General features: G+C 35.4%; 1 protein-coding gene and 1 pseudogene across 1 annotated transcript; both read left to right on the top strand.

Annotated features, from left to right (window-relative positions):
- Positions 1-29,460: 29,460 nt before the first annotated feature.
- On the top strand, positions 29,461-33,308 carry LOC150037638 (uncharacterized; annotated as a pseudogene).
- Positions 33,309-37,797: 4,489 nt separating this feature from the next.
- Positions 37,798-63,038, top strand: LOC120070843 (homeobox protein knotted-1-like 6). Its single transcript, XM_039022729.2, has 5 exons — positions 37,798-38,383; positions 38,786-38,911; positions 40,137-40,272; positions 59,386-59,621; positions 62,757-63,038. Exons 1-5 carry the CDS (start codon positions 37,976-37,978, stop codon positions 62,883-62,885), a joined length of 1,035 nt encoding a protein of 344 aa, XP_038878657.1. The 5' UTR covers positions 37,798-37,975; the 3' UTR covers positions 62,886-63,038.
- Positions 63,039-72,089: the final 9,051 nt, after the last annotated feature.

Below are 72,089 nucleotides of genomic sequence, written 5' to 3'. Positions count from 1 at the left end.
AAGCGTGGCAAGCATATTAAGCGCAAATACCATCTGATCAGGGAGATTGTACATCGTGGAGACGTTGTAGTGACCCAGATATCATCTGAGCAAAACATTGCTGATCCTTTTACAAAGTCCCTCACGGCTAAAGTGTTTGAAGGTCACCTACAAAGTCTAGGTCTACGAAGTTTGTAAACTAGGACAAGTGGGAGAACATTTGGGTATATGCCCTAGTTTATTAGGTATATGCGCTCAATGGTGTTGGATTTTATGTCCTAAAACTCGTAGTTTGTAAATTAATAAACATATTCTGTTTTGTTTTTCGATAAAGTTGTTATTGAAATTGTAATCTTGAATCCAATAAACTAAGGTCCTGAGGCTATTTAATGTAGTTTGAACTTTATGTAGTGACATAAAGGTGGATCAAGTTCAAATATATAGCCAAAATGGTCTATAGTATATGAATAAGGTTGGGCACCTTGTTCTGAGGACACTATGGATGTGGCCTACTTTGTAGTTAGTACAAACGATGTGATCCTGAATCGTTCATATAGAGATATGTGAGTGGGGGCATCCTATACAATGAGTTTGCATAAGACTGAACCATGAAATAGTCACTTTTGACGTTCTAAATCCATGGATCATTTATATTATAAATATTATAATATAAAGTTAATTGTTTGTATGGATTGAATGCTATAGCTTAGTTCATTACTTAGTTATATAAAAGTTATATATTAGTAATGAATGAATATTGTATGAAGCATAACACTACCATAGGTTAATTTATAATTGTTATAAATAACTTATGTATGTCTAGATTGCAATGTTAGTTGGTTTTAATTGTTTCATTTCTTATAAGTGTTATAATAAATGAAATTAGAATTAAAATCAATAATAAAGAGTTTCATGCAAACCTTAGGCTTTAATCATTTTTAAAAGTGTTTTAAAATTTGATTGAGATAGACCTAAGATCACGTTTCTAATAAAATTAGAAATCTAAGTTTAATATTTTAAATTGGTTTAATAGGATTAAATTGATTCCTAATAAAAGATTAAATATGTAACAAATGTATCTATAAGGGACATTTTGTCTATGGCCAGTTCTGGCTAGGCTGGGGTACTTAAGTCGATGGAAACGTCGCACCTCTACTTGGGAATCTACCTGGAAAGGTGAATTAGATAGATTTTTTTAGATGCATGCAAATTTCATGAAAGTATGTTAAAGAGTTTAATAAGACTTGAATCAAAGTTGTTTAATCATCAAAAGCAAGTGTTTTTTTTTTTAGCAAATTAAACAAACACTTAGATAAAATAAGTAGTCAGATTTTCTAAGTAAATGAACCCTAGGTAGAACACATAGTGGGAGGAAAATGAGGTATATGATACTTCATTTTAACCTCTACACATTTCTCCCTAAAAGTTCACACTGTGAGATATACCTCGGCCTCAAAACGCCATGGGTGTGTTGGGATTGGTGTCCTAATTCTCCCAGAGTCTCGTTGTTTGTAATTATACACATTGTTTCATGAATAAAATAATTGTTATTTCATTCTGGCATTTACTTATATCCAATAATCAAAGCTTCATGGTTATCTTATGTAAACTTAAGCATGTATATGTGATATACAAGTTGATCATGCCTTAAGTGATAACCTAAATAGGTCTGTAGTATAAGGATTATGGTGAGATACCTGATCCTAGTGACATTACGGATACGACCCGCTTTGTAGAGGTTTTCAAGTGTTGTAAACTACTTCAGATGGTAGATCCTGATCATTCATGTGGAGACATGTGAACGGGGATGTCCTATACAAAGAGTTTGTATAAGATCGGACCACAAGATGACTAGACTTTGTATATAACGTCGTTGATACTGGAGACTTACATCTCACCTAAACGACCATAGGTGACACAACCTCAATCTTGAGTGTTTTTTAAACTCCTGCCTTTGAGAGCGGTCCTTTGATTAGTATGGGTGAGAGTGGCCAGATTACCAACTCAATATGCCTACCTTTTTGAGGACTTGTCTAATCTGGGAGCTAGGAACTCAATTACACTAGATGGAATTCGCTCCTTCCCCAAAGTAGGGATACGTAGATGGATTGCTCTCTTAAGGGTTGATTCTGAGGCTTGAACATAGTGGCCACAACTTTTCTTTGGAAGAGATAACTCAGTCATAGTAGGACTATGACTTATGTTCATTAGAGGATTTAGTGGTACTTAAGAAGTTAGATGTAACTACTGAAGGATCTCATATCTAAGAGTTCCATGAGCGTGCTCGGATTGCTCCAATCTCACAGCGACCGAAATACAATAATATACATTCAAAACATACAGTCATGTAAACAAATCTAATTATCGGCATGCTAAGTAAAGGAGATGTAACAAGGGACAGAGTTCCACACCAGTTGAAGAAAATCTTCAATCTTTGGAACTCCCACGCAGTGGAACCCTCTAAGTGATCTACCAACGCCCATGGAAACGTCGACTACAGCAGCACGAACAACGCAAACTCACGACCGCAGGAAGGACGACACCACCACTAATGAGCCCCGGGTATTCTCGGAGTGAAAACCCAAAGGGTGGGCTTTAGTGAATTTGGTAGAGGAAGAAGGAAACACAAATCGTGTAGGCGATAAGCAAATGGGAGGGAAAAAGCCGCTATCGCATAGTAGAAATGCTTATCGTTCAGGAGGAGCTACATGATCGTGTAGTATTTACTGAACGATCATTTAGGAAAAGGTATACGATCGTTTAGTAAAATCGACAAACTATACGATCGTTTAGAGAAGCTATGCGATCGTGTAGGAAACAGTGTGCGATCGTTTAGCATGAGATGGACGATCATTTAGGTGGAGAAGAGTTATCGTATAGTCTCTCGAGCGATCATTTACTTCCACCAACGCGCGCTTCCGAATTGACTTCGGATGATCTGACGACGGACGATCAAAATGAAAAACTTTTTCATTTTAATTCATCGGTTACATTAACCAACGCTCCCCATTAACGCACGCTCGAACGTGAAATTTGGATTAATTATCATATAATTAATCAATTAATTAATAAATAAATATAATCATATTATATTTTTATCCTATAGTTTGATATCACATATCTACTATAGTATTTTCTCCTCTACTTGATATAAATCATATTTATATCTAATTTCCTCCAAAATAATGTATCTCGTACATTTAGCCAATTATATCATATATAATTAACCAGTCCATTTATATCATATATAATCAAACTTCCTCTTGTCAATTTGAACATTTCAAATTAACCCAAATAATTGTTCTTGACTTTATCCAAGCTACCCAGGGGACTTAATGGACCTGTGGCTCAAAGCTCCAACGGTCTGTGAATAGCTGATTAAACTCTTTAGCCATGATATCCACCATCCGTTAACTGTCAGGCATTCCACTAAAGACCAACAGTTGAACTCTTCTCACCACAGATATATTTCTGTGCACTTCGGATATAACCAATCATGAGTACAATGACCCTTCACAGATGCTCGTAAGTACAGCTGGGTCAAATTACCGTTATGCGTCTGTAGTTACATCTCACTCCTTAAATACCATTGATTCCTCTAATGAACAATACAACATAGTCCAACTATGTGTGAACACCTCTCGAGCCAAGAGAAGATGTGTGGCGCCACATCGTTCAAGCCCGGAATCAGCCCTAAAGGGAGCTATCTATCTATTTACCCTGCCTCGGGAAAGGAATGAATTCCATCTTGTGTAGCTGAGTTCCCAGCTCCCAAATCAGACGAATCCCCAAAATGATAGGCTTGAATTTGCGACCTGGCCACTCGCAACATACAAATCAAAGGTCCGCCCTCAATGGCAGGAGTTCCCAACTCACTCAAGATTGAGGTCGTGTTACCTATGGTCATCCTATTGAACTGAAGTCTCTGTCGTGAACGTTATTATATAACGAGACGTTAACACTTCGTGGTAAGGTCTTATACAAACTTTTTATATAGGACGCCCCCGCTCGCATATCCCTAACACAAAAGATCAGGATCAGACCATCTGTGACAAGTCACAACATTGTCACCAGTCCACAAAGCGGGCTGCATCCGTAGTGTTACCAGGATAAGGTTTCCCTTCGATATCCATATACTACAGACCATTTTGGTTATCACTCAAGACATGATCCACTTGCATGTCACCACATACATGCTTGAGTCATATACAGATAACCAGAGATTTTATGTTTATTGGTTTGTGGTAAGAAAATAAAACAAGTAACTGAGCAAAAATACAAGATGTGAAGTAAATATCATATATTAACAACACAAGCGTTCGTACAAACTGTTTACAAACTATAAGACACGAGAGTTTAGGGCATTAACCCCAACAATCTCCCACTTATCCTAAAGTGAAGTGGGGTGTACAATCAACTAGTACAAAACAATAAACTAGGGCATAAAAGCCTAGTACAAGAAAATCTCCCACTTGCCCAAGTCCAACCGCGGGCTATCCTGTAGACCCATGCTCCATAGGTGATCCTCAAACACTGTAGCCATGAGAGCCTTTGTAAATGGGTCAGCAACATTACAATGGCCTAGGTTAGACTGATCAGTCTCATCTCCTCAACCTCTTGAGGTGTCTTAGGACACATTTCCTTAGACAAAGTGACTTCATGCCTGAACGGCAGTAGGCCCTTCCTGAAGTCCTGCATCGAGTACTGGAGCAAAATCTTTCCATTGTATGATGCCTAAGACAGTGCTAGCACTTTGTTCTTACGATCTCGAAAGATCTGTATACGTAGAACAAACTGAGCCTCTCTCAAATCTTGCATTTAGAATTAGGTCGCTAGCCAGTTCTTAACTGCAGTCAGTAACCTACATCATTCCCAATGAGTAGAATAACGTCTACGTACAACACTAAGAAGACTACTGAAGCGTTGATGATCTTCTTGTAAACACAAGGTTCATCAATGTCGCCATCCCAGTCAACATCCTCCATTGCCTTCTTATAAGACAACGGATTGTGAATGCTGCCATCTGCTACCAGCAAGGATTTTCTGAAACCCAGTTAGCGAATGGGTGGGTTCGCAACCCTCCCACTACGTCGAGGTTCCCTCAACTCTTGAGGTGGAACCGACCTACTGGATGATCTCCCATCAACAACTCTTGCTGATGTAGCAGGCTCTTCAACAACTCTTGTTGAAGGTTCAGTAGTTTCACTTGAAAGCTCACGCCACGACTTTGCTTCGTGGACTGTGCTCCCTTATATGATCCTTCTCAAGGAAAGTTGCGTTTGTTGAAACAAGCACCCTATTTTCCGTCAGATCATAAAAATAACCCTCTCATATATCTTTGGGGTAGCCTACAAAGAGGTATAACCTCGACCATGGTTTGAACTTCTTGAGATTAGCCTCAAGCACATGTGCAGGGTAATCCCAAATGCGGAAGTGACGTAAACTAGCTTTACGCCCGTTCCACAACTCCAGAGGTGTCTTGCAACACTCTTGAAGGGAACACAATTGAGTATATAAACTGCAGTCTCCACTACGAAACCTCAAAACGAGATTGGTAAGGAAGCATAACTCATATCGAGCAAACCTGTCTAACAAGGTCCTATTTCTCCTCTCCGCCACACCATTCTGCTGAGGTGTACCTGGTGCTGAGTGTTGGGAAATGATTTCATGTTCTATCAAATAGTCCTGGAATGCCGAGTCCAAAAACTCTCCACCTCGATCCGATCAAAGTGTTTTAATCCGTCTATCTAATGCGTTTTCAACTTCAGCCTTGAACTCTTTGAACTTTTCAAAGGATTCAGACTTCGTTGCTTAAGATAAACATACCCTTACCTGAAGTAATCATCAGTAAAACTGATAAAATATTCATAGCCACCTCGGGCTCGCACATTCATAGGACCACAAAGGTCAGAATGTACTAACTCAAAAGGCTCCTTGGCTCTATAACCTTTTCCAGTAAAAGGTTGTTTAGTCATCTTACCCTCAAGGCAAGATTCGCACACTGGTAAAGAATTTTCTTCTAACTCTCTTAGAAGTTCATTTTTCACCAATCTCTCAAGTCTATTGAGATCGATGTGTCCTAAACAAATATGCCAAAGTTGGACATTTTCTTTTGGAGAAAGTCGTAGATGTTTAGATTGAGTTATGACAGTTCTAAACATTTCAGTATTATGGAGGGAATTAATGGCTAACGACCTTAGCACATATAAATTCGATTCCATCTTTGCTGTGCAAATAAAAACACCATCTTTATGAATAAATGCTTTATTCACATTAAAAGAGATAGTATATATATATTGCAGAATTACAAAATAAGTCACGTCATCTCAGCTGTGGCAGTGGGAGGACTCCAGTTAGCTTTACAGAATAGGTTTCTTGTTTTACATAATGTATATATTGTTCTTGAACTAAAGAGGAACCTCATTTCTGTATATATAATAAACATGATTTTGATCATCGATGATCACCGTTTCGTCCTGGTGGAGTAGTGTCCTCCCATTCCAGCTCCTACTACTCCTCGAAATGTTTAAGAAGCGTATGAGCGATGGACAAGGGTGAATGAGAAGGTCCAAATGTATATCTTGGCTGCCTTAACGAAGTCTTGGCCAAGAAGCATAAGCCGATGGTCACTGCATGTGAGATCATGGAGTCCCTGCAGGGAATGTTCAAACAACCATTCGCACAGCTCAGGCACGACACTCTCAAGTACATCTTCAACTCGCATATGCAAAAGGGGTCAATTATTCGGGAACACGTTCTCAACATGATGATCCACTTCAACGTGGCTGAGATGAACGGATAAAGCATCATAAGGCCAACATGGTTAGCATAATTCTAGAATCTTTACGAGATAACTTCATTTTTGTAGTAATGTTGTTCTGAACATGACTGACTACAACCTTACTACTCTATTGAATGAGCTGCAGACTTTCAAATCTTTGTTGAAAAGTAAGGAAAAGAAGGGTGAAGCAAATGTTGCTTCATCATCTAAAAAGTTCCACAAAGGTTCGACCTTTGGAACTAAGTCTGCACCTTCTTCCTCTGGCACCAAAAAGTGGTAGAAGAAGAAGGGTGGTAAGGGAATGCTCCTATTAACCCACAAGCTGCTGCTCCAAGGGTACAACTAGTGAGGGTTGACAAGAAAAAATGTTTCCTTTGCAACTAGGACATGTATTGGAAGAGGAACTGCTCTAGATATTCGGCAGAGAAGAAAAAGGCCAAACAAGGTAAATGTGATTTGCTTGTCTTGGAAACTTGTTTAGTAGAGAATGATGATTATGCCTGGATTATTGACTCTGGGGCCACTAACCATGTTTGTTATTCATTTCAGGGAATTAGTTTTTGGTGGCAACTTAATGATGGTGAGATGATGATGCGGTTTGGAACTGGGCACGTCATCTTCACTGTGTAGTGAGAGGTCTCCGGTTAAATTTACAGAACAAAATTCTCATTTTGAATGATGTATTTGTTGTTTCTCACTTAAAAAGGAACTTAATGTCTGTAAAGTGTCGTTTGGAATGTTATTATCAATTGATTTTTTCTTATAATAAAGTGTTTATTACTAAGAACGAAGTTGATATATGTTCTGCACAACTAAAAAGTAATTTGTATGTGCTAAGGCTGTTAGCAATAAACGACTTAGAATTTCTCCTAAGGAAAATGCCCAACTTTGTCACCTAAGATTAGAACACATTAATCTCAATAGGATTGAGAGGTTGATGAAGAATGGACTTCTAAGTGAGTTAGAAGAAAATTCTTTATATGTGTATGAGACATGACTTGAAGGCAAAATGACTAAAAGACCTTTTAGTAGAAAAGGCCATAGGGCCAAAGAACCTCTAGAGCTAGTGCATTCGAATCTTTGTGGTCTGATGAATGTAAGAGCCAGAGGATATTATGGATATTTCATCATTTTTACTGATGATTATTCAAGGTATGGGTATGTTTATTTAATGCAACATAAGTTTGAGTCTTTTGAAAAATTCAAAGAATTCAAGGCTGAAGTTGAAAACGCATTAAATAGAACGATTAAAACATTTCGATCTGATCAAGGTGGAGAGTTTTTGGATCTGACTTTTCAGATCTATTTGATAGAATATGGAATAGTATCCCAACTCTCAGCACCTGGTACACCTCAGTAGAATGGTATATCAAATAGGAGAAATCGAACCCTGGTGGACATGGTTCGGTTTATGATGAGTTACGCTTCCTTACCTGACCCGTTTTGGGGTTATGTAGTGGAGACTCTGTTGGGATTGGTGTCCTAATTTGCCGAAAATATTGTAGTTTGTAAACTATACACATTGTCATGAATAAAATAAGAGTTACTTTATTTTGCATTTACTCATATCCAATAAACAAAGCTCCATGGTTACTGTATGAAAACTTAAACATGTATATGAGATATATAAGTGGATAATGCCTTAAGTGATAACCCAAAAACGTCTGTAGTATAAGGATTAAGGAGGGATACCTGATCCTGGTGACATTATGAATACGGCCCGCTTTGTAGAGGTTTGCAAGTGTTGTGAACTACTACAGATAGTAGATCCTGACCATTCATATGTAGACATGCGAGCGGAGGTGTCCTATCCAAAGAGTTTGTGTAAGACCATACGATGAGATGATTCAACTCTTTATATAATGTCGTTGATACTCGAGACTTACATCTCACCTAAACGACCATAAGTGACATGACCTTAATCCTAAGTGTTTTGGGTAATTTTGCCTTTGAGGGCAGTCCTTTGATTAATATGGGTGAGAGTAGCTAGATTGTCAACTCAACATGTCTACCTTTTTGGGGATTTGTCTGATTTGGGAGCTGAAACTCAGTTACACAACATGGAATTCACTCCTTCCCCGAAGTAAGGGTAAGTAGATAGATTGCTCACTTAAAGGCTGATTCTGGGTCTTGAACATAATAGCCACAACTTCTCTTTGGAAGAGAGGACTCAGTCATAGTAAGACTATGACTTATGTTCATTAGAGGGATCAGTGGTACTTAAGAAGTTAAATGTAACTACAGGGGCAAACGGTAAATTGGTCCAACTGTACTTACGAGCGATCTGTAAAGGGCTATCATATTGTTGATTGGTTGATATGGACACAAAATATATCTGTAGTGAGGAGAGTGCAACTGCCAGTCTTTAATAGAGTGCCTGACAGTTAATGGATGGTGGATCCCGTGAGTAAGGAGTTTAATCAGTTATTCACATACCGTTGGAGCTTCAAGCTACATGTCTGTAAGGTCCCCTTGGTAGCTCAATGGATTCAAGTTGAGAATTTTTTCTTGTGTTGATTTGGATTGTTCAAATTGACAAGAGGAAATTCAATTATATATGATATAATCGGTATGATGTATGAGATACATCGAGTGGAGGATTAATGTAAATATGATTTACATTAAGTACCATAAAATAGAAAGAGAATTATGGTTTGTATGTTTCATGAGATGAAATATTAAAACTGTAGGTTATAAATATAATATGGTAAGTTAATTATCATATTTATTTATAATAATATTAATTATTGAATATTTTTCTCTTTTTCTCTAATAACCAATTGAGTGGGAGGTTATTAGTGGTTTTATGGAAACCGTGAGATAAAACGAAAAATGTTTACTTAAATTTAGAAGAGTTGCAACTTTCGAAAAAACAAACTCATGGAAAGACTATCAAGTGATATTGTTTCACTAAACTATAGCTCATAGAGAAACTAAACGATCGTGAAGTGTCACTATACGATAGTTCACTCAGCTGGTCGTAGCTAAACGATTGCAGGGCATTATTTATACGATAGGTTACTTCTTCTACACGATGGAGCATTCGTCTATACGACAGACACTTCTCATCTCCCACTTGCTCAATCGTCTACACGATTATTTTTCCTCCAGTCTCTTCCTTTAACCAAGTCCATACAGAGCTCACACTTTAGGATTCTCACACCGAGAAGACCAAGGTAACCATTGTGGTGGTGTCTTCACTCAACTCAACTGAGTTCGAGGTTTTAGAGGCCGTTCGTTGTGTGTTCGCGTTGTTCATGTGGTGGTTGCTGTTGATCGTTCTATGTTGCGGTCGTTGTGTTCGAGCATTCGTGTATTGCTATCTTATAGACTGAACGAGTGTTCGTGATCAAGGGAGTTTGAAGAGTGAGTCTTCAAAGGTATGATACTCTATCCCTTGATTATTTGTAAGCATGCTATAATTTCTAGTTGTTGCATGACTAGTTAGTTTCCATTTGTGTACTGTAATTGTGTATGTTCAATTTCGAATGGAATTTGGAATGATCATTCCTCCTTCAAACTGTAGCTTATATCTTGAAATGTGTTCCCTCTAAGAGTGTTGCCAAAACACCTTTGGAGTTATGGAATGGTCGCAAAGCTAGTTTACGTCATTTTAGAATCTGGGGTTGCCCAATAGTTAGCCTCTCCCAAATATTTCATTTGGAATTTGGTCGCTAGCCAGTTCTTAACTGAAGTTAGTAAACCTACATCATTCCCAATAAGTAGGATATCGTCTACATACAACACTAGGAAAACTACTGAATTATTGATGATTTTCTTGTAGACACAAGGCTCATCAACGTTTTGGTCAAAGTTGTGAGATTTGATCGCAGTATTGAACCTTATGTTCCAAGATCGAGACGCCTATTTCAGCCCATAAATGGACCAATTCAGTTTCCAAACCTTTTGCTCTTGACCTTAGGATATGAATCCCTCGAGCTGCACCATATAGATGGTCTCCTCAAGATTACCATTTTGAAATGCAGTCTTGACATCCATTTTCCATATCTCATAATCATAATATGAGGCAATAGATAAGAGGATACGGATAGACATCAACACGACAACAGGCGATAAAGTCTCCTCATAGTCAACTCCATTCACCTCAGTATAACACTTTGCCACAAGTCTAGCATTGAAGGTTTGCACCTTCCTATCAGCACCCCGTTTTCTTTTGTAGATCCTTTACAACCTATTGGTTTTACCCCATCAGATTGATCTACAAGATCCCATACTGAGTTGAAGTAAATAGAATCTATCTAGAGATCCATGGTTTTGACCCATTCATCCCAGTCAAATCCTTCATTGCCTTCTTGTAAGATAACGGATCCTCAACCTCACCATTGGCTACCATATCCAGGATTTCAATGAAACTTATATAGTGAACAGATGGGTTCACAACCCTTCCACTACATCGAGGTTCCCTCAAGACTTGAGGTGGATTGGACCTACTAGATAAACTTCCACCAATAACTCTTGTTGATGAAATAGGCCTTTCAACAACTCTTGTTGAAGTTTCAGTAGTTTTGTTGGAAAGTTCACGCAACACCATTTTACTACGTAGAGTGTGCTCCCTCATATGATCCTCCTCAAGGAAGGTAGCATTTTTCGACACAAATACCTTGTTTTCCTTAGGATCATAAAAGTAACCCCCTCATGTACTTTTGGGGTAGCCTACAAATAGGCACAACCTCGAATGTGGTTCCAGTTTCTTAGAATTAGCCTCAAGCACATGTGCTGGGCAACCCAGATGCAGAAGTGGCGCAAAATAGCTTTATGCCCGTTCCACAATTCCAAAGGTGTTCTGGCAACACTCTTGGAAGGAACACAATTGAGAATATAAGCTACAGTCTCCACTGCTAAACCCCAAAATGAGTTTGGTAAGGAAGTATAACTCATCATCGATCGAACCATGTCCAATAGGATTTTGTTTCTCCTCTCCGATACACCATTCTGCTGAGGTGTACCAGACGCTGAAAGTTGGGAAATGATTCCATGTTCTATCATATAGTTTTGCAACTCATAATCCAAAAACTCTCCAGCCTGATCTAATTGAAGTGTTTTAATTTGTTTATCTAATGCGTTTTCAACTTCAGCCTTGAACTCTTTGAACTTTTCAAAGGATTCTGACTTTTGTTGCATCAAATAAACATACCTATACCGTGAGTAATCATCAATAAAAGTGATGAAATACTCGTAGTCTCCCCTGGCACACATATTCATCGGACCACAAAGGTCTGAATGCACTAACTCTAGAGGTTCTTTGGCTCGACTTTTCCAGTAAAAGGTCTTTTAGTCATCTTGCCTTCAAGGCATGACTCACACACAGGCAAAGAATTTTCCTCTAACTCGCCTAGAAGTTCATTATTCACCAACCTCTTAATCATATTGAGATTGATGGGCCCTAATCCAAGGTACCAAAGTTGGACATTTTCCTTAGAAGTAACCTTAAGTTGTTTATTTTGATTTACAAAGGTTTTAAACATCTCTATGTTATGGAGGGAATTTTTTGCTAACGGTCTTAGAACATACAAATTATTTTCCAGTTTTAGTGAACAAATCTCAACACCATCTTTCAGAATAAACACTTTATTCACCAAAAAGTTGAAAGTATATTTACATTCAATCAAACACTTTACAGAAATTAAGTTCCTCTTTAACTTCGAAACTACATAGACATCATTCAAAATGATAAATTTATTATGTAAAGTCAACTGGAGCCCTCCCATTACCACAGTTGAGACGACGTGCCCGGTGTCTACTCATATCGTCATCTCACCAGCCTCAAGCTGCCGCCAGGATCTAATCCCTTGAAAAGAAGGACAAACATGATTAGTGGCCCTAGAGTCCATAATCCAGGCAGAATCATCATTCTCCACTAAATAAGTTTCCAAAACTAGTAAATCATATTTACCTTGTTATGCCTTGGCCTTAGCCTTCTTCTTCTCCTTTAACTAGCGAGGACAACTCCATTTCTAGTGCCCATCTTGGTTGCAATGGAAACATTTTCCTTTTTCAACCAACGTTGATCGCCTATCTTGTTATGCGGTAGGTTGTGGGTTAGCAGGTGCCTTCCCTTTCCCCTTACCACCCTTCTTCTTCTTCCACTTAGTAGTGTTAGAAGTAAAAGGTGCAGACTTAGTTCCTGAGGTCGAACCTCGATGGAACTTCTTAGATGATGAAGCAATATTTGCCTCACCAACCTTCTTCTCTTTGCTTTTCAGTAAGGATTGGAATGTCTACAACTCATTGAGGAGAGTTGTAAGGGAATAATCAACTCTGTTCAGCACAACATTGCTAACAAATTACAGGAAGCTTTTTGGCAACGTGTGTAGAATTATGCTAACCTGGCTGCCCTCAGCAATGTAGGCCCCATTCATCTCCTCCACATTGAAGTGGACCATTATATTCAGAACGTGTTCTCGAACAGATGTACCCTCCTCCAGTTTGGAGTTGAATATGCATTTCAGAGCTTCATGCTTGAGCTATCCAGACGGTTGTTCGAACATTCTCTGCTGGGACTCCATGATCTCACACGTAGAGACCATAAACTTATGCTTCTTTGCCAAAACATCATTAAGATTGGCAAAGATATAAGCTCGGGCCGTCTCGTTCACCCGTGTCCATTTCTCATAAGCCTCTCGAACATTTCGAGCGGTGGTCTGAGTTAGAATAGGACGACACTCCTCCGTAAGGACGAACCTAAGGTCATGGATGATCATAATGGTATTAATCGTGTTTTTTCAACTGGCGTAGTTTTCACTAGTCAATTTATGAGAAATTAATAGAGCTAATATGGCTGTTGCCATTTTAAAGTTGCTGAAAAACATGAACAAACTTAATAAGCCTATGCATTATCACTTTTAACATCAATTTTAGTCTTAGCAAAATAGTTCTAATGTACCCTAAGTGAAAAGACATCTATTTTACAATGATGCCCCGGCGAGGTAGGACAAAAGTCACCGATAGGGTGATCAAGTGCTCTTTCACTAGGATGAGACATTCTCAACCATTAGACAGAAAAAACTCTTTGACAGAAATCGGACATGAGGATTTCCATGAGCAGCGGAAGGATCATTCCGAATTTTAATCGTATTTGAACATTAACAATTATAGTAAACAAACGGAAACATACGATTATGCATAAAGCAAAATTACAACATTCTTTACTAAGATCAAGGGAAGAACAAACATACTTTTGAAGACTCATCTTCAAGATCCCTCGATCATGAACGCTCGATCACAGCAACATAGAAACACACGAATATTCATACACTACGACCGCTACGTTGCACGATCACAGTGAACTCAAACAAAATGATCACCAAGGTCACGAACACTTCAAACACCACAAACGACCTCCACAAAACCTCAACTAGTGTCGAGTTAAGTATGACACCACCACAAAGGTTACCTTGGTATTCTCGGTGTAAGAATCCAGAGTGTGGGCTTTCTGTAGACTTGGGTAGAGGATGAGACCAGAGGAGAACAATCATGTAAACGATTGAGTAAATGGGAGATGTCAAAGCCTATCGTATAGGACGATGCCCAATCGTTTAACAAAAGCTATGCGATCGTCTAGCTAAAGCTATGCGATCGTTTAGCTCATCGGCCAGCTGAGCGTCTATCGTGTAGAAACACTCCACGATCGACTAGTCTCTCAAAGCTTTAGTTTAGTAAATCTTATTTACTTGACAACCTTTCTGTGAGTAATTTTCGAGAATGGAATTCTCAAAACAACAAATTTTGCAAATCTTACTTAATTTAGGAAAACATTTTTCCTTTTATCTCACAGTTACCATGAAACCACCAATAACCTCCCACTCAATTGGTAATTAGAGAAAAAGAGATAATTATCCAATAATTAATATTATTATAAATATATATTATAACCAACTTAACATATTATGTTTATAACCTATAGTTTTAATATTTCATCTCATGAAACATATAAACCATAGCTCTTTCTCTATTATATGGCACTTAATGTAAATCTCATTTACATTAGTCCTCTACTAGATGTATCTCATAAATCACACCGATCATATCATATATAATCGAATTACCTCTTGTTCATTTGAACACTTCAAATCAACACCAAGAACTGATCCTAAACTTGAATCCATTGAGCTACCAAGGGGACCTTATGGACCTATAGCTCGAAGCTCCAAAGGTACATGAATAATTGACTAAACTCTTTAATCACGGGTTCCACCACCATCCGTTAACTGCCAGACACTCCACAAAAGACCGACAGCTGAACTCTTCTTACTACAAATATATTATGTGTCTATCTTAACCGACCAACAATGTGATAATCCTTCACAGATTGCTCATAAGTATAGCTCGGCCAATAACCATTATGCCCTGTAGTTACATCTAACTCCTTAAGTACCACTGATCCCTCTAATGAACATAAGTCATAGTCCTATTATGACTGAGTCCTCTCTTCTAAAGTGAAGTTGTGGCCACTATGTTCAAGCCCCAGAATTAGTCCTTAAGGGAGCAATCTATCTACTTACCCCTGCTTTAGAGAAGTAGTGAATTTCATCTTGTGTAACTGAGTTCCTAGCTCCCAAATCAAAAAAGTCCCCAAAAAGGTAGGCATGTTGAGTTGGCAATCTGGCCACTCTTACCCATACTAATCAAAGGACTGCCCTTAAAGGCAGGAGTTCCCAAAACACTCAGGATTGAGGTCATGTCACCTATGATCGTTTAGGTGAGATGTAATTCTCCTGTATCAACAGTGTTATATATAAGGACGAATCATCTCGTGGTCCGGTCTTATACAAACTCTTTGTATAGGACACCCTTGTTCGTATGTCTCCACATGTCAGGATCTATCATCTATAGTAGTTTACAACACTTGCAAACCTCTACAAAGTGGGTCATATTCATAGTGTCACTAGGATCCAGAATCCCTCATTAATCCTTATACTATAGACCTATTCAGGATATCACTTAAGGCATGATCCACTTATATAAATCATATACATGCTTAAGTTTACATACAATAACCATAGAGCTTTTTTATTGGATATGAGTAAATGCCAGAATGAAATAACTCTTATTTCATTCATAAACAATATGTATAAATTACAAACGAGACTCTGGGAGAATTAGGACACCAATCCCAACACTCTTGTAACTGACTTTAACAGTCACTATTTTTCGGTCTAGAACTGTTAACCTTTAACAATTCCGCGTAAGTGTAACCCCTCATTTTAGGCCCTAGAGTCTCGATCTAAAGCGCCTACCATAGGGAATAAGTGAATTAGGACAAGAGACTAAAGCGACCTTATCCTATACAGGAGATCAGATAAAGAGTCATGCAAAACTGACATCCTTTAGGGGGACACTCCCAAGGTGCCTCAAGACGATGCACAAAACGTTATCCAACCTAATGAGAGAGACCGTGGGATATGTTGTCACACATCCCGCTCCCATTTACTATGAACATTCTCTCCATTCACCTTGGTATTGACCTACCCAAACACCATTCTTTAAGGGGACGCTCCCAGGGTGCTTCAAGGCTGAGGATAGATCTCACAGTGTGAACATTAGGGAGAAACGTGAAGAGGTTTAAGTGAAGTATCATATACCCTAAGTACCTCCCACTGAATGTTCTACCTAGAGATTCATTAACTTAGAGAATCCGACTACTAATTTTATCTAAGTATGAGTTTAATTTGCTAAAAAACAACTCTTGCTTTTAATAATTAAACAAGTTCGAATCAATTCCCATTAAACACTTTAATGGACTATCATCAAATTTCCATGCATGCATCAAATCTATCTAATTCACCTTTCCAGCTAGGTTCCCAGGTAGGGGTGTTCTGTTTTCGTCAGCTTAAATACCCCAGTCTAGACAGAACCCGCCTTAGACAAAAGGTCCCTTATAGATAGATTTGGTACATACTTAATCTTTTATTTAGTCAATTTAATCCTATTAAACTGACTAAAGGATTAAAATTAGGTTTTTAATCTCATTAGAACCATGATCTTAGGTCTATCTCCATCAAATTTTAATACTCTTTTAAAACATGATTCAAGACTAAGTTTGCATGCATGTATTTCTTATTGATTTTAGTTCTAATTTCCATTATAACACTTATAAAAGGAAACAACCAAAATCATCCACATTGCTAAGCTAGACTAGGTATTTATAACTCTTATAAATTTAACCTATGTGTCATGCTTCATGCAATGTCCATTTATTTCTATATATAACTCTTATATAAAGAAGTAATGAACTAAGCATACATGCTTCGATACACCCTTATACTATAACATTTATAATATAAAGATGATGTATGAATATGCTTAATGCATGCATAAATATAACTCTTATATTATATGATGCATGAGCATGCTCTTAAAGTAATTTAATCATGCAAGCTACTATATCATAACTCTTACAATATAGGGATGATGCATGACAAATGCATAATCTATGATGGGATTTAAAACTATATGGCATATTATATGACATATAATTTAAACATACATCTCATGTACATTCACCAATATTAATGGACCGGGATGATTAACCTAAAAAACTGGAAATAAAATACTATCTATTACACAAACCATCGAGTAAACCGATTCAAATAGGCGAACTAGGTCTTGAACCGCCCAGGCAAAGCCTCGCTTCCTGATCGTGTAGCTTTTCCTTATGATCGTTAAGTAAAGTTGGTCGAGTAACCACGATCGTGTTGCAATAATCGAGTACCTTTGACTATGCGACAAAGTATGAAGGCCACTCCATCGTGTAACGCACCAAGTTTAAATGCAAGCCTAAACGATCGTGTAGATGACAATTATGCGATGAAGCATGATCGTCTAGACGATCGAGGAGAAAGATCGTCTAACGATCGAGGAGAAAGCGCAATGTAACATTTACTGAGTGATCGTGTAGCCAGTGACTATGGGATGAAGCATGTTGGCCTACATGATCATTTAGTGTGTGCGCCTACCTTGCAATGAGTATCCCATACTTAATGATCGTTTATCCCTATCGTTTACACGATCGAGGAGCAAAAGCAAACTGATTGAGTAAACACTTTACTCGTTCGTTTAACATTAGCCATCATTTAGTAAATGCTACAAGATCGAGTTAGAACTTTTCTACTCGATCGTTTAGCCAAATCTAAACGATCGTTTAGCCTGGGCTACACGATCTGACCAACTCTTGGTCTTCTTCTTCCTCAAAGTAAACAACATCTCCATGCCTTGAAGCTTCATCACGAGTGACTCTTACAGACTCAAACTCTTTGAATTACAGACTCGATAGCAAGTTAATATGCCCAAAAACACAAGGGCCCTTACAATTAACTTTGATATGTAAAAGAAAGCATAAACCAGAGGAATCATCCCAAAAACTCCATTAAACCACATCCATGAAAAAATTTAACACTTAAACATAATGCAGACATGCTTAAAACCCACCATGAATGTAAACGCAATTCAATACATCAATGGATTTAGAATATCAGAACAACCTGGCTCTGATACCAATTGAAGGATCTCTTATGTAAGAAAACCAGTGAATGGAAGTAAGATCTTTCCAAGCCCATTGTGAAAGAATAAACGCATTCACAAACATACAAGAACAGTTATGCATTATAGTGAAAATTATAGCATGTTTTCTTACTAAAACAATAGAGAATCAAGAGATAAATTTGAAGAACTCTTCTTCTAGAAATCTCTCGCTCTCGTGAGCAATCGTACAACAATCTCTCGCTCTCATGAGAAATCATCTAGCAACCTCTCACTCTAGTCACAATTACTAACTGTCTGATCCACGAACAGCGACACCTCGACACTACCACTCGATAACCTTGGTATTCTCGGAGTGAGAATATAAGAGGTGTGGGCTCTGTATGAATTTGGTAGAGGGAATGAGGAAGTATACAATTGAGCTACACGATCAAGTAAGTGGGAGGAAGGTTTAGTCTATCGCATAGATAGTGGGTACTTGATCGTATAGTAATCTATTGCTCTGTGAGCAATCGTCTAGCAATCTCTCGCTTGATCGTTTAGTCTCTCGTGAGCGATCGATTAGTAAATCAATAATGAAGCGATCGTACAATAAATGAAAAATCTTTTCATTTTATTCTTCAGTTGTTAAAGCTGAAATTAACCTCCCACTTGCACGATTAATGGAGAAAAGAAATAATCAACTAAACAATTATCTCATAATTGTTTTATTATAAATAAATATAATAACTAACTTATTATATTATATTTATAACCTATAGTTTTAATATCACATCACATGTAATATTTAAACCATAGTTCTTTTCTCCTTTATTTAATATAAATCATATTTATATGAATTCCTCCAATTAATGTAACTAATATATCAAATCAATTATATCACATATAATTGAATCAATTTAATTATTTCTTATATAATCAAATTCCCTCTTGTTAATTTGAACACTTCAAACTAACCCAAAAACTGATTCTCAACTTGAATCCAATGAGTTACCAAAAGGACCTTATGAATTTGTAGCTTGAAGCTCCAACGGTACGTGAATAACTAACTAAACTCTTTAATCACGATATCCACCATCCATTAACTATCGGGCACTTCACTAAAGATCGACAACCGCACTATTCTCATTACAAATTTATTTATGTGTTCATTGGATATAACCAATCAACAATACGATAACTTTTCATAGATCGCTCGTAAGTACAACTGGGCCAATTTACCGTTTTGCTCCTGTAGTTACATCTAAATTCTTAAGTATAACTGATTCCTCTAATGAACAATACATCATAGTCCTGCAGACTATACAACACATACAAGATACCTAAGAACTAAAAGTTAAAAGAAAAAAAAGGTCTCTATGAAGGAAGATTTGTAGTGATGAAATGTTGTATGACCACCTACTAAAAGAGGTAGGGGTCCAGAGGAAAAAATCAAATGCATCTAAACATGATAATGATAGTTTGCCTCTTCTGAATGACCACCCTAAATATTTCTCTCCCAATCCTAGTGAGAAGATAACTAAATGTAATCCTATTTTAATTCCTACATTAGACTCATCGGCTGCTCGAACAAGATTAGCAATTCGTAGGCAAACAATAACTTCTAATGCAAACAGACTTGAAAATGAAGATCACATAGTCAATGAACCCCCATCTGAAACAACGACTTTGCCAAAAAGAACAAGGGGCCCTACAAAGACGAAGACAATAGCCGTTGATAAACAACCTTGAGTGAACCTTGTTTTCAATGAATATGGACAACCCATTAGGGATGAATCAGTAGGATTAGCTTCATTTATTAGTCCACTAGTGAGAGAGGTTGTACCGGTGAATTTAGAGAATTAGAAGAAACTACCTACGAGGTTGAAAATAGTCTATGGAAATCTATCTAGATACAAAGTTACTTTTTCATTTAGATAATTCAAATTGAATGCACATATCATTATGATTTGCTTGTTGTTGGGATTGGTGTCTGATGCGTTGTAAATGTGATGCAATTATGGTGTATATTTGCGGTGATAAGTTATGTGTTGTACATGCAAGTTTTCCTAGTAAAACCCAAGTATAAATCTCACTAGGTTTCCAGGTAAGTCCAAGGTCGAACACAGGGACTACAGAGTTACTATACGACAATAAATTTGATTCCCTTGCGGTGACAAAAAAAAAAAGTTGGATGGTGTTTTGTTAAGTATATTTCCTATGCAACACATTCGAGTAAAGAGTTGATGAAATCAAAAGTTACAATGAGTATGCGATGAACGGGTTGAGAAGGGATTTAGCTAACACTTCCTAAGATTGCATTCAAGTTATGCGATCATGCTACACATAAACAACTGCATGTCATCTCCCAATGCAAATGCCGTAATTTCTATTCTTAGGACGCATGCGATGTATATGATAATGTCGATAGGACTTATGTCTAAACCTCTATTCTTGTCTAAGCGATGATGAATGATGCACAAATACATAAGGTGACCACATACTGTCATGTTCTATCTCTAGGGTGCATGCGATGTGTTAATAGCAACAGAACTTATTCCTAAGTTTCTATCTTTTGCTCATGCGATTCTAATTTAACTCTTCCAAGCCTAGATTCTATCTTTAGAGCACTCTCTCGCGCATCTCTAAAGGGTGAATGACGCATACATAAGACAAGATGATCGCATAAAGTGAAGATCTTAGGTCATGCTAGCTAAGTACTTCTCAACCCATTCGGAGATTTAGCCACTCATGCGAAGTATGGAGATTGAACACAAGTTGAAATGAGATTTCCATTGTCTATAGATTAAATGCAGAATACAGAATAACAATAGAATGTAGAGATAAGAAGCCCAGTAACAATGTCTTACTTCCCGTGGCCTTTTACATTGTCTTTTCACTCCAACTTTACTTAGATTAATATCCTTGCTTCCACAAGTGTTGACCCTCTCTCCTTTTGTAGTGCTTCCTGACAGTCTTTCGAGCTGTCCGGGAATGATCTCTCGGCATCTTCTTTTCTTCGCTCGCCTCTGTTTTCTAAGTATGACTATGAACAGACTAACGACTAACTATCTTGTATATGATCTCTATTCTATATGGCGAACTTGTTTAACGATGGTGGCCTTTGGTATTTATAGAGCTCAAGGTGAAGAAGTTTTTCTATCTAATGATTGCAATGATGGGCGGTCATTAAATCTTCTGCTCTGATGTGCCGATTAATGGTCATCGAAAATTTGAGTATACTTGCTATAATGTGTCGTTAACGGCTTGTCAACTAAATTCGGATTCGACCGTCATTAGTTTTCCGTCCTATCATGATTTATTAAGCTTTCACCTTGATGGGTCGTCTTTATGCGGCCACCTTCTTGAGCAACTTCTCGCAATCGCATATGATCGCATGGCTTTGCGATCGCAATCTTTTAATGCGCGCGGACGCCTAATTCCTTAGATCGCAATTTAACTTGCACCAACAGATTTTTCTTGCAGAAAATAAGTAAATTAGCTACTTTTATGCAATAGGCGCATGTGATACCAATTTTCTTGGTCTAACACTTTTGGACATGATTTTATATATTTTTACCGCTGCATTCCCTCATTCTTTTAATTATTTGCGCTGTAATAACATGCATTTCTACTCGTTATCAATGTCCTAATTCTCCCGGAGTCTCGTTGTTTTGTAAAGATGCACATTGTTTAATGAATAAAATAAGCGTTATTTAATTCTGGTATTTACTCATATCCAATAAACAAAGCTCCTTGGCTATCTTATGTAAACTTAAGCATGTATATGTGATATACAAGTGGATCATGCCTTAAGTGATAACCTAAATACGTATGTAGTATAAGGATTAAGGTGGGATACCTGATCCTGGTGACACTACGGATACGACTCACTTTGTAGAGGTTTGTAAGTATTGTAAACTACTACAGATGGTAGATCCTAACCATTCTATGGACACGTGCGAGCGGGGGTGTCCTATGCAAAGAGTTTGTATAAGACCTGGACCACGAGATGATTAGACTCTATATATAACGTCGTTGATACTAGAGACTTGCATCTCACCTAAACGACCATAGGTGACACGACCTCAATCCTAAGTGTTTTGGGAACTCCTGCCTTTGAGGGTGGTCTTTTGATTAGTATGGGTGAGAGTAGCCAAATTGCTAACTCAACATGCCTACCTTTTTGGGGACTTGTTTGATCTGGGAGGTGGGAACTCAATCCACAAGATGGAATTCACTTCTTTCCCGAAGCAGGGATAAGTAGATAGATTGCTCCCATAAGGGCTGATTCCGGGACTTGAACATAATGGCCACAGCTTTTCTTTGGAAGAGAAGACTCATTCATAGTAGAACTATGACTTATGTCCATTAGAGGGATCAGTGGTACTTAAGGAGACATATGTAATTACAAGGGCATAACGGTTATTAGCCCAACTGTAGTTACGAGCGATATGTGAAAGGTTATCGCACTATTGATTGGTTAAGATGGACAAATAATATATCTGTGGTAAGGAGAGTTCAGCTGCCAGTCTTTAATGGAGTGCCTGGCAATTAACGGATGGTGGATCCCATGACTAAAGAGTTTCGTTAGTTATTCACGTATCGTTGGAGCTTCGAGCTATAGGTCCATGAGGTCCCCTTGGTAGCTCAATGGATTCAGATGAGGATCAGTTCTTAGTGTTGATTTGAAATATTCAAATAGACAGGAGGTATGTTGATCATATATGGTATAATCGGTTTGATGTATAAGATACATCTCGTGGAGGATTGATGTAAATGAGATTTACATTAAGTACCATTGAATAGAAAAAGAACTATGGTTTATATGTTTCATGAGATGAAATATTAAAACTATAGGCTATAAATATAGTATGATAAGTTGATTATCATTTATATTTATAATAATATTAATTATTGGATAATTAATTCTTCTTCTTTAAATAACCAAATGAGTGGGTGGTTATTGGATTCTAGGTAATCGTGAGTTTAAAAGGAAAATGGTTTTCCTATTTTCAAAAGGATGATTTTACAAACGCTGAAAAGTTTTCGTAAATTTTTTTTGAGTTTTCTCTCTCACGTAAAAGAAAATCACGCAGTCGTCAAGTAAATACAAATTTACTAAACAATAGCTGGACGAGCTAAACGATCGTGCAGTGGCGAGTTAAACGATCGTGCAGTATTTACTAAACGATCGCATAGTTTTGCTAGACGATCGCTTGCTTTAAGTAAACAATCGTGTAGAATCTGTAGGCGACAGATCGAGCTAAACGGACATCAAGTCTACCAAGATTCTCCTATCCATAGCCAAATTTTATGATTATGAAATATGGAAAATGGACGTCAAGTCTGCCTTTATTAATGGTAATCTTGAGGAGACCATCTATATGACTCAACCAGAAGGGTCCATAGTTCCAGATCAAGAGCAAAGAGTTTGCAAGCTTAATAGATCCATTTATGGGTTGAAACAAGCATCTAGATTTTGGAACATAAAATTTGACACTTCTGTCAATTCGTTTGGCTTTGACCAGAACGTTGATGGGCCTTGTGTTTACAAGAAGATCATCAATAGCTTAACAGCTTTCCTGGTACTATATGTGGATGATATCCTACTCATTGGGAATGATGTAGGGTATCTGACTGACATTAAGGAGTGGCTAGCTGCCCAGTTCCAAATGAAAGATTTGGGTGAGGCACAGTATGTTCTCGGGATCCAGATTATTCGGGATTGCAAGAACAAATGGTTAGCCCTATCTCAAACATCGTACATTGATCAAATGTTGATCAGGTATAGGATGCAGGATTCCAAGAGGAGTTTGTTACCCTTCAGGCTGGAATCCTTTTATCTAAGGATCAATGTCCTAGGACACCTCAAGAGGTTGAGGAAATGAGACGGATTCCCTATGCTTCTATTGTAGGAAGCTTGATGTATGCAATATTGTGTACCAGACCCGACATTTGCTATACAGTAGGGATTGTCAGTCGGTATCAGTCCAATCCAAGATTTGATCACTAGATGACGGTCAAGAAAATCCTCATGTATCTTCGAAGAACGAGGGACTACATGCTTGTGTATGAAGATAAGGATTTGATCCGTACAGGATACACGGACTCTGACTTTCAGACCGATAGAGATTCTCGCAAATCCACATCGGGGTCAGTATTTACTCTGAATGGAGGGGTTGTAATTTGGCGAAGCATCAAGCAAGGATGCATCGCAGACTCCACTATGGAAGCCAAATACATAGCGGCTTGTTAAGCAGCTAAGGAGGCTGCTTGGCTAAGGAAGTTTCGTTCAGATTTAGAAGTTGTTCCAAATATGGATTTGCCTATCACTCTTTATTGTGATAACAGAGGGCTGTGGAAAATTTGAAGGAGCCTCAGAGTCATCGTTGGGGTAAGCACATAGAACGAAAATATCACTTGATCAGGGAGATTGTGCATCGCGGTGATGTGATAGTCACGAAGATCGTATCGGAGCACAACGTTGCTGATCCCTTTACAAAGGCCCTCATGGCTAAAGTGTTTGAGGGTCACCTGGAGAGTCTGGGTCTGCAGGACTTGTGGCATCTTGTCTAGGGCAAGTGGTAGATGATACTAGGGTATGCCCTAGTTTATTGTATATTGTACTTTTTTATATTGTATTGTACATTAGTCTCCTGAGTCATTAGGACAAGTGGGAGATTGTTGGGATTGGTGTCCTAATTCTCTCGGAGTCTCGTTGTTTTGTAAAGATACACATTTTTTAATGAATAAAATAAGTGTTATTTAATTCTGACATTTACTCATATCCAATAAATAAAACTTTTTGGTTATCTTATGTGAACTTAAGCATGTATATATGATATACAAGTGGATCATGCCTTAAGTGATAACCTAAATAGGTCGGTAGTATAAGGATTAAGGTGGGATACCTGATCCTAGTGACACTACATACGGCCTACTTTGTAGAGGTTTGCAAGTGTTGTAAACTACTACAGATGGTAGATCCTAACCATTCATGTGGAGACGTGAGATCGGGGGTGTCCTATGCAAAGCATTTGTATAAGACCTGGACCACGAGATGATTAGACTCTGTATATAACGTCGTTGATACTAGAGACTTGCATCTCACCTAAACGACCATAGGTGACATGACCTCAATCCTGAGTGTTTTAGGAACTCCTGCCTTTAAGTGCGGTCCTTTGATTAGTATGGGTGAGAGTGGCCAGATTGCCAACTCAACATGCCTACCTTTTTGGGGACTTGTCTGATCTGGGAGCTGGGAACTCAATCCACAAGATGGAATTTACTCATTTCTCGAAGCAGAGATAAGTATAGAGATTGCTCCCTTAAGGACTAATTCCGGGTCGTGAACATAGTGACCACAGCTTCTCTTTGGAAGAGAAGACTTAGTCATAGTAGGACTATGACTTATATTCATTAGAGGGATCAGTGGTACTTAAGGAAACAGATGTAACTACCGGGGCATAACGGTTATTGGCTTAGCTGTACTTACGAGCGATCTGTGAAGGGTTGTCGCACTACTGATTCGTTAAGATGGACACATAATATATCTGTGGTAAGGAAAGTTCAGCTGTTAGTCTTTAATGGAGTGCCTGACAATTAACTGATGATGGATCCTTTGACTAAAGAGTTTAGTCAGTTATTCACGTATCATTGGAGCTTCGAGCTACAGGTCCATGAGGTTCCCTTGGTAGCTCAATGGATTCATTTGAGGATCAGTTCTTGGTGTTGATTTGAAATGTTCAATTTGACAAGAGGTATGTTGATTATATATGGTATAATCGATTTGATCTATAAGATACATTTCATGGAGGATTGATGTAAATGAGATTTACATTAAGTACCATGGAATAGGAAAATAACTATGGTTTATATGTTTCATGAGATGAAATATTAAAACTATAGGTTATAAATATAGTATGATAAGTTGGTTATCATTTATATTTATAATAATATTAATTATTGGATAATTAATTATTCTTCTTTAAATAACCAAATGAGTGGGTGGTTATTGGATTCATGGTAAACGTAAGTCTAAAAGGAAAATGGTTTTCCTTTTTTCAAAAGGATGATTTTACAAACGCTGAAAAATTTTCGTAAAAAGGTTTTGAGTTTTCTCTTTCACATAAAACAAACTCACGCAATCGTCAAGTAAATACAGATTTACTAAACGACGGCTGGACGAGCTAAATGATCGTGCAGTGGCGAGCTAAACGGTCGTGCAGTATTTACTAAATGATCACATAGTTTTGCTAGACGATCACTTGTCCTAAGTAAACGATCGTGTAGAGTCTGTAAGCGATAGACCGAGCTAAACGATCGCATAGCTTTTGCTAGATGATCGCATAGCTTTATCTAAACGATTGGGAATCGACCTATACAATAGGTCTCCGCCATCTCCCACTTTCCCAGTCGTGTACACAATCGATGTTTCCTCCTTCGTCTACCTCATACCAAGTCCGAACAGAGCCCACCCTCTGGATTATCACATCGAAAATACCAAGGTAGCTTTGTTGGTGGTATCTTACTCAACTCGACACCGTCGAGGTTTTTTGGAGGCTGTTCGTGCTGTTGCTGAGGAGTTTGTGGCCGAGGCGATCGTTGCGAACAAGCACGAAGTGTTCGTGCGGTGTTGCGGTCGCGTAGATCAAGCGTTCGTGGTTGCTGTTGTTCGAGCGGTCGTGCGTAACGAAGTGTGGAGACTCATTTGCAATTGTTCGTACAATTTTTCTCTTTGTGCATTTGGGTTTTTCATGTTGTAATTTCTGTATGAATTATATAACCGCTTGTTTGAAGTCGACTGTAAATGCATTGTTTGTAACGACCCGACCCCCTAGGACTTAGGGAAGGCCATTACTAAAATAAATGTATACACGGGATTTAAAACAACGCTCAGTTATTTGAAATAAATGCTAATTAAACAAGAAAAGTTCAAAAGACATTTATTAAATGCAATTGTTAAAACAAATAATAGGATACCCAAAATTCTTAAAGACTAACAAAAGTATATTAAAAAAATAATCCTTATTAATAAATTTTAAACAGTAAAACTAAATATTAAGAGGAAAATAAGGACTCAAATTTCAAGGTGCAGAAGCAAAAAAATCTAGTCCCAGTGACACGATCACGAATTACGCTACGCCATCACTGGTGCATCTTTATATTTTCCTAAAACATCAACATAAGAAATGATGAGTATGAAATACTCAGTAAGTAACCCCATCACTGGGGTCAGGCTAGGCATCTATGTCCTCTAGATACCCACCTATGGCACATAAACACATGAAACAGACAAGAGACTGAGTCCTATCCTATTGTAGTTAAGTATGCCCACAAAACTGGTGAATCCTGAAGGAAACACAAAACTGGTGAATCCCGGAGGAAACACAAAACTGGTGAATCCCAAAGGAAACACAAAACTGATGAATCCCGAAGGAAACACAAAACTGGTGAATCCCGAAGGAAACACAAAACTGGTGAATCCCGAAGGAAAACAAACTGGTGAATCCCAAAGGAAACACAAACTGGTGAATCCTGAAGGAAACACAAAACTGGTGAATCCCGAAGGAAACACAAACTGGTGAATCCCGAAGGAAACACAAAATTAGTGAGCATCTAACTAATCAATGAGGATATTCACACAGTCTCAACGTTCAAAGAATCAACACCGTACAATTCTAAAACATACATGAAATCTTTGGTACCATGGCTCCATCACATACACATAATCCTCAACAACATATTATACAACATTCATGTAAACCTTACATCATAATTCTACAACATACAAGTATGCCTCAACACCAGCAGATCATACGTCGACATATGAAAACACATACCATCACATACTAACGATCAAGTGCTTAGGTGTGTATTTAAACAATTCAGAACTCGTGTCAGAACATACTTTGATTCAGGTCATACTATCAATCAACATGCTAACAATTTACCATAACATACACTCACCATGCTAGCATACAACTAAAGCTTGGCCCGTGGGCAGTTCCAGTGGTAAGATTACTTACTTTGAAGTCAAAATTATGTTTAAGTGACAAGCAAATTAATCTTCCTCCTAGCTTAAATGGATCTTGAATTAGGCCTAAACATAATCCAAATTGCAATTAATAAAAGAGCTTAGTTCCAATAACCAAATTAGCCAAATAATTCCCAATAATCTTACCCAAAAGCTTGTCGAAACCACAACCAAATCCTCTTAACAGCACACGTTTAACTTCAAAGCTTCTCCAAAACTTGATTTTTAAAGCCCAAACAAATATGTGTCAATAGATTGAAGCAGAACACCATTAGCCAGTAAATCCAATAAAAAAATTGGCACAATCTTACCCAAATCCACAAGTTTCGACAACCCTTACTGTTGGCAGCACAAACGACGAGATACGATGGATTCGAAGCACCCTTACGTGACTGACGGCGAGCGACTTGGCCGTCGGGTTGTGAATCTTCAGATTTGGGCGCGAGTGGCTATGGAATCTCGAGACTCTGGGCGACAACCTGCAATCCACGAAGACCAGCGCGGGTTGGCGAGCGATACCGTTGGGGTTCGACGATCAGAGACGCGACTGATCTCATGAATCGAGTAGCGGCGACTGCTTCATAGCCCAGACGACTGAAGGGAGTCGAGTCGACTTAGAAGGCACGCCGTTGAACAGATGCTCGCGGTCGAAAGAGAGGGCATGACATTCGTGGGTTTGGACGGAGGCGACGTGCGATTGGGAGGAAAGAAGAAAGAAAAATTAGGGATGGTGGTATTGCCGTGCGGCACGAGGAAGAAGAAGGAGAAGGGTTGGTGGGGGGTTTTAACAAAAATAATAATAATAAATGTAATAACTAAAAAGGAAGGTATAATTATAATAAATTCTTTCTGTTTTGAAAGGAAAATTAATTTCTACTATAACTTTCACATTGAAATTCTATCGATTTCTTTCCCTATAGGCATTGAATAATTTTCCGCCAAACTTAAATTTCTGCATTTATACTTGAGATCCAAAATGAATTACCAAATAATAACGTTACTGAAATTACATTATTATAAAAAATGTGCGGAATGTTACATTGTTTATTCATGATTGTAATTTGGAATTATCTTGCTTCCGCTGCTCATGAAAATCGCGAATCCGATTTCCTTCACTTCTAACTATTCATAACTTTAGTCAAGATACAATGTAGATGAAAATTGGCAAAAAGAGTTTTTTTTCCAAAAGATGGGTAGATTGTGGAGGGCTAGAAAATCTTGTCTAGTGAAACAAATTCGAGATGCCTGACCAAGGATGCATTTTTGAAGCTAATGTCCAATAATTTTTAAGATGACTGGATGGACTTTGTGAGTGAAAATACTAGTGCAAACTTCTTGGTATGAAAATCTTTACTTCAAAACATATATATTTAAATTTTCTTATTATTACTTTAATAAAAATATTGCAGTCACAAGGATTGCATTATGAACTAAAACACATAAAAAGAAGGTCGAGCAATCGGTGAATGCACAAGTTGAAGTGTATTATGTTTTGTGAAGGAGGGGGAGAGGAGGGGGGGCTTGAAAAAGTATATGAGCATTAACTTTATTCGGATATTATGCTTATAGAGTATGTGAAATTTGTTTGAAAGTGATATCTTTTAACATTACTATGTTCTTTTTCTTAAAAGGTTGTTAGGAATATACTTTGTTGGTATAATTAGCTTATGGTGTTTGTGAACTTCTATTGAAGAATGATTTGATTGAAGTGTATTATGTTTTGTGGGGAGGGGGGAGGGTTGAAAAAGTTTATGAGCATTGACTTTGTTGGGATATCATGCTTATAAATTATGTGAAATTTGTTTGAAAGTGATATCTTTAAACATTACTATGTTCTTTTTTCTAAAAGGTTGTTAAGAATATACTTTGTTGGTATAATTAGCTTATGGAGTTTGTGAACTTCTATTGAAGAATGATTTGATTGAAGTGTATTATGTTTTCGGGAGGGGGGAGAGGAGGGGAGGGTTGAAAAAGTTTATGAGCATTGACTTTGTTGGGATATTATGCTTATAGAGTATGTTAAATTTATTTGAAAGTGATATCTTTAAACATTACTATGTTCCTTTTCTTAAAAGGTTATTAGGAATATACTTTGTTGGTATAATTAGCTTATGGAGTTCGTGAACTTCTACTGAAGAATGATTCGATTGAAGTGCATTATGTTCTTTTTTTGGGGGGGAGGGGGGCAGGGGGGTTTGAAAAAGTTTAAGAGCATTGACTTTTTTGGTAAAGTATAGACGAAAATGTGGGATTTGTATTATATAATTTCGCATATACTTGTTGTTAGGAGTGCATTGAACAAACTGAGGCTGAGACGAGAACTTCAACAACTAACGTGATTGATGTTGGGAATGTCCTAGAACTCACAGTTCGTAAATTTTGTGTTAAACATTTCTATTTATCAATAAAATATTATTGAGTATTTTATTCAATAAAGTCATTGATATTGCATTTTATTATGAAAATCCAATAAACATATCCATAGCTATAGTATGAATACTTTAACTTTATGTGGTGACATAAATAGGATCAAGTTATAGTACATAGCCTACATAATCTATAAGTATATGAATGAAGTTGGGTATTTCATCTTGGTAAAACTATTGAATGCCACCCATTTCATATATTGATATAAATGATGTGATCCATAAATAATTCATGTAGAGACATGTGAGTGGGGGTATCCTATGCAATGAGTTTGCATAATACTGGACCTCAAAGTAGTCACTTTTCTTTATAACGATCATTTAATGTTAGGATTGACTATTTAAAGCTACAATGACCTAGGATAACACGATCTTAATCCTGAGCTAACTATGAACTCCTGTTTATTTTGGGATTATCCATTGATCACATAGGTAAGAGTAGTCCAACAGCACTACTCAATAAGTCTTCCATTTTAGGGATAAGACCGGATAAATAGTTGGGGACATAGTTATGCAAGATGGAATTCACTCCTACCCGACCTAGAATTAGCAGATAGGTTGTTCTCTTAAGTGTTGATGCCTAGTCTTGAACAACGGGGCTCCGTTGTCTCTTGGAAGAGAGGGATATGATTTATAAATGGTACTATAAATCAGTTGTTCAATAGAGGGTCAGTGGGAACTTAAGGTGCAAGATGTATTTTCAGGGGTAAAACGGTAATTTTGACCCAACTGTAAATACGAATGACCTATAAAGGATCGACTTACTGATTGTGATCGAAATGGATAGAAATATATTTACAGTGAGGAGAGTGCAACTATCGAGCTATAGTGGTGTGCCTTGATAGTTAACGAATAGTGATTAATTAGGTTTAAAGAGTTTAACCGATTAATTACAAATCGTTGGAGCTCATGATCCATAAGGTTCATTAGGTCCCTCTACTGGCTCATAAATTGGAATAACAAATTTATTATTAATTGGATGAATTTTGGAATTAAGGCTATGAATTTGAAATGTTCAAATTCAATTATTAGGGTTTTTAATTTATTGTATTTTAATACAATTAAAAACGTTTAATTTAGATGAAATTAAATGAAATTGGAGAATCAATTTATATTTAAATTATGATTTAAATATGCAATTGGGTCATATTGGTGGAATTAGTATTTTATTAATTTTAATATTAAGATATTAAATTATTTTCTATTAATTAAAAGGTTTAATTGAAATAAAATTAGTTTTATATAAATTAATTTTATAAAAACAAAATTTAAACAAAATAGTTTTATTTAAAACAAAATCAATTTTGGGAAAATTGATTTTAAAAACAAAATTAAAGAGAAAGTGGATTTTTCCAATTTTGGAAAAAATCAACTATCTCGTTAAGTTGTAACTCACCAATTTCTATCAAATTCTTCAAGTAAGAGCTACCCTCCATGCAACCCTACTTTAATGCATGGTTTGTGTGTATAAATCAGTCCTCCATGCAGCTTGATGAGGATGATGAATCCGAGTTTTTCTACTGAATTTCTGCATAGTTGAAAACCCTCTCAAACCATCAAAATTCATCCCAAATACAACTTGATTTGAGTGTTTCCACCACACATTCCTTCTTGAGCTTTGTAGAGAAGATCTTGGTGGTAGTCTTGTTGAAGTTTCAAGCTCAATTTTGAAGTGATTCTGCTGAATTCGTGGATTAAGTCTTCAAAGGTAATGTTTGCTTCAAACCCTCTTTGAATTTCATTTTAATGGCATGTTTAAAACTCAAATTAAGTATAGTTAGAGTGCTTATTGATTATGATTTCTTCTGCTGCATGTTAGATTACTCCTTCAGTTGATGATGCTTTAAGTAAGATTCTTGGCCCTGACCGTGGTCATGTAAGAGGATTTGAGTTTGGTGTGACTCGTACAAAACTATCTCTCTTGTCTTAACAAGATAACAAGAACAAGGTTATTGAAAAAGAATATTTGAAGATGAAGGAGGAAATGATAGAAGTAAAAGCAATGAAAGATGAAATGATAAAAATGAAAGCAGTTATGTCATGTTTTATAAAGAAACAAGTAATCTGTTTTTCTTTAAATCACTTGCATTCATTTTTCTGTTGACTTTTTTGTTTCATATGAAATTATCATAAGTTGAACCAAGTGAGGATCTTTCAAATGCTACTGCAAGTGTACCTAAGGCAACAAATATTCCTTCAACTTTTCTAATATCATCTCCATTGGTAAATTTATTTGTAATGTGATGAGAATTATTCTTGATTTCATTATTATCTTATTCTAATATCTCATATTTTCCTTTTGATAGAGTATCAATAAAAGTAGTCAAATTAAGTGCAAGTTATTAGATTGATATGGCTCAGGAGAGATTTTGCAGAAGGACGATGGTCTTCTAATGATCCAACTGCTCTTGTTCATCACATTCCTATTGGTCCACATGCAGTTAAATTATGGGTTGATGTATCAAAGAAATCCGACGCATATTAATGGAGGCCTACATCTGAGATGACATGTATTGAAGAAGCTTTGGGCAGTACAGTTGCATGGTCATATGATAAAGTGATTATTGTTATGTTATTTTTTAAGCTTATTTATCTACATTATTAAAAGATTTTCTATATTTTTTTAATATTCACTATTGTTTGTGTATACAAAATCATACATTGATATAGATTTTATAAATTTATGTAGGTGAATGAAATGATGTCTTACCAAAGGAAAAGAGAATCAACAATGACAGCTCAACTATGTATTTTTTGAACACTTGGTGAATTTTGAACACTTTGTATTTTGAATACTCGGTCAATTTTGAACACTTTGGAGATTTTGAGAGCTAACTTATGTTGTTGGTGTGGTCATTAAATACTTCATCTAGCTTGTATCATTTAGACACAACTTTATTCTAGGAAATTGTTGAATATTTTATTTTGTAACGTTAATAGATTACGAATGGAAGTTATTAGTATTTATTATGATATGAAGTATATTATGTACGTATATTTTAACTAAAATTGAGTACTTGAGCTAAAATTTATCAAAATCTAATCAATTAAAAAATTATTTTTGAAAAAAAGTTACCTCTTTTATAGCCATGAGTTAAAGCTATAGAAAGATTTATATAGCAAAAATGAAATACTATTAAAAGGTTATTATAATAATTATAATAATTGGAAAGGATTAAATAACATTACTATAGCATACAATTACAGTTATAAATCCTATATTATAGCGTTGGAAAAAGGCCATTATATGTTAAAGATAACACATTATGTTAGCTATACAAACATATTATAACTTAAATAAAAAAAAAATACTATCAAATGTTTTTATAGCATCGTATATAAGCTGTATCTTCATACTTTACAATAGCATCCATTATAGCTTTAGAAAAACACTATAAAAAGTCCCAGTCTTTTAATAACATAGGCTATTAGGACTTTCAGAAAACGCTATAAAAAGTATATTATAGCTTTTTTGTTAGCTATCATATATGTGATTTTTTATAGTGAATAAAAGTGGCTATTTTGTGGTCTGGTCTTGTGCAAACTCATTATATAGGATGCCCCCACTCACATGTCTCTACATGAACAATTCAGGATCACATCGTTTGTATCAGATACAAAGTGGGACACTCTGATAGCGTCCCCAAGTTAAGGTACCTAAGCTTATCCCTACGCTATAGACCGTTTTGGCTATATACTTGTACTTGATCCACTTTTATGTCTCCACATAAAGGTCAAGTATTCATGCTATAGCCAGGAGTTCTGATATGAAAACCCTAGAATTTGAAAGTTAAATAACCCCAATGTTGAACCCTTAATATCGAATTTTAAAACCCCCAATCAATTTGACAACAATCCAAAGGGGAAGGATTAGATTTGGATTACCTTTTGATCGAAGGACGAGAGATAAGGAGAACTAGTTCCTTACTCCAAGTTTGAACACTCCACAAGCAAGATGGTCAAACTTACCTGAATGTTCTTGGCAACCTTGAATCAAGAATTGCAAAATTAGTGATGAAACTCTATCATCTACTAGAGAATTTTCATTCAAAGAAAACCCTAAAAAACTCAAAACTTTGAAACCTCCATACTGTCTTTTTCTCTCCTTTTTTAAACCCATCCTACTTAACAAAAAGTCTAGTCTACCCTGAACTAAAAACCTAAACAAAACATATATGGGTTCAATAATGAAAATACCCAAAAATTAAGGTATATTTTTTAAATTAAAATAAATTAACAAAGTTCAATTGGTATCATCTTATAGCATCAACTGAAACCAATTATAAAGATTTTGATCAGATATTGCTACTTGAATCCCCTCAATTGAGTTCAACTCCACTTGAATGTGAGAATTCACCACTAACTATAGCTTCTTGGCTCTTGAGCGTGTGATTGATCTCGGAGGCAACACAAGGGCGTCCTGGTTCATATCAGGTTCTCAGTTTATTGAATTTAAAGTTAAAAGGTGCAATTCACAAATGTAATAACACCTTTATTGAATAAACCTTAATTACTACTTTATTATCAAATAGAATATGTTTAATAATTATAAACCACAAGTTTTAGGACATACAACCCAACACATAAGAGAATTTGAGCCTAACGACTTCATGTTGCATCCTTAAGATAATTTTACTCACTCAAGTGCCCGAGTTTCTAGAGTAATTGTCTCCTAGGATAGAAGAAATTGATTTTCTTATGGAAGCAACACCTCGTCTGCAAGATCTAATGAACTATACGTTGTGGAAATAAATTGAACTTGAACCAATTTACAAAAAGAGAAATATTTTTATGGGATAAAATTAATGGTGAAAATCTTTCTTTTTTCTTTTTTTTCTTTTTTTTTTTTTTTTTTTTTTGCAATTTAAAGAAGAAGCATATTTATAGACTATTCATGGCCATTCAAATAGTCACGTCTCTTCTTCAAGTTGGTTAATTACGAAAAGACATGTCATTTATGAAACGATATAACTTTATACGAATGATCACTATCATTTATTCCAACATAGATCATTACAAGAGATATGTTTTATTCAGCTAAGTATGGTTGTCAACATATGGTTAAGAATATCAATTCATGTCATAAGATTGACAAGAACTATGAAGGCCAACTCCTAGGATCGGCCAAGGAAGTAAAGGAGGTTATAGAGGTCGACTCATAGGGTCGGCCACAAGAGGAAAAAATGCCTACGTATGGAGGCCGACCCTATAAAGGTACAATTATGCCTAACGGTGTGTGTTTGGGGTAAAGGACGGAATGGTGAGAAGTAAAGAGTTATGAAGTATAGGGAGTTGTGAACTATCAGAACCCAAATTGTAGAGAGTTGATAAGATATAAAATTGATAATTTTTAGTATTGGGACCCATAAACTCTTTGGACTAAACAAGAAATGGAGTTCGCAACTTCTACTTTCGAACTCCTACTTCACAACTCCTTGGGCCAAACACGCTCTAAGTGTTTCACTTTTGCATATATTATAATCACTAGTGAAATAAATCCAACAATTCATAACGGTCAATAATAGTTTGATTAATGATCCAATAAGTTAATCAGTGAATGATCGTTACAAAATTTATATTTATATAATCAAGAAGGCTCGTGAAATTTGAGGTACGTTGAAAAACATCTCAAATTCTCTATTATTTAGCTCTCTCTCTCTCTAAACGATTACTAACTTAATCGTAGGAATGTTGGTGACCAAGCATCATACCAATGTGAGATTCTCTATTGCATAGGGTATTCACTTAATTCCTCTCGAACTTTACAAATTCACCGCGGGAACCAAAATATGGTATCAACAGATATGTAAAAACATAAACAAAAAGATAAATATATGCCCAATATATAATAAACATCGAGGCCAAAGGCTAGAAGTAGATATTTATGTCCCTAACATATAATGCCCACTTCTAGTCTTTGCCCTTAATGTATATTAACTGATTTAAAATAAATTAAACACTACTGCACAAGTTTGTTTAGTTTGCCTTACACATTTATACAAATGGCAAATTACTATTAAAAGGAAGACTATAGAACACAATCAATAATTTATAACTTCAAATTTGTATTTAAAATGGTTATAATTACAAAAAACATTATGAATGGGATGGTTGACATTGATGGTCATTGTGTAAACAAAGTCACATATTAGTTAGAAAGAAATTAGTTGTAGATATGAGACCTCCAAAAATGTACAATGTCATATTACTGTAGAGATAGATAAAGATTACATTGTCCTTATCACACGAGTAGTTGGTGGTGATGTTGTAGGAAAGTGAATAACAAAGAGATTTTGATTATTCATATCATGAAAATTTGAAACGTGTTTCCAATCAAATAAAATACAAAATAATACTTTGAAATTTTTAATTTAAGTGTTTTACTCAAATGATATACTATTCATATTGACTCAAATGATATACTACTCATATTCATTTTCTAAAAAGGGTAATTGTAATTGGTACCATTTTTTGGAATAATAATCAAGTGTATAGCATCATTTAAAAAAATTGTCTAACAGTGATAGACTTCTATCGTTGATAGACTCTTACCAATGATATGGTCTATCACTGATAGACTATTTAAATTTGGTCATATTTGCAATTTTTTTTACATTATGTTATATCTACTAATACTTTTGGTTCAATGTCTATATTTGCAATTGTCCTTTCTAAAAAGTCATTTTGCTAACTACAATAAACATATTTTTGGGAATGATTCTAAAATTATTACAATCGCTTTTGTCTTTTTCAAAATAGACAAGTTTTTAGTCATTCAAATCATTTTTGACAAAATAGAGATTACATTTAAAAGTATAAAAATAAACACTAATCACATAGTACAATTAATAGTATATTTCGGAGTGATTTTAAACATTAGAAAAGTGATTCTAACAATTTCATAATCACTTACAAAACATGCATTAAATTTAGGAAAATATTATTATTTTTCTCTTCAAAATTAAACTCTAAAATCTAATTGAAAGCGTTTTTGGTAGGATAATACTTGTGTGTATACCAAGATATATCCATATTTTAAAAAAAAATTGCCACATAACTAATTATAAATAGATAATTTTGTGGAATGTACATTCGTAAATGGGTTCAGATAATTATTTTTTAAAAATATATTTAGGATAAGAGTTAAACTATTTTTGTTCTTCGCCCGTTGAAGGGATCAATTGATGAATGTCAGATGCGCACGCTTAAGCTTAACTTTGCGCTTTCCAAAGGCCACTAACTGTACGACTACCGCTCGCCGTTACTCTCCAGATGGCTCATAGTCACAGTACTATGGCCTACACCCTACCTATCTCTCTCTCTACGCCCCTAAATAATTCTTCCATTTTTCTCTCTCCGCCGTCGACCATGGCGGATCTTTACGGACTCCATCCCCTCGCCGATAGCTCTTACCAGTCATCTTCAGCGACGACGTTGGATAGCCTTGCCCTTCCTGCTAATTATCCGATGGCTTCTGACGATTATTCTCATCTACTTCCGGCTTTTGAATCGGAACTTTTGCGGCCGGTTTCATCTGCGGCGTACGACACCGCTGAGGTGGCGGCTGAGATTGAAACACCGCGTGCTAATTCCGAGGAGTCCGCCGGTGAAATTAAAGCGAAAATTGCTTCTCATCCTCTTTACCCTAAGCTTGTCGATGCGTTTGTGAACTGCCAAAAGGTGGTTTTCTATTCTGAGCTTTAAGGACATACAAAATGCTCACGTTTGAACGTTGAGGAATGAAGAAAAATTTCTAAAAATTCGTTTGAATGAACCGATTTTTGTTGATTATGCCAAACTATAGTTTTACATTTGTTTTCATGTTGAATGGTGAAGTTTTAGAAATCTGAACCTCTTATATTCTGGCGTTCTGGCTCTAGAGTGCATCTTCATTTCTTGAAATTGAAATTCTAGTAAATCGTATTTGAGTTGGGGAAAAAAAACGAAACGAAAACCGATGATGCTAATCGGAAGAACAGTTTCGAATCTATATTTTGCGAGCTACAGTTTGTTTCAGCCTTTAGCTAGGGCTAATTTCAATTGATGCATTATTCTGATTCCATCCTTTGTGGGTTTTTTCAGGTCGGTTCACCGCCGGAGTTCACTAATATTATAGACCAAAACAACCGTGGAAGCGACATTATTGGCCAAGAAACTTCCGGCGTTTCAACTGGCTTGGGTTCCGATCCCGAACTCGACGAGTTCATGGTATTTGCTTCGTTTTCCGTGTTGATTCAACAACAGATAAGAGAGAGACAAAAAAAGAAAAATAGCTACAGCAAAATGTAGACGCTAATAGACCTATGAATGACAATCATATCCTCATAAATATCCAACCTGTCTATATTTTAAAATATTGAATAAATATCTATTTATATTCTTAAACTTTAGGGATTGTATCAATGCAAACCTTAAACTAAGAGAATTGTATTAATTTAAACGATAAATTTGGAGATTGATTAATACAATTCTCTTGGAATATCAATTTATATTCTTAAACTTTAGGGATTGTATCAATACAAAACCTAAACTATGAGAATTATATTAATTTAAACGATAAATTTTTGGATTTATATCAATTTAAACTCAAACTAGTAATTGTATAATTTAAACAATGAACTTTTATAAGTGTATAAATTCTATTTTCATAAATGTATCAATTTTAAACCCTAGGCTTTCATAAATATATTAATTTATATACTAAACTTTCAAACGTGTATCTAAATAAAATATAATGGAGAGTTCAAGTTGATACAATTATGACAGTTCAGGGTTTAAATTGATCAATTATTAGTTTGGAGTTTAATTTGATACAATCCCCAAAGTTAGGGTTTAAATTGATACAATTATTAATTTAGAGGTTAAATTGATACATCATCTAAAGTTCAAGATATAAATTGATATTTTTCCTAAAATATCTTTCAACATTTTTCTTTATTTAAAGACAGCACTATTTCTTATTTAAAATATATAAATTAGTTTTTTTAGGTGAGTAATGAGAGGGGATGCATAAACCCAATTATTATTTATATAAAAAAAATTGGGTGGACCATAGCATACCAATAAAAGTCTATATCCTTTTAAAAGTTTCACTATTTTTATTTTACATGAACCTAATAATTATCTTAAAAAGTTGATTAATATTTGGATCTTCTAAGATGTCTCTATTTTGATGTATCTCGTTTTTATCCTACATACATAATAATTAATTATTTAAATAAAAATGTTAGGAAATTTTGCCAGAATAAAATTGCACTTCACTCTCATCACACGTATAAAAACAATAATTAAATATTTAAACAAAAAAAGTTAGGAAAATTTATGAGAGGGACAAAAAGAAAATGTAGCGTATTTTATAGAGAAGAAAAATTAGCTCAGTTTTTGTGTGGTTTATATTTTGATTAGTTTAATTCACAATTACAATTTGGAATAGGGAACATACTGCGGTATACTGGCAAAATGCGTGTTGGATCTCTCCCAGCCCTTAGTGGAAGCATCTTCCTTCCTCACCAACATGGAAATGAAGTTAAACGTGCTTTGTAACGGTATTCCCACAGGCTACGTTTCCGGTTCGTAATTCTCTCTCTATCATACGCCAATCTGGTTTCTTACGATTGATTGCTTATTTTATTGAGTTTGTTGGTTTTTGTGCTTTTGTGGGATTTAGTTTCTCCTATTTCACTGATTTGCTTATGTGGTTTGTGTCCGTCCATGTGGTGCTGTGGCGTAAAGTTATGAACACATGCACGAATACGACTACATGATATGAATACGTTGAATGATACATTATTTTTTAAATATTATTTTAATATATATTTTTAAAAAATGAGAATATTAATACCTTGAAGATACATTTTCTGGTGCTTAAAAAAATAGGTGGCCTAGTTATTTTTTCTTTTAAAAAAATAAGCATAAAAATGGATACATCAAAGTATCTGGAAGTATCGGTATCAAACGGATTCTTTGCCTCACAAGAAGTATATGTACTTCATAGGATATAAGTATATAAGGTGAACCTTTTAATTTTAAAAAATATTTAGGTATATCTCGGACAACATATATTTTTGTTCACTTTATTTATATTTTAAAAAATATATTTTACGTTTTTTTTTTATGTGTATATGATGATGAGTGCATTCTAAGATTCACCTAATTATTGCTCTTTTAATTTTAAATTTTAGTATAATTGCAATTGGATCACCTTTAGAACTAATAATATGCAACATTTTTAAAGAATTGTAAATATAGCAAAATCTATCAGTCTACGAGAGATTAATTTAAATTTTTTTATATTTGCAGTTGTTTTGTATTGTGTCATATATGTTAATATTTTACTAATATTTTGAGTATGATTGCTTATTTGCTTGCAATTATCCCTACCCTTTATGTATTAATAATTAAATAAATTAATGTGAAATATTATTTAATTCAATTTAATTTCGGAGGTTTAACTCTTTTTTTTTCATGAGTATTATCCATTTAAGAGAGGGTTGACCCTTTAAATAAACATTTGAAATCTAACTATTTAATTGAAAGTTTTTCTTAAAAAATTTATTTAATCTGTTCATCCTCAACAAAGGTTAAACCCTTAACCTTACAGACAGACTCCTTTTTTTTTTTTTAACAACAATCTATTACCTTTGGAGCAGTAGGCCACCACTCATTAAAATATTAGATCATGTTAGAGAAAATGTCACATCAACAACTAAGGAGGAGTCAAGAAGACACATCAGCTGAAGATTGTCATGTCACTGTGGAGTCATGAAGAATTATTCCATTTAGTGCTCCAAAATTTCTGCTAGGATTGGTGATAACAGTCATGTCACTGTGGAGTCATGAAGAATTATTCCATTTAGTGCTCCAAAATTTCTGCTAGGATTGGTGATAACAAACAAATATTCCTTCTTCATGTATTGGACCATGTTTCCTCATTTTATTAGTTGTTCAGTATATAATTTTTTAATTCTTTGAATCCCTAAAATAGGGAACAATGTATAAATCGGGCATGCTGCCCCCTTTCAATAAAATACAGAATACGAAGAGGCAAAGCCAATATCACTCTGTCTATCACTTAGTAAATTTGACTTCATCATGTACAATGATCAGCTAAACGATTGAATACATCATTCATCGTTTAGGGCCTAGTGTCCATCGTGTACAACAAAAGGGTAGACGACAGCCTCCATCGTCTAGTGCCAGTGTTCTATCGTTTAGTACGAAAAAGGTAAACGATACTACTATCGCTTAGTCTCCGTGGCTCTATCGCTTAGTAAGACAAGGTAGACAATAAGGTAATCGATATCACTATCGCTCAGTATCCGAGGCTCCATCGCTTAGCAAGACAAGGTAGACGATAAGGTAAGCGATATCACTATCGCTTAGTTTTCGAGGCTCCATCGCTTAGTACGAGAAGGTACACGATAAGATAAGCGATACCACTATCGTTTAGTTTCAAGGCTCCGTCGCTTAGTACGATAAGGTAAACAACAAGGTTGTCTCACATCATTTAACCGCGTGACTCGATTGTACACAATGAAGAGGTAAACGATTCCGTTTCCATCTTTTTATATTTTCTAACTTGATATCAGAGTTACCATGGCAGACGCCACTATCACAAGACTCAACGCGACCACTGAATCGTCGAAGTTCAGCACACCTCCTCTTAATCAACTGCTGAATCAGATAACCAACACCAAGTTGGAGAGAGGTAATTTTATACTGTGGAAGATGTTAGCTCTTCCCATCCTGAAAGGATACAGACTTAAAGGTCATCTGTCAGGAACAAAGGTATGTCCTCCTATGTTCATTGCGTCTACTTCATCAGTAGCTAAACCTGGAGAAGCAGACTCTCAAGCCTCAGAAGGAGCTTCGAGCTCCACCTGCGTGAAGTCCTTGAACCCACAGTATGAAGCTTGGGTTACAACAGATCAACTCCTATTAGTGTGGTTATACAACTTAATGAATCCTGAAGCTGCCATTCAGCTGAAGGGGTACGAGAGCGCAAATAGTCTATGGGATGCCATACACTCGTTGTTTGGAGTTCAGTCGAGGGCAGAAGAAGACTATCTTCGCCAAGTTTTCCAACAAACACGCAAAGATAATAAGTCGATGTTTGAATATTTGAAACTTATGAAGCTTCACTCTAATAATCTGGCTCAGGCTGGGAGCCCAATATCTAAACGTAGTGTCTCAGGTACTACTTGGACTGGATGAGGAGTACAATCCAGTGGTTGTCGTTATTCAAAGCAAGCCAGAGATATCATAGTTGGATATGCAATCTGAACTACTGTTGTTCGAGAAAAGGTTGGAACATGAGAACACTTCAAAAGCCACCACAACGTTTGCTCACAATGCCTCTGCATGTTGCTTATAATCGGAACAACTCTTCATAGAAGGCCTCTGGAAAAAGCAACACACAAGGAGGTAACAAAAAATAATTTAATGGATCCAAAGGTTACAACAACAGTGGAGGAAATAGAGGAAGAGATCGAGGTAGAGGAAATAAACCTACATGTCAGGTTTGCTCCAATTATGGACATGCTGCAGATGTGTGCTACCAGAGGTACAACTGAGAGTTTGTCCCAAATCAAAGCAGTGGTAAAGAAAATACTCAGACTCTAAATCAAAGAAACCATGGAGTAAATCCCTCAGCATTTTTCACCTCACAAAACCTCAATCCGTTTCTTCAAACTGAATAAGCAGGGGACTTTAATTGGTATGCAAATAGTGGAGCAACCAATCATGTGACAGCAAATCCCAAAAATATAGCAAACCCCTCTGAGTACACAGGTAACAAACAAATTATAGTAGGGAATGGACAACAGTTAGATATATCTTCAATAGGAAATGCATGTTAAAGTTCCTCTAGTTGCAATCTGAATATGAAAAACATACTATGTGTACCAAATATTGCGAAGAATCTAGTTAGCATATCAAAACTGGTTCAAGATAATGATGTTTCTGTTGAGTTCTATAATGATTGTTGTGTTGTTAAGGACAAATGTTCGGGACAAGTACTGGTGAAAGGAACTCTTAAATACGAACTATATCAGCTAAATGAAGCAGACGTGATTCCAGTTGATGTAAATATCAAAGAGGCAAGCTGTTTTCTCAAACCAATGAACAAAAGTAACAATTCTACAACCTTTGTTTTGTCCAAAAGTGGAGCAAACTTAGTAGAATATAAAGGATTGTGGCATAGAAAACTAGGTCATCCTTTTCTTCGAATTTTGGAAAATATATTGAAAACTTGTAATCTTCCTACTAAGCTGAATGAAGAGATTAAGTTTTGTGAACCTTGCTGTCTTGGTAAAGCCCATTCCCTACCCTTCCCTAATTCTTTGACTTGTGCACAACATAAATTTGATTTAATACACTCAGATGTATGGGGTCCAGCCTCTACAAACTCCACTGAAGGATATAGATATTACATATCGTTTATTGATGGTTACAGTAGATATCTCTAGGTATATCCACATAAACAAAAGTCTGATACACTATCAAACCCTTAAACATTTCCTCCAAGTTGTTCAAACACAATTTAAAACAAACATAAAAGCACTACAGTCAGATAATGGTGGTGAATGTCAAATTGCATCAGTTATGTAGCTCACAAGAAATTACCTCTCGGTTCTCTTATCCCTATACATCTCCACAAAATGGAAGAGCTGAAAGAAAACATAGACATCTAGTAGATATGGGGTTGACTTTACTAGCACAAGCATCAATGCCTCTTCAGTTTTGGTGGGATGCATTTCTCAATGTCTGTCATCTGATAAATGGTCTTCCTACATTGGTGCTAAATAACCAGTCACCTATAAACCTGATGTATGGTAAACTACTTGAGGTCACGAGGTCACAAAACTAAGAGTGTTTGGTTGCGCCTGTTTCCCATGTCTACTAGCATACCAGCCGAACAAGTTTCAGTTTCACTCTGATAAATGTGTTTACTAGGGTCAAAGCATGGTTCATAAAGGACATCGATGTCTCAACAGAGATGGTAAAGTATTCATCTCCAGGAATGTTATCTTTAATGAATTTGATTTTCCTTTCTCCTATGGTTTTCAGATACTTGGTCCTTCAGCTGACAAAAATACAGTGAATAGTGGCCCTTAAGTCCTCTCTCCTAACACTCCACTATTGCAAAGTGCCTCATTTCACTCATCACAATCTGTCTCAAACTCTTATAACAATCTCTCACCATCAAACACCTCCATACCAGATGTCAATCCAACTTCTCCCTCTTCCCCTATACCTACTGAACCAATCTCCTTTCCTCAAACTTCAAATGCCTTGCCAAGCAACTGTCCAGAACATACCCAAACTCCCATGGCTAGCCTTTCCAATCAGTCACCTAGCAGCACCCTTCCGCATACCTCACATATAACCCTTGTTCCTAACCTCTCATCCTTTGCAGCCTACTCATCTAATGATTACGAGAAGCAAAACTGGCATTTTCAAACCAAAAGCTTGGCCAAGCACTACTCAACGTGACTGGTCCTTGACTAAACCAATGAGGGTGTCTGATGCACTTGCTACACCTCAATGGAAGCAAGCTATGGACACTGAATTTCAAGCACTCATCAACAACCAGACTTGGCAGTGAGTTCCTCTATTTCCATCCTTCAATGTGTTGGGCAACAAATGGTTTTTTAGACTAAAGAAAAATTTGGATGGGTCAATACATGGATACAAAGCACGTCTAGTAGTCAAAGGGTTTCATCAACATCCTGGAATTGATTTCTTTGAAACGTTTAGCCTAGTAGTCAAAGCAACAACAATTAGAGTTGTCTTAAGCATTGTTGTCTCCAAAGGAGGGGTCCTTCGTCAACTTGACTTCAACAATCCTTTTCTAAATGGTAAACTAACAGAAGATGTCTACATGCATCAGCCACCCGGGTATGTCAACTCTAAGTTCCTTAATCATGTATGCAAATTGAACAAGGCTATATATGGACTGAAACAAGCCCCTTGGGCTTGGAATGATCTACTCACCATTACTTTAATTAGTTGGGGATTCACCAACTCGAAAGGTTCAACTATATTGCTCTTTGTCTATGTGGATGATGTCATAAATACAGGAAACAACAACCACTTGATCTCTCGATTAGTGGTTACTTTGAATAACATGTTTGCTCTCAAAGACCTAGGAAAGCTGAATTACTTCTTAGGTATCCAAGTTCAATATCTGGAGCATGGGTTTATATTGAATCAACTGAAATATGTTGATGATTTGTTACAAAGGATTGGCCTTTCAGATCTGAAACCTGTAGCCTCACCGAGCAACCTAGGCAAACATCTATCTATCAATGATGGAGTTCCTCTCACTAATCCATTTCTGTATAGAAGCACAATCGGAGCACTCTAGTACCTAACCAGCACTCGTCTGGATATTACTTACATGGTGAATCACCTCGATCAATTCCTCAAAGCTCATACAGATGCTCACTGGCAAGCAACAAAAAGAGTTCTTCGATACATTAGTGGTACCAAGAACTATGGCCTACTGTTTCAACCTAGTCATTCACTTGCAGTATCAGCTTATTCAGATGCAGACTGGGCAGCAAACATTGATGATAGGAAGTCAGTAGCTGCATACTGTGTATTTGTTGGTGGAAATCTTGTCTCCTAGTCCTCAAAGAAGCAAACAGCAGTAGCTCGATCAAGTACTGAGTCAGAGTATCGAGCCCTTGCCCACACGACTTGAGAAATTGTTTGGCTTCAACAACTACTAAGTGAAATCCAGCAGTCCCATTCAGCCAAACCATTAATCTGGTGTGACAATGTGAGTGTAGGGGCCTTAGCCAACAACCAGTCTTCCATGCTCGGACCAAACACATTGAAATCGATGTTCACTTTGTCAGAGATCTAGTCCTCAAAGGGAAACTTGAAATCCGGTATGTTCCTTCATCGGATTAGCTAGCTGACTGCCTCACAAAACCATTGACACACTCTCAATTCTTCAACTTAAGGTCCAAACTTGGGATAGTTGAACTCCCCACAAGTTTGACCGGGGGTGTTAGAGAAAATGCCACATCAGAAACCAAGAAGGAGTCAAGAAGACACATCAGCTAAAGGTTGCCATGTCACTGTGGAGAGTCATGAAGAATTATTTCATTTAGTGCTTCAAAATTTCTATTAGAATTGGTGATAACAAATAAATATTTCTTCTTCATGTATTAGATCGTGTCCTCATTTTATTAGTTGTTTAGTATATAATTTTTTAATTCTTTTAATCCCTAAAATAGGGAATAGTGTATAAATCGGGCATGCTACCCCCTTTCAATAAAATACAGAATACAAAGAGGCAAAGCCAATATCACTCTGTTTATCACTTAGTAAATTTGACTTCATCATGTACAACGATCAGCTAAACGATTGAATACATCATTCATCGTTTAGCGCCTAGTGTCCATCGTGTACAATGAAAGGGTAGACGACAGCCTCCATTGTGTAGCGCCAACGTTCTATCGTTTAGTACGGCAAAGGTAAATGATAAGGTAAACGATACTACTATCGCCTAGTCTCTGCAATTCCATCGCTTAGTAAGACAAGGTAGACGATAAGGTAAGCGATATCACTATCGCTCAGTATTCAAGGCTCCATCGCTTAGCAAGACAAGGTAGACGATAAGGTAAGCGATATCACTATCACTTAGTTTCCAAGGCTCCATCGCTCAGTACGATAAGGTACACGATAAGGTAAGCGATACCATCGCTTAGTTTCCAAGGTTCCATCGCTTAGTACGATAAGATAAACGACAAGGTTGTCTCGCATCGTTTAATCGCATGACTCGATCGTACACAACGAAAAGGTAAACGATTCCGTTTTCTATCTCTTTATATTTTCTAACTGATCAACCCATATTTGGTATTACTTTTATGAAGAAAATAACGCTGCATTTATAATCATTATTCATAGATGGATGCCCCACCCAAAATCTCCTAAACTATTAGCAGTTGAGTTCCCATTGTAACACGGCAACTCTCGTGACCTAGTCCATAAGACATTATCTTCTCCTGCACTCATTTATCTGCTATAAAAGCACTACCACAAAGATTGGACATGTATACAGTTTCTAGGCTCTAGCTATTCTTGTTCTTGGTGCCCCTAGGACTAGTCACGTTTAGAATTGGGAACTTTGGGTTGCTTTGTCACTACGTTGATCTCTTCCTATTTTCTATGGAGAAATACTTAGATATTTATGCATTCCACTTAATGCTCCAATCTGTCATCTGACATATTCTTCCTATTTATGTTTTGAATTTTTTTTTTTTTTTTTTTTTTTTTTTTTTTATTTATGTGAGTGATGGAGAGGAAATGCAGAAGATTTACTTTTTCATTGTTCACATTACGGCTGGTAAATCCAGGATTTGCACGGTAATGTTCGTAGAAATGAAATCAAGTTCCTTGTTTGATTTTTTTCTGGTTATAGATTCTAGTGGCGATCTGTGTATGTATATTTTAATTTTAATGGATAGCTTTAGGGCTATCTTGGTCCGAGATTGTATAAGCATCCGCAGTGCCATAAAGAAACATAGCCAGTTAAATTTAAATATTTTATAAGAGCAGCTTTCAATTTTGTCCATATATAGCTCTGTTAATATTTGGAGTTGGGACGGGTTGAAGCTGAAAATAGGGTTTGGTTTTATATTGGAATGTTGGATGGGTTACCTTTCTTCATGTTAGGGTTATTGGAGCAGAAATTTGAGAGAACTGAAATTTGGACGTTCCTAATTTGCAGCAGATCTGAAACTGCAGATAAGTTGAAATTGTTTCTGCTCTTCTAACTATGTTTTCTTTTTTGGCGTGTGTGCGTGTAATATATATATAATCGATGTTCATTTCGCTGTTTTTTCAAATTATCCTTTGAATTTTTAATTAGTATGAGTAAGTAAATGGATAGCCTGTTTAGCCGCTTTTGAAGAACTCGGAAGGCATTGGGCAAAGGTTAGTTTTTAGAACATTGCCCGCTGGAACAGTGCATTCCAGGCTATACATATTTTTGTATATTCGTCCAAATTGTCTCATCATAGTGACTCAAGTTTTTCCTACATCTTTCTTTAAATATTTTAATTCTATTTTTTTGTGTAATATTTACTTAATTAAAGACAATGATAAGATGTGTCTACATAAAAAAATAAAACAAATAGATATTGATCTTCCCTCTAGTTCTTTTCTTTACGTCAAAAAAATTCAATTCTAAAGAAAAGTCAAGAGAGAAAAACACAATCCCATAAATTATAGAAGATCATTATCATGGATATAAGGTATGTCACTCTAACTAAAAAATCTTGACTTTTACTGTTTTATACCAGGTTAGGCTTTATAGTATAATCATGAAGTTAACTTAAGTGATATAAAAGCAAATATTGTTTTAAGCAATGTTAAGAGTGTTTGGCATTAGGAAGTCTGTTTTTGAGATGTAGAGTTATAAAATGAAATTTCTCCATAAATATGTAATTGATAACATGGGAGTCCATCTCAAAATCAATGGATAATAGAAGAAGTAACACATCTTTCTTATAAGAAGTGTGAGATCTCTTGCACATGTCCCTTCAAGATGGTGCATGTTTTTTATTTACCATTCTTGATCAAATCATATTTTCTTTTTATTGGACTGAATACTTGTTTAGACTTTATGAGCTCTGATATCATGTTTGATAATATAGGATTTTATAGTAGTATGAGATTCTTTGATTTTTTTCTAATATGGAATTCTCAATATATGTGCAAACTTCAATAGTAAAAATCATTGAAGTTGAATTATTTAATATCTAACTTATAAAAGTAAGTCCTTTCTGTCTTATAAAAGTAGTTTTTTTTTACAGTATATACCACTCAAGTAGTGCTGTTTTAAACTGGTCAGTTGAAAATCAAGCATTTTCAGCTCCCTGTGAGTTAGGTTGAACATGGGTGGGTGCGAGACTTGCGGGGTAAACAATTTCCTTTTCCAGACTTTTGCTGTCTTGGTTTGTAACAATGAATGCTTCCAAGGAAGCCAATTCACTGACTAGATTCGACACAACGAACCTCAAAATCCCTCTCGCATCAGTTGTACGTCGCGTCAGTGTCCGCGACGTTCTGCGGTATCGGCTTTTCTTTCGGTCGATGCATTGCATCCATTTCAAAAGTCATATTTGATTTGAACTGGTGCGCGGTCATTAGTGGACCCACTAATGCTTTGGTCTTCCCACCAGCCCTCTTCTTCTTCGGTCCCGCGCCAGCTTTTTCTTAACCAAGACTTCCTTTTCATACACCCCACGTTTACTGTGGGACCAAAAATATCTAGGTCTCTTATTAGGAGTTCATAAAAATTGGTTGACTTAACAAATCCGACCAACTCAACTCAAATTGGGTTATTAATATATTTAGATTAAGTTGGATTCAAATAAATTAAAATTTAATAGGAGGATCTTCAAAAATAATTTGAGTCACTAGAATGTATTATAAATATTAAAAATTATATATACATTTATTCGTTTTAATTTTGCTTAATTTCTTAATATCTTATAGATTATTTATTATCTACAAATTATTTAAAATAATATTTTAACACTTTGGAAATAAATTTTTCATAATATAATGAAAATTGACTTGCTAATCTTATTTCAATATGTGAAAATAACTAATCAAATTCTTTTATCTATTAACATGTTACTTCTTTTTAAAACAAAAATTTAAATAATGACCTATTTAACCTGAACCGACCCAACCCAAACATTTTATGGTTGAGTTGGATTCATTATTTAATAAGGTGTATTTGTGTTTGAAGAATTTTACAATGATTAAGTTAAATCTAAAAAGTGTTTCAACTCAACTCACAAACATCTGTGCATTTATTAAATTTTCTTATCATAATTTTTATTTCTTTTACATCTCTTTTTAAATATTTTGGTTCATATCTAAGATAAATGCGCATATTGTTGAGATACTTAAGTATTATTCTAAAATAATATTCGCCACTTACAAAATTAGCTTTATTTTTATAATATTATTTTGTTTCAAAATTAGATCTTATTTATAGTTTATATTGGTTTTGAATACCTTTGAAATTTGAGAAGCTTATAATTATATCCTAAATAATGTATTCTATGAATTTGCTATGTTTTGCTTATTATATTTTAGTTTTAGAAAACATTCGTATATGTTATAATATAACTTATACCATGTATTTGGATTAGAATTTTTTTCTTTAGACTATTAAATAACATTTTAAAATTTTAAATCAGAATTTGTACATAAATAATTTATAGAATCTACTATAGAAGTGATTCTGAGTAATACAGAGTTTTCAAATTTGCAGAGAAATGCTAATAAATAAATAATAAAAAAGTTAACAAAAAGATTAATACTGGGACTATTGAAAGCATGAAAGCTAATATTTGATTAAAAACCTTTAGAGGAATGGATTAAAATGTGGAGTGATCAGAATAAAATAAAATAAAATAAAAAGTAGAGTGACAAAAATTGATTAAAGAGAATAAAATTAGGGATGTTAAAAAAATTCGATAATCTAAACAATTCGGACTATCCAATTTAAACTAAGGGTTGGATTGGATTGAACTTTTTTTTATTTTTGTTGGATTAGATTAGATCTCGGGTCAGCTAAATTTACATATTTTAAATTAATAAGAAAAAATTAGTGATAACCCAACAACCCAACTCGAATTTAAGGGTTCGATTGGAGACTTTATTAGAGTTTTTTGGATTGTTAATCTAACCAACCCAAATTTTCAGATTGGTCTAAAAAAACCCTCAACCCAACTCAACTGGTGTACACACGTAATGGATGTAAGGATTCAAAGAGAAAATCAATTTAAACACCTAAAATTTCACGGTTAAATTATTTAAAACTCTAATATAATATAGATCTTTTGTTGAGATTTTGTTTTAAAACCATTAATTCATCATTTTTAGGGTAATTGTTTTAAATGGCAAAATACTTATAATATTTTCAAATACAGCATAAGTGTCACTATCTATCAGTGATAGATACTAATAACTGATAGCAGTTATCAATATCTATTACTAAAATTATTAGATAAATTGACTCATTTTTCTATATTTGAAAATAACTCTAAATTTTAGAGATGCATAAAGTATTAGCATGTTAAAGTATTAATACAATATCAGGGAGAAATACATTAATATTAGTATATTCACACTGCTCAGTGATTTTATTCTCTATCTTTCTCTAATTTCTCGATATAACTTTCATTTCATAGAATTTTGTTAGAAAAATAATTTTGTTGGAATGAATCTCATTAATGTAGGTATATTCTAATTCAATTATAAGGTTTAGAGATTAAATTGGTACAATTTAAAGTTTTAATTGACACAACCTAAATGACATATTTAGATATTTTTCCTCCAAAATTAGTATAATTCAACTTGCATATACTATCGACATTGATATTGTCGATTCTCACACTTATACAGATATATATCATCTTTCTCTATTTCTCTCTAGATAGTTTTCTGTTTGTAGCATCTTGTTAGAAGAATAATTTTGTTCAAGCAATTTTTAATCAAGGAAAACTAACTATAAATCATAGGTATATATTGATTCAACTATAGAGACATAGATATTGAATTTATACAATTTGAAGTTTTAATTTTTTTTTTAAATAATATATGGGATGAAGGAAACGAACTCCTGACTTCAAAGTTGATATTACAAACATACCAATTGAGCTATGTTTGTTTTAATTATGTTGGAAAGAAATTTTGGAAGTTGGAGAAAATTTGGAAGAGAGAATTGAGAAAGAGACTACTGGTATTGGTGAGCACTTCTAATTTTTTTGGCTTGATACAAATGGTAAGAGATACCTCCCATTTATACTAGGTGGTACCCCTAAAACTATGGTTAGGATTTTGCCAACACGATCTAATGGTTACAAATGTCTCTCTAGAATATTCTCTACAATTACGTTTTTCTTATATTCTCTAGATAATTTCAATCTACTCTAAGCATATCCTACAAGTAATATCTCTAGAATATTCTAATGTTTGATATTTTTAGAATTTGGGTTTTTGTTTGGGCTAGGCCCAATTACTTCTAACCCAAAATCAAGTTTATATTTCAATACTCCCTCTTAAATTTGATTTTGTTTCCTCGAGCAAATCTCTCAATGTGAAGTCTTCTTTATTAAGAGGCTTAGTGAAAATGTGGACTACCTGATTCTGAGTCTTCACATACTCTAGTTGCACATCCTTTCTTTCGATGCACTCTCTAATATAATGGTATCGTGTATCGATTTGCTTGCTCCGGTTGTGGAAGACTGGGTTCTTGGCCAAAGCAATCGATGACTTATTGTCTACAAAAAATTTGGTTGGCTCCTTTTATGGCAGTCCCAACTCCTGTAATAGATTTCTCAGCTAAATTGCATGACAAACGCATGAGGTAGCAGCCACATATTCTGCTTCACATATTGAAAGAGTAACAATCGATTGCTTCTTTAATGTCCATGTTAAGGCAGTATCACCCATGTAGAACACAAAACCAGTTGTATTCTTATGGTCATCCACATCTCCACTCGAATTGTTATCATTGTATCTCAAGAGCTTATAATTATCAGACACAAAATAGTACAAGCCACAATTTATCGTACCTTTGATATATCGAAGAAATCTCTTTGTTGCCTTCAAATTTATTATTGTTGGTTTCTCCATGAAGTGACTGATAACTCCAATTGCATAGAGAATGTTAGGCCTTCTGCATGTTAAATATCGTAAACTTCCAGCCAAGCTTTTAAAGAGTGTTAAATCAACTCTTTCTTCTTCCTCACAATTTGACAGTTGGATTCCACATTCCATGGGTGTATTGACTGGATTAGAATCATCCATCTTGAACTTCTTGATCACTTCCTTAGTATAGTCTTCCTGTGTGATAAAGATACCTTTATCTTCTTGCTTTACTTCAATTCCAAGGTAGTAAGACATGAGTCTGATGTCAGTCATCTCAAACTCGTTCATCATCTATTCTTTAAACTCATTGAAGATGCTTGGAGTGCTACCTATAAAGATCAAGTCATATACATACAAGCACATAATCAATATATCATTATTTTGGACTTTGATGTAAAGTGTGTGCTCATATGGACACTTGATGAAATTTCTTTGGTGTAGATACTTGTCTATTCGAGCATTCTAGGATCTTGGAGCTTGCTTTAGTCCATAAAGTGCCTTTTTCAGCTTACTCCATTGAGGAAGGCATATTTCACATCCATTTGATGGATTCTCTAATTGTTCTGACCTGCTAATGAAATTATTAATCTAACAATTTCGAGTCGAGCAACAAGAGCAAATACCTCATCATAGTCAATGCCGGCTCTTTGACTATAACTTTTTGCCACTAGTCTTGCCTTGTATCTTTCAACTTCTCCTCTTGCATTCTTCTTAGCTTTGTAAACCCATTTCACACCAATTGCCTTGTGACCTTTTGGATGTAAGACTAGCACCAATGTATCGTTCTTCTTGATTGTATTAATCACTTCTTCCATAGTGTTTTTCCAATATGGATTCTCCATAGCTCCTTGAATGATCATGGGTTCACAATCGGCAAAAAGACAAAACAAAGAAAGATTATCTTGATTTTTAGTTTCTTCATAAATTTCTTGTAAGCTTTTGAAGTGCGAAACACTTGAGCTTGAGCTTATGTCCTCTTGAGAACTTGAAGTTGGCGAAGCTGATGGCATAGAAGGATCCTCTTGATTTTTAGTTGCCCCATAAATTTCTTGTAAGCTTCTGAAGTGCAGAACACTTGAGCTTGAGCTTATGTTCTCTTGAGAACTTGAAGTTGGCAAAGCTGGTGGCGTAGAAAGCTCCTCTCTTATTTGCACTGTACTTATCTGCTCCATGTCATTTTCTTCAAAGTAGGGCAAGAAGTTGTAGTCTTCATCATGTCTTCTACAATTCTATTTTCCTTCTTCATCGAATACTACATCTCAACTCAGGGTTGTCTTTCCTTTATCTGGATTGTAGAGCTTGTAACCTTTAGTATTTGAGTCATAACCGATGAAGATGTATTTCTTACTTTTCATCTAGATATGAACATGAGTAATGCTTCCAAAAACTCTTAAATGGAAAATCCCAGGTTACCTTCCACTCCATGCTTCTTGTGGCATTTTCCCAGATACACTTCTTGTTGGAGATTAGTTGGATAGGTAGACTGCACATGCTACTGCTTCTGTCCAAAACTCCTTTGGCAGTTTCTTGCTTTTAAACATACTTCTTGCCATATTCAAAATTGTTCTATTCTTTCTTTCTGGCACTCTATTTTGTTGAGGGAATCTTGACACGGTCAAGGGTCGACAAATTCTATGATCTTCACAATATTTTTGGAATCATATGAATTCTCCTCCATGGTTAGATCTCGTGGCCTTGATCAATATACATTTTCTTTCTCAACAAGGGATTAAAACTTCTTGAAGTTCTCGAACACCTTGATTTATTCTTGAAGAAATATACTCATGTTTTTCTTGAAAAATCATCAGTGAAGAGAAGGAAATAGTTACTATTACCAAGTGAACTTGGCTTGATCGATCAGCACACATCTATATGTATCAGTTCCGAAGGCTTTTGAGCTCTTGAGTTTGAATCCTTTGGGAAGCTTTTCTTGAACTGCTTACCAAGTAGACATCCTTCACACACTTGATCAGGGTAGTTGGTAGCCCTCTCACCATACTCTTCTTGGAGATTGATTCTAATCTCTCGAAATTGAGATGCCCATATCGAAGATGCCAAAGCCAAGATGTATCTTTGTACCACATCTTGAGGCATTTTGTGAAGTCATTTTGAATGTTGAGTGTAAACCTTCTATTTTTGGTCTACTTGCATTATCTCTTATAGAAAGGTTATTGTCTTTTAAATGAATGTCATAACCTTTCTCTAAGTGTTGGTTTGGGCTTAAGATATTACTCTTCATATTTGGCACGTAATAAACATTTGAAATAAATTGGTGATCACTATTCTTCAATCGGATGAGAATGTTATCTCTTTCTTTTACTTCTACCTTAGATTCATCTCCAAAGACTGCATTGCCACTTACTGATTCATCAAGCTCCATCAACATGCTTCTTTCTCAACATATATGGTTGCTTGCCCCAATATCTAGGTACCATGCATTATTTTTGCTCCATTCATTATTCGTGCAAGCCATCAATAAGGTGCCATATTCTTGACTTCTTTCTTCAATGTAGTTCACCTTCTCCCCAACTCTACTATTTTTGGGAGCTCTATACTCGGATGCATGATGACCAAACTTCTAAGAATTATAGCATTTCATGTTTGATTTATCGTACCTTGATCTTGAGTTGCCTTGTCCACGACCTTTTGTTGAGTTTCCTGGTCCTCTTTAGGAGTTATTGTTTTTGTTTTCATTGGACCTCCAACCACATCCTTGTGCTTGTCTATGATCTCTTCCTTGTCCTCGATGTCCACCTTGTTCTTGTCTTTGTTCGCTTCTATTATTAGGACTAATTCCTCTACTAGTCGAATCAACTTGCAACTTGAGCAATTGATTGATGATTCCTTCCTTTTTTTCTTTTTTTTTTCTTTTCTTCATATGCTTGTAGTGAACCCATGAGTTGCTTAATGGTCATGAACTCCAAGTCTTTTGTTTCTTCAATTATGGCGACAATATGTTTAAACTTTGGATCTAATGATTTTAGTATTTTCTCCATGATTTTAACACCATCAATATTTTCACAATTTCTTTTAAGTTGATTAGTGATAGTTAAGACTCTAGAAAACTAGTCTGAGATGGCTTCCCCTTCTTTCATATGCAAAGTTTCAAACTTAGCTCTTAGAGTTGGAAGACGTATCTTTTCAACTGGATCTGTTCCCTTGTATGATGTTTGAAGCTTCACTCATGCTTCTTTCGTCGTCTTTGCTTCTGAATGTAGGAATGATATATCGTGCAACGGAAGACTACATAATCAATAAGCACTTAAACTACATTTAATTTGAGTTTTAAGCATGTTGTTCATATGATATTCATAAGAGGGTTTGAAACACATATTACCTTTGAACATTTCCTCCACGAATTCAGCTGAAATCCACCAAGATAGATCTTGAAACTTCAAGAGGACTACCATCGAGATCTTCTCTACTATACTCAAGCTGGAACGTGTGGTGGAAACACTTAAATCAAGTTTAATTGATGAAGAAGCAGTAAGGGGCATGTAAGGTTTTTAGGTTATCACTTCAGTAAGTATAACCCAGATTGCTTACTTATGTTCATGCATGGAGCTACTATATATAGGTAGAATTCATGCAATTATACAGAGTTGCATGAAGGGTAGCTCTAGCTTGAAGATCATTACACAAAGAAATAGAATTTGGTGATAATCCATCAAATATAGTTAGTGGATTTTTCCCAAAAATTGGAAAATCCACCAACTTAAAATGATTTCAAAAATCATTTTCATTTTTATTATTTTTTTAAATTTAGTTTTATAAAATTAATTAAAAATAATTAATTAAATAAAACTGATTTTAATTGAATTTTAATTAAACTTTTTAATTAAAATAATATTAATTTAATATCTAAATATTAAATTAATAAAACATCAATATCACCAATAAATAAATTTTATATTTAAATCATATTTTAAATATTAGGATTTTCTAATTTCGTTTAATTTCAATTAAATTAAATGTTTATAATTGTATCACATACAATCAATCGAGAAACCCTTAAAATGATTTTGAACATTTCAAATTCATAACCCTATTTCATACATCAATATTCAATTTATTATTCCAATTTAATGAGTTAGTAAAGGGATCTAATGGACCTACAGATCATGAGCTCCAACGATCTGTAATTAATTCGTTAAAACTCTTTAATCGAATAATTATTATTCGTTAACTTTTAAGACACACCACTATAGCTCGATAGTTGCATTCTCCTCGCTGTAGATATATTTCTGTCCATGTAAATCATAATCAGTAAGTCGATCCTTCACAAGTTGTTCATAATTACAGCTAGGTCAAAATTATCGTTTTACCCTTGTAAATACATCTTGTTCGTAAAGTACCCACTGACCCTCTAATGAACAATTTGATTCATAATACTAGTGAATCATGTTCTTCTCTACCATGAGAAGGCGGGGCTCCGATTGTTCAAGACCTGGAATCAGCACTTAAGAGAACAACCTATCTGCTAACCCTAAAATGGGTAAGAGTGAATTCCATCTTGCAGAGCTATGTCCCCAGCTATCCATCCGGTCTTATCCCCAAAATGGAAGGCTTATTGAGCAGTGTGTTAGACTATTCTCACTCATGCAGATTGTTGGACTACTTTCACTCATGTAGATCAAAGGATAATCCCGAATAAACAGGAGTTCATAGCTAGCTCAGGATTAAGACCGAGTTATCCTAGATTACTTAAGTATGAAATAGTCAGTTTTAACAGTAAACGGTCGTTATAAAGAAAAGTGACTATTTCGTGGTTCAGTCTATATGCAAACTCATTGCATAGGATGCCCCCACTCACATGTCTCTACATGAATGATCTATGGATCACGTCATCTGTATTACCTATACAAAATGGGTCTCATCCAATAGTGTTACCAGGATTAGATACCCAATTTCATCCATATACTTATAGACCATTTAGGCTATATACTATTAACTTGATCTGTTTATATCACCACATAAAGTTAAAGTATTCATACTATAGCCATGAATATGTTTATTGGATTTTCATAATATAATGCAAAATCAACAGCTTTATTGATTAAGACACTCAATAATATTTTATTGATAAATAAAATTTTTAACATATAATTTACAAACTACGAGTTCTAGGACATTCCTAACACTGAAATCTTCTCAAAAGCATCATCTAATCCTTGATAGATTAGATAGAGAGCCTTCTTGTCTCTCTTTCTTGAGTCTCTCAAGTTATCCTTTTGTGATTGAGAAAGACCACCATCATTCTCCAGTTCGATGTATCCTTTCTCTACGATCACCCACACATCTTGTGAGCCAAGGAGAGCCTTCATCTTGATACTCCAATTATCATATAGTTACTTTTGTTGAGTATAGGAACTTGGAATGGAACCATGCTCTTGCTTGTCATCTTCTTGAAAAAGATCTTTAGGCTCTGTTACCACTTTATTGGAAAGAAATTTTGGAATTTGGAGGAAATTTGGAAGAGAGAATTGAGAAAGAGGCTACTAATCTTATTGAGCACTTCTAATTTTTTGGCTTGATGCAAATGGTTAGACATACCTCCTATTTTTACTAGTTGGCACCCCTAAATCTATGGTTAGGATTTTGCCAGTACATTCATGATCTAATAATTACAAAATGTCTCTCTAGAATATTCTCTATAATTACTTTTTTTTTTCTTATATTTTCTAGATAATTCTTCAATCTACTCTAAGCATCTCTTCCAAGTAATATCTCTAGAATATTCTAATGTTTGATATTTCTAGAACTTGAGTTTTTGTTTGGGTTAGACCCAATTACTTCTAACCCACAATCAAGTTTATATTTCAACAAATTATTACATCTCGAAAGTCTAGCATTGGATTTTTTTTATTTTTTTGTCCAAAATTTTATTTTAAACGTTAACAATATATTTTATGGAGTTCTATTATTCCATTATAGGAGGGAGTTATAGATTTTTCTTTTTTCTTTTTTTTTCTTTTCTCGTTTTATCATATCAGATGAAGCTGCTTCGGAAGAGGATACAAGTGTGGGAGAAGTGCAAGACTCTGATTTTCTGGTTCCAGGAAGTGAAGATCGCGAGCTGAAGAAACGACTTGCTCGCAAGTATGGTGGTCATATTTGTAGCTTAAAGCAGGAATTCTCAAGAACTAAAAGGAAGGAAAATCTACCGAGAGAAGCCAAACAAATCCTGCTTCAGTGGTGGAACATCCATTCCCAATGGCCTTATCCCACTGTGAGCTTTTTTTTTTTTTTTTTTTTTTTTAACTATTACGGAATTTTAGGCCATATTAGGAGTGATTTTTTTATGGTCAAAATCATTTTTGTTATTTTCAAGTCATTGATATAATGTTTATAATCAATTGAAAAAATTTTAATAGTATAGAAAACATGTCTCAGCAAAAAATCAAATATTAAATTGATTTTATGTGATTAAACGTGTGTTTTGAAGTAATTTTAAACATGATAGAAGTTACACTTGTTATGTTTGGGAGTGTTTTTTGGATAATCAAAATCAATTTTCTCTTACTAAAATCACTCCTACTTAAAAAGAGATGTTCGACATGGACTAAAATTTATTTTAGAAGAATTAATTGATAGGTTGTTGAAATGATTAACTGTAACTAGTTTAAGAGTACTTAATTCAGTTTTATTAAAATATTGTTGGTTAACCATTTTTTAGTCCAGTTTTTTTTTTTTTTTAAAAAAAAAATTATTTTATATTATTTACGAAATAATTCCTGTCATTAAATGCACGATAATTTCTAGTGTTAAGTAGGTGTAATGATACAAATAACTACATTGAAACACGTATATATATTGAATTTTCTTCTAAAATTTATTATATGCATTTCTATTACTCAATATATCAATCCTGCTAGTAAAAAGTTCCTAATAAAATAAATAGTTCTAATAATTAGTTTAATTAAATGATTTATCAAATAAGAAAATACTTTTTTTAAAGTAATTTGATAACTCTAAAATCACTTTTATTACTAAATATACTAATTCAAAATCATTTTAGGTAATATTTGTAATACATAGTAGAATAAGAGAAAAAATCTAAAAATATATTACATCTTTAAAATATTTGTAAATATGGATGAGTTAACTAATCCATCTTTAAATTTTTTTTTTTTTAATTTTCAATTTCACCCTCCCGTCTTATCTTGTTGTACACTTTTTTTTAAGTCTTTTTATTTTCTTTATTTTCTTCGATTTTTGTTCTTTTCTCATTTTTTTCATTTTTTCATTTTATTTTCTTTTTCAATTTTTGCTTCTTCTTCTTCTTCTTTTTATTTTATTTTATTTTATTTTGTTCTTTCCTTTATCCGATTTTTGTTTCTTTCCTTTATTTTTTATTTTCTTCAATTTCCTTCTTTTTCCCTTTCTTTTTCTTTTCTTTATTTTTTCTTTTCTTTCCTTTTTTTCTTTTCTTTTCTTTTCTTCTTTTCTTTTCTTCGGTTTTTGTTTATTTTGTTTATTTTTATTCTTTTTCTTCAGTTCTTGCTTATTCCTTTTTTATTTTTATTTTCTTCCCTTTCTCCCATTTTTGCTTCTTCATCTTTTTTTATTATTTTCTTTTCTTTTCTTTCTCCGATTTTTTGCTTCTTCCCTTTGTTTTTCATTTTTAGTTTTTCTTTCATTTGTCCGGTTTTTGCTTTTTTTTTTTTTCTATTTAATTTAATTTAATTTTTTTTTCAATTTTTGCTTTCTCTCTTTCTCTTATTTTTAAAATTTTTCTTTCCTTTATTTGAATTTTTTTCTTCTTCCTTTTGTTTTTTCACAAGAATTATGAGGCCGAGTTTCATACGCATGACTCGAAAGTACTCAATTCATAAGTGACTTAACACCAACAAGCCAATCATCAAGTTTGATTATTATAACAAACAATAAATATAAATAGCAAATGAAAGTCTATCAGTGATAGCCACTAATATTTTCTATCATTGATAGCTTAATCTTTGATTATATTTTCATAGTTAATAGCCACTTATAGAACTCTATCATTGATAGAAAGTTGAATCTCGAACTAAAATATAAGTGGAATGCCTAAAAGTTATCACTAATAGCATGTTTATTAATGATAGAAGCTATCATCGAAAAGAAAATGGACTTACAAATGTTTGGGAGGATGAGAAAGGGGCAAAAAGGTGTTCGGTGGTTATGATTGATAGAAGCTAATACTGATAGCATGTTTCCAATGATAGAAGCTAATATTAATAGCATATTATTGATAATAAAAGCTATCCAATAGCACGTTATCGATGATAGAAGCTACCACTGATAGCACGTTATCGGTGATAGAGAACTATCACGGAGAGCATGATATCAGTGAGATCATTGATAGCATCTTATTAGTGATGCTATCAGTGAAAGAAGCTATCATTGATAACCACAATATGAGTAATGTTAGCAATATCGGTGATAAAACTTAGGTGATATCTATATATCGAGTTTCTTTCAAAGGTGATAACCAGTTATAGAAGTCTATCATTGATAGTCTTAAGTGTTAATATTTCAAGGTTAATTCTAATTGATGAAAGTCTATCAGTGATAACGACTGATAGCTGCTATCGGTGATAGCCATGATAAAAGATTATTAGTGATAACTACTATGGTAATCAAAGTTGTTGGTCTTCTTTCAAAGTTGATCACTATTTATAAATCTATCATTGATAGCTACTGATAGCCTTAAGTAGTAATATTTCAACGTTGATTCCAATTGATGAAAGTGAATCAATGATAGCTACTAATAATTGATAGCAAATTAAAAACTAATATTTCAAGATTGTATTAATTTTTCTCAAATTGAAAGCTATCGTTGATAGCAACTATCATCGGTAGTAATTGATAAAAGCTATCAACGATAGCAGCTGATAACAACTATCAGTGTTATCACTGATAACTACTAACAGTGGTTGTCACTGATAGCAGTATCAGTAGTTATCACTGATAGCTGCTATCAGTGATAGCCTTTAATTTGAGAAAATCGGGAAGAAGCGAACAAAATGGTGACTAGGCATGGGTTTTTTAGTCTTTTACCATTTTTTGATCTATATATGCAATTATTTTATTCTTGTACTACATATTCTATTATTTTTTGCTTGAATTCTATTTATGCAACTATCCTTTTAAGTATACGAAAATTACATTTATATGACTAGACATAATCAATTGTTACTAAAAAAAACATAAAGATTAATATTATTTACCAATGTTTGCATTTTCCGTAATTTTGTTTTATGGATGATAACCTCATCTTTTAATTGGGTAGCAATAATCTGATCTGATCATTCTTCTGATACATCTGTCTTTATCTGAGAAAGGTGTTCAATCTCGAAATATTGTTGCCATACTTTGGTTGCAGGACACAGACAAAATTGAGTTGGCCGAGTCCACAGGCCTAAACCAGAAACAAATAAACAATTGGTTCATAAACCAGAGGAAACGGCATTGGAAAGCATCGGAAAATATGCAATATTTTGCTGTTATGTAAGGATGAATGAGGTGGTTGCTTCTCCTTTCTTTGTCAACTTCCTTCAATCTTCATGTGTATTTTTCTGAATCTGTGTGCGAATTTTTACTTTACCTACTGTGTATAACCTTGCTGATTTTCAGTAGTAGTATTATTATTTGAGGCGTTTGAGAATTTTGTTTAGTTGATGTAGCTAGCTGCATAGTTCACAAAAGGAAGAGTCCATCTGAATTAATCAGTACCATGGAGTAGACTTTCTGAAGAGAAGGAGGTTATTCTTTATCAGATAATACCAAAAATTGTTGAATCATATTCAAGCCCAAGTTTTGAAAGTATATGCATTACATGATCTTCGTGACTTATTAAGTCACTTCTTCCCGACTATTGATACCATCTTAAATCATCGATTGACCTACATGTTTAAGTTGATGGAGGAAGACAAATTTAATATTATATCATTCAACAAACTTCATTGTCGGTAGGGTTTGGAACTCCTACATATCCATTTTCTGAATTAGTCATCTCCGCATGAATTTTAGCACCCAGAACTTTGTGCTTCCCACAGTAGGAAATTTTCCACGTCCAACTGTATTGATTTTGCTTCTTGGATTGATAGTCTTGAAATCTTCAGAGTAATGCAGAGAATTTTTTTTACCGATATTCCTGATTACCCTCCTGGCCCAACCCTATACACTCTAAGATCAGAGGGAGAAATGCATTGGAGTACCGACGTGTATCATGCACCCGAATTTACATATAGTAATGTCCATCTCTTACCAAAAACAAGTCATTTATGGATATTATCAGGAGGTTCGTGCGGATGCAGTGTAGTCCCTTTTTCACTCTACAAGGATCAAGATCAAATTAACGTTCATTCTCTTTCTGTCGAAAGAAGATATATTTCTAGCCTTTCAGTAAATAATGATAAAGTGAGACAAAAATTTTATGGTCTGGATCTCTCTGGTAAAACTGATTAAATCAGAAGAATTCGATCAAGAAGCCATTTTGATACAGAAGGAAAAAGAAACAAATGAGTTATTAAGGCCTATCTGAAGACTGAGTTGGTTATTATAATATATGAGTTATGATATGTGTTTATGGTGTAAAATATTTTAGTTCGGTTATATCTATGTTTAGGAATAGAGTATTTTAGTATGAATTATAATATTCCGTGTATTGAAGAGAATATGAGTGATAAATAGTAAATATTATAGCAAATTGGGTTTTGAATTAATATTTACTGTATTTAATTGAATGTTATAAATAGTTTTAAATACTATTTTTATATTTGAAATTTCAAACATGTAGCTCACCCTCCCAACTTCAAATTTGGTGGCTAAACACCCCAATCCCAAGATTTTAGGAGTCTTCTAATAAAACTTGCTCTTCTTAGATTTGTAAAGTTTTCATTGTACGACATGGAATTAAAAGTCTGGAACTTTTCTACTTGCAAATTACAGATACTCGAGGTTGAAAATTCTGAATTGCCATTTTCTTCTAACTTGATTAGTATTTATTTGTGCTTTGATATAATGCTCACTTTTGGTAATTTAATAATTGAATATTTATTAAAAATGATAATGATAAAAGAAAAGAAAAGTGATATTAGTTGAAAAATATTTGGTGTATCTTAGACTACTTTTGTACATCTTATACAATTGTTCAATCATATTTTGTTTATGCATATATGTTTAAAGATATTATTTAAAATAATAATTAAAAAAAGTTTAACTGACATATTTTGAAAATGGGGAGTGTATAAATAATAATCAGATCCAAAATAATGACATATATAGTACAAGGATAAAAGATATCTTTGGAATATATATAGATATAGAAAAAAAAAAAAACTCAAATGTTAGAAAATAATAAAAAGCCCCCTCCACATTTTAGCTCAGCTCACCAAAAGAAACCCAAAATCACAAATGTTTGTGCACGTCTTCTCTCAATTTGAAGTATATCAATGGCTATCAACGATTATCAACGATAGTCTATATGTGGCTATCAACTTTGAAATATTAACACTTCAAGGTACATGTGGTAAAAAGTTATACGTGCCCATCACTTATATAATTCAATAAGGACGAGTGTAGTATATTAGTGATAGAAGCTTAATATTAATACACTACAATAAAAGCTTTATTTTTCTACTACAATAGGTAACTATTAGAAAAAAGGAGAAGAAAAGAAACACACAGATTTATGTGGAAACCCTAAATCAGGGAGAAAAACCACGATAGGAGAATTTTTATTCTTTTAATTTTTTTGATACACAGTACTCAACACATGAAGGTATAAATAACCAAACAGAGAGAAACCTTAGACAGTAAATACTGAGAAAAAGACTAAAACGCCCTTACGGCTAAAACACCATTTCAACACTCCCCCTCAAGTTGGGGCATAAATATCAATGAGGCCCAACTTGCTAATACAAGTGTCAAATATCTGTCTAGGTAAGCCCTTAGTCAGAACATCCGCAATCTGTTGACTGGATGGAATATAGGGAACAAAAATACTACTATTGTCAAGTTTCTCTTTTATGAAATGTCGGCCAATCTCAACATGTTTGGTTCTATCATACTGAACAGGGTTATTGGAAATATTAATAGCAGTCTTGTTGTCACAGTAGAGTCTCATCGGGTCACGACTCTCTTGATGAAGATCTACTAATATCTTTTTCAACCAAATTTCCTCACAGATACCCAAGTATATAACTTTGTATTCAGCTTCGGCACTACTTCTAGCCACAACACCCTGTTTCTTACTCCTCCATGTAACGAGGTTTCCCCATACTAAGGTACAATACCCCGAGGTTGACTTTCGATCAGTAGTAGAACCGGCCCAGTCCGAGTCAGTGTAGGCTTCTATACATCTTCTATCATTTTTCCTGAACATTAAGCCCTTCCCAATGTTGACTTTAGATATCTCATAATTCGGTTAACAGCTTCCATGTGTCTCCCATACGGGACTTGCATAAACTGGCTTACCAAACTCACCGCATATGAAATATCAGGTCTGGTATGTGAGAGATATATCAGCTTCCCTACAAGACGTTGATATCTCTCCTTGTTCACTGGTACGTCGTATGCTGAGTTTACCAGACTTTTGTTGACCTCAACTGGAGTATCTGCATGTTTACATCCAGTCATCCCAGTCTCTTGTAAAAGGTCTAACGTATATTTTCTCTGAGACACTAAGATCCCTTCTTTTGACCTTTCTACCTCCATGCCTAGGAAGTACCCCAAGAAACCAAGATCTTTAATTTCAAACTCCTTTACCATTTTCTGTTTCAGCTTGATAATTTCTACAGAATCATTCCCTGACAGAATAATATCGTCAACGTATACGGTTAACACTGCTACTTTTCCTGATGCTAACTTCTTAGTGATCAGGGTGTGATCAGAGTGACCTTGAATGTACCCCTGGGTTTTGACAAAAGGTAGTAAACCTATCGAACCAAGCTCTAGGGGACTGTTTCAGACCATACAAAGACTTCTTTAGCTTGCACACCTGACTCCCAAACTGTTCTTCAAACCTTGGAGGAGGGGTCATATAAACCTCCTCTTCCAATTCACCATTTAGAAACACATTCTTTACATCCAACTGATATAGAGGCCAGTCTAGGTTTACAGCAACAGAGAGAAGAACCCGAATAGTGTTGAGTTTTGCCACTGGCAAGAAAGTTTCTGAGTAATCCACCCCATATGTTTGAGTATACCCTTTCACGACTAATCTGGCCTTATATCTGTCGAGAGTCCCATCAGATTTGTACTTGACTTTGAACACCCATTTGCACTCGACGGTTTTGTGACCTCTAGGAAGAACAACTAGATCCCATGTTTTGTTGGTCTTGAGTGCCCGCATTTCTTCCATGAATGCAGCTCGCCATTCAGGAATTTCCAGAGCCTTGTACATATTTCCCGGGATAGTCACGGTGTCCATGCTAGTGGTAAAAGCCTTGAATCTTGTTGACAAGCTACTGTAAGATAAGAAGCTTTTCATAGAGTACTTGGTGCAGGACCTTGTTCCTTTTTGCAGGGCAATTGGTAAGTCTAGGGTGGCATCAATTTCACTGTTCTTGTTACCTTTTTCCTCTTTATTCACCTGCTGCACATTTTCAGTCTCCTGAACATCATCTGGAGGAAATTCATTGTTCTCATCCTCCTTAAATTTGTCAAGAGTTGTTGCATTGTCAGTGTTCACTGTACTACTTTCAACAGAGTTATTATTATCAAGAATATAGTTATCTTGAGTTGTCTCTGGTTCTAACTCTTGAACACTTTCCGGTGGAGCAGCAGGGGAAACTATTTCCTTTCGTAGATTCTTCCGATAGTAGGTTATCCAAGGAACTTATTTTGTAGGAAGGATAAGATTATCCGGAATTGGAGGGCCAGAATTAGTGTCAGGAGGGCCAAGAGGATTAGTGTCAAGAATTGGTTCAAGTAACAAGTCTACAGGAATGGAATAGGAGGATGACGTGTTAGACTCTTCACTCGAAGTCTCCCCCTGAAGAGGACTAATAGGAAAAAAAGGTTTATCTTCTTGAAAGGTAGCATTCATGGTGAAAAAGTACTTTCGAGAAGATGGCTGATAACATTTGTAGCCCCGTTGATGGAGCGGATACCCAACAAAGACATATTTTTTAGCCCTATGAGTGAATTTATTGTGGGAACCATGATTATGAACAAACACCGTACATCCAAACACCTGAAGAGGAACATCTGGGAAAAGCCGGGTAGAAGAGAAGGATTCATTGAAATGGGCTAAGGGAGTCTGGAACTTGAGGACACGGGAAGGCATTCGATTAATAAGATGGGCTGCAGTGAGTACAGCATCGGCCCATAGGTACGAGGTTATGAATGCAGGAATCATGAGAGCCCGAGCAACCTCAATAAGGTGACAATTTTTCCGTTCGGCCACCCCATTTTGTTGCGGGGTATAGGCACAGGAGTTCTGGTGGATGATACCTTTAGAATTTAAAAACTCATGGAGGGACTGATTAACGAACTCACGGCCATTATCACTCCGAAGGATAGCAATTTTGGTATTGAACTGGGTTTCGACCGTGGTGTAGAATTGCTGAAAGACTATAGTCACTTCAGATTTATCCGTAAGAAGGAACACCCATGTAAGACGAGTGTGATCATCTATGAAGGTGACAAACCACCGTTTACCCGACACGGTTGTGATATTTGATGGGCCCCACACATCAATATGTATCAGGTGGAAAGGTTGGGACGATTTATAAGGCTAGGAAGTAAAAGACACCCCAGGTTGTTTTGCACGAATACAAACATCGCAAGATAAAGATGAAATATTAACATTACGAAATAAATGGGGAAATAAGTACTTCATATAATGAAAATTCGGATGTCCAAGACGAAAATGCCATAACAGGAAATCAGTTTCAGAAATAGTAAGAGAAGAGAGTAAACAAGTGCTAGATAAACTCCTAGATGAAGTATCCTCCGCGAGGAAGTAGAGCCCCCTACTGTGCCGGGTAATGCCAATCGTCTTCCCCGAGCTCAGGTCCTGAAACAAAACATTATCCTGTGAGAAAACGACATTACAATTCAGATCTCTGGTTATTTTACTGACAGATAGCAGATTATAAGATATCTTCAGCACATACAGGACATTCTGTAAAATCAACCCTTGAATAGGAGATAAGTGACCTTTTCCAGCAACGAAATCAAAGGACCCATCTACAATTCGTATTCTCTCGTTTCCTACACTTGGATAATACGAGAGGAATTGATCAGATGATCCAGTTAGGTGGTCCGTTGCTCCTGAGTCAAGGATCCACGATTCATCCCCTTCAACCAAGAAGCTAAAGGACTGATAAGTACCTGATTGAGCAATATTGCTAGTTCCAACCATGTTGGACTCTACTTGATTGGTGGCTGATGATGTAGCATCCCCTGTTTCACTGACAAGGGCCCGACCGGTTTTTGATTTATCATTTGTAGACTGTCGTTTGCCATTTGGTGGGCGACCATGTAACTTCCAGCATTGATCTTTGGTGTGCCATAGTTTCTTACAGTGCTCATAGATGGGTGGGGATTTTCCGTTTTGTTTGTCGCTCTCTGGGCCCGAAGATTTGGCTCCAAACGCAACAGAATCTAAGTGGTTGTTGCTAATGCCACTCATAGCTCTAGTTCTTTCCTCTTATAATCTGACCTCTAAGCATACTTCCATTAGAGACGATATTGGTCTCTGTCCCAAAATTCGACTTCGAACACCATCAAATTTAGGGTTTAAGCCAGCTAGAAAATCATACACCCGGTTCACCTCCTCAATCTTTGAGTACTGAACTCCGTCAACAGGACAATTCCACACGACCTCACGACACAAATCCGTTTCTTGCCATAACAGGGACAATCTATTGAAATAAGATGTTACGTCAAAAGTACCTTGTTTGCACTCATGAATATGTTTCCTCAAGGTATAAAGACGTGAGGCATTTTACCTCTGTGAATAGAGCTTCTTGACAGCTTCCCAAATATCCCGAGCGGAGGCTGAGTACAGAAGTGGCTTTCCGATCTGGGGTTCCATGCTTTTTATCAGAATTGAGCGAAGGAGAGAGTTCTCTCCTTTCCATATACGTTCTTAGGGATCACCGAGGTTTGGTTTTGGTATTTCTCCAGTTAGATACCCAAACTTGTGACGTCCCTCGAGGACCATTCGTACCGATTGGGACCAAGAAAAGTAATTCTCACCGTTAAGTTTCTCACCAATAGACATTCTTGTAGAGTTCCCCATAGAACTAGACATAATATTTGCAAAAGGTAAATTAGAGTAAGCATTTACCGGTGTTTCTGAGCATAAAGAGAAGTCTGAATGTGGATGAAAACCAGTTGTAGGATTTGTCGTGGATCTAAGGGCTGATATTTGCTGCTGTAAGTAGGCCAACTGCTGTTCAAAACCAACAGTTCCACTAGAATGTGCCATAGATTGGTTTTGCCCATAAATCCCCGAAAAAATAGCTTCATTTGGGCTCGAGGACGGACCAAAAGAAGGGCTGGGAACTGACTGACCATACTGGTTCGTCTGGACCGGATTCGGTTGGACCCGGTTTGGTTGAACCAGTTGGTTCGGCTGGACCGGCTAAGTGACTTGGGTCATCCACGGGCGATCTGGAACATACGCTAGGGCTTGCTACTGACCTGAAAATGAGGGCTGGAGATTGACTGTATACCGCCAGTCACGAACGGTGGTGTCGGCCTGAGCAAAATATCTCGAGGGTGAAGGATTTTCATGCATCAGGGAGTTCTGAGGCAGGATCTGGTGGAGGTCAGTCGGACCGTGAGTCAATCGCTGGGTGTCGATTGGGTCTGAGGTAGATGGGTTTTGTTGGAGGTTGGTTCAGGTCTGAGGCAGATGTGTGTCGATCGGGTCTGAGGCAGATGGGTTTGAAGCAGAAAAACCATAAGGTTGTCGAATTCCAGATGGGTCACTCGGATCTGAGGTAGAAAATCCAGATAAGCTCGAATCCGTGTGCCGATTTGGTCTGAGAGTTCTGATGGTCGGGTCTGCAATGGTAGTTCACTGGTTACAAATTGGAGGATCAGGTCGGGTCTGGCTGGAGGTTGGATCAGACATAGATTTTAGGAGTTGAGGCATAGCGGCGTGAAAATAATGCTCAACGGCTTCTCTTATGGCTGCAGCAACTTCAGCGTTCATGGATCCCTTTGTTCCAATGGTGGTTTCTGCTGAAGTCTCTGGTTTATTCTCATCAATGACGGCCATGGCTTCATCGCCATGTTCTAATACCATGTTGGAAAAAAGAAGAAGAAAAGAAACATACAGATTTATGTGGAAACCCTAGATCAGAGAGAAAAACCACGATAGGAGAATTTTTATTCTTTTAATTTTTCTGATACACAGTACTTAACAAATGACATGTATAAATAATCAAACAGAGAGAAACCCAGACAGTAAATACTGAGAAAAAGACTAAAACACCCTTAGGGTTAAAACACCATTTTAGTAACTATTGGTATAAGTCTCAAATTTTGTCTAAATATATTTTGTATAAAATACGAAAATTTAGACAAGTGTATAATTGGATCTTTATTTATTTATTCATGTGTATAATTTATTTTTTTCTTTTTGAAAATTCAAGACCAAATGGATCGGTTGTGTCCGGTGTCCATGAAAGAGTAGGTCAATACTCACAGCGGAAAGGATGAGTATCCCAATTTTCATTCACTACAAGAATTTTTACCTATTCCGATATTTTTTTTCGACGCATCAATTTTCATTGGTATATACGTATTTATCTCGACAAAAATTCAATACGTCAGCCAAAATATAACAACATGGACATTTTTTTTTAAAAAAAAAATTATGCTGACAAAAATTTGAACATATCCCGACGAAATATGCGTTGACAAAAGACATTAAAAAAACCCACACTATTCTTTTCCCGACGAAATTTTGTTTTTAATAAAATTGATGAATAAATCCATTTAAAATAAGCTTGTAGTTGTTTTGTTTTTTTTCTCTCTCTTTCTTTTAAGATGGATTTAAGTATTAGTTTCAGATTGGAGTTAGGATATTCATTTGTTTATGAATGAAATTGTTATTCTATATTTGGTTTGTATGGATGGATATAATGAAGGATGAATTACTTGTGTATTTTGGTTTTGATTTTGTATATGAGATTCATTTGTTAATATTAAAGTTTAATCTTTCCTTTTTATGGATATAATATGCTTTAAGTTTTAAAATGAAATTGCTAAGGATATTTAATTAACTAAATTTTACACTTTTTACTTGCTAGTGTTAAATTTCACACTTTATTCATTTGGTTCAACAATGAATAAGGATTGGATTAAGTTTAGAGATAGATTTTCAAGAGAGTGCATTGATGGAGTTACACAATTCATGGAATTGATAAATTTTATGTGTTTGTTGTACTTATTGTTTACATAAATTGGTTGTACTAATAAATTATAAGGGTAGTTGCAAATAGAGATATTAGACCCCAAGTATTAGCAGATATAATATAATGTAAATAAAATTGCAAATATGGTCAAATTTAAATAGTCTACCCGTAATAGACCATATTATTGGTAGGAGTCTATCAGTGATAGACCATATCACTGGTAAGAGTCTATCAACAATAGAAGTCTATTGCTGATAGACTTGGGAGTTTATCAACGATAGAAGTTTATCACTGATAGACTTGTCTATATTTGCAATTTTTTTAAAATGATGTTA

This window comes from Benincasa hispida, chromosome 2 (assembly GCF_027475165.1).
Source record: "Benincasa hispida cultivar pf3 chromosome 2, pf3_genome.v1.1, whole genome shotgun sequence".
In the NCBI taxonomy this organism is placed as follows: domain Eukaryota; kingdom Viridiplantae; phylum Streptophyta; class Magnoliopsida; order Cucurbitales; family Cucurbitaceae; genus Benincasa; species Benincasa hispida.
The sequence above is the reverse complement of the archived record's forward strand: the minus strand, read 5'-3'. Positions and strand labels throughout refer to the sequence as shown.

Bases quoted from the DNA above. Each gene is read 5' to 3' on its own strand.
- LOC120070843 (XM_039022729.2), top strand. From the start codon at position 37,976: ATGGCTCATAGTCACAGTACTATGGCCTACACCCTACCTATCTCTCTC. The intron at 38,912-40,136 runs GTATTTGCTTCG...AATTTGGAATAG, and splicing joins CCGAACTCGACGAGTTCATG to GGAACATACTGCGGTATACT. The intron at 59,622-62,756 runs GTGAGCTTTTTT...CTTTGGTTGCAG, and splicing joins CCCAATGGCCTTATCCCACT to GACACAGACAAAATTGAGTT.